General features: G+C 32.5%; 1 protein-coding gene across 4 annotated transcripts; it reads left to right on the plus strand.

Moving 5' to 3' along the window:
* Nucleotides 1–22128: 22128 nt before the first annotated feature.
* Nucleotides 22129–24179, plus strand: LOC123269853. 4 transcript variants are annotated; one of them, XM_044735739.1, is made up of 4 exons: nucleotides 22129–22523; nucleotides 23290–23564; nucleotides 23728–23938; nucleotides 23995–24179. In XM_044735739.1, the coding sequence occupies exons 1-4, from the start codon at nucleotides 22279–22281 to the stop codon at nucleotides 24002–24004; spliced, it is 741 nt and encodes a 246-aa protein (XP_044591674.1). In that variant the 5' UTR covers nucleotides 22129–22278; the 3' UTR covers nucleotides 24005–24179. The 4 variants fall into 4 exon arrangements, with proteins under 4 accessions (XP_044591674.1, XP_044591671.1, XP_044591672.1 ...); XM_044735736.1 differs by having other exon boundaries at nucleotides 24037–24179; XM_044735737.1 differs by having other exon boundaries at nucleotides 22130–22523; nucleotides 23728–23966; nucleotides 24037–24179.
* The last annotated feature ends 47910 nt before the right edge of the window (nucleotides 24180–72089 follow it).

Genomic DNA, 72089 nt, shown 5'->3' on the forward strand with positions numbered 1-72089 from the left:
ATATTTAAGTATCTTGAAACCTAATCCAGATTGATCTGTGATCGGTTCCGAGCTGGGTAGGTACATTTAGAAAGATTAGATCGCAGTGGTAGTTTCTAACTCAAGAAGTGGTGAATTGCTAATGGACGTTGGGACTGTAGTTTACTTTTGCACGCCTCATAACCCAAAACTTGTCAAGGTTAAGCAATTCTTTGGATTTGATGGTACATCTTTATTTTTTAATAACTTTTAAATTCTTCAACCAATCGACTCAAAACCTCATAAACTTTTTGTGCTTGAAAAACTATCTAGAGAGTTAAAATCTAACAACCCGTTCAAAAGTTCTGGAGATTGTGTCAGAATTTGAAGCTCAAAAATGCTAAAAAGTTTCACGAATGGCCTGAAGGGTCAAAAAATTTTTTTGTTTTAGGACATAGTAGCTATTAAATTAAGTGAACTCGCCAGGAGTCATTGTTGAAATGAGTTGTCTAAACAAGTAAAGCCTCGGCTGATAAATAAATTGTCTCGGGTAAATTAAAGCGAATAAATAACGGTGGTTGACATTCAAAGCGGGTTAATACAAATTTACGGTGGCTTGGGAAGAAGATGAAGAAGAAGAAAAAGGATAAACTGTATAGTGGCACGACCGAGCCAAATTACTTTGGATCCAGGATCTGGGGAATTTTATCGAGGGAACTGCTGACGCTACCTACGCGGAACATATATACGGTGAGAACTAAACTAAGGGTAGAAAGAGAGAGAGGAAGGTAGGTATATCACTCACGTTAGGTAGGACGTATTGACAGGCTTTCGAGCCGGAGTGGCGTTTGCTTCTAATGCGGTTGCTGCGATGCCAAACCTGCCACTGTGTATTGTTTTAACCGGGTAAATTTCTATCTGAGGCACCTTATTGGAGATCCTGAATTATGGCACCCAATAAATGGTAGTTTGTTTAACTTTGTTGCTACTCTCAGTAATTGACAGCTGAATTTCAGATCAACTCGTTATGCTCATTTCAATTATAGGCTTGTTTGAGTTTTTTTGACAAGACGATAGCAGAGGAGGAGGCTATGAAAAATTTTTACTGAAAATTTCTTTCCGAATATTCATTTTTGATGTCCTGATATAGCAATATAACTTCACTAAGGTGCTTTCTTTTTGTACTGAATCAAAAGTTTGTTAGATAAGTAAAAAAAAAAATTTATAGAAATTTGAGCTCTTAATATTAACGTTAAATACTTTCCCAGCACGTATAAAATTTTCCTATTTAAAATACACAGAAGAAAAAATTAATTTAGATCAAGAAAAAAATTTTTAAACGAAGAAAATCATTTTAAAGAGTTTAATTATCTGAATGAAAAAGAAAAATTTTTGAATAAGAAAAATTTACTTAAGCCGAGAAAAATTTCTTAATTTAAGAATTTTTTACTTAAATCAAGACAATAAAGCTCTTCAAAATTATTTTCTTGTTTCAAATAATTTTTTTTCTGTGCCTCTATACCTAAGTGACATTTCATGCTACCTCATTGTACCAACGCTTGATTTACTTAGGATTAAATGCTCTATAAAAGTGGTTATTGTAAGTAGCTGTAATCTGCACCTGTAAGATTCTGTCTTCATCTCCGGTTTTTTACAGTATATGTATTATTTCGTGTGATATGTGTACAATAAACAGAAAACGAGAAAGACTGAGAAGTGGAGAGAATTTTGGTTTCAGAGAGTTCTAACAAACCACGAAAACCATTATCGGCGCTGAGTATATTTATCGTGCTCTGGCCCGCTCATTCGAGTTTCCGGTGTTAACATTTATTTATGGCACCCGCAGCTTCAGGCAGTAACAGTACAGTTACTACTGGTGGTGCCTGTGCTACCGCTGGTGCTACCGCCACTTCTGTATACTGCTGTATAATACGCTGTACGCCTTCAGCTCTACTCCACTTACACGTTCTGCCGATGAATTTTCACTCGGCTGATACATTGATACAGATATAGCCACCCAAAGCACATTTATCTTATTCCGGTAAATTTTTGAAATCCTCGACAATTCTTCGCTACTTTGTCATTCTTTGGTATTTTATCGGAAATGTTTGTTTTTTGAAAAAAGAATGGTGATTTTCACTTGTTTGTCTGTAGACCCATGAAAAAATTTTCTGATATATGTCCAGACCATGAAAAGTTTCGTCCGATCATTACCAACAATTTTAAATTACGGAAAATTCAAAGCTCTGTATCTTGAGAAATATCGATTTGAGCGATTTGGTGTAAAAAATCTTTCTTTAGGAAATCCAATTTCTCACAAATTTGAATCTCAATTTTTTGCTGTAAAGTCATTCGTTTATAAAATAATGACAAAACAAAAATTATGCATAAAAATCAGGTTTCTTTTGAAATAATGGGCAATGTTGTAAAAAGAAATTAATTTGTTTAAAATTTTATTTCTTAGCTGAAGAAAATAAAAACTTTTCTCACAGTTAAAATTCTCTCAGTTTCTTTAAAAAAAAATTTTTTTTTGATTTAGAAAAAAATAATTTTAAATAGATAACTTGCAAATTTCCATCCAAAATTGTTTTTTCCCAAATTTAAAAAACTTTTTTTCAACAAGAAAGGTACTGTGAGAAAAATTTTGATTTTTTCAGCTAAGAAATAAAATTTTTAATAAATTAATTTTTTATTGCAACATTGCTCATTTTTTGAAAATAAATGTTTTGCACGACTCATGATACGAAGCATCAGAGAGTGTTTTACGATCGAAAAATTTTTTTCACCCTATTTCGGTAACTATTTTTATTATTATAGTCTTGTTAGTGCACGGAATCAAGATATTTTGCATCTATTATCAAGATAATTTAATGGAGATTAATTTAACACTTTTCAAAAATTGATTTAGTGCAATAGAAACGGAAAAAAACATCAAAATAGGTCAAAAAAATTTCTTGTCCGTCATGTACGAAACTCTGGAAACACTGTAACTTGCGAAAAAATCCATTAATTGAGTTAATTTTTTTTTTTTTTAATTCTTTGGAAGAATTGTAGGTCACTGAATGCGAATGGCTAGGTAATTTAGTGTCGTTTATGTACAATTAATAAAATAAAACAAAAGCCCGAAGACTGTATATCTATATATATTGTGTACATTTATTCCATTAGAGGCGCGTACACATTATCGTGCTATTTTAGCTGTTTTACATATTTTTTTTTTTTTCACATTCTTTATTTTATTAATATTTCATAATTAAATGAGCATCATGAGTCGTGCACTTTTGGATTTTCCAAACTTTTTTCTCAGTATAATCTTACGAAAAATTTAACTTTGAAATATTGATCCAAATTCTCATAAAGATTATTTTATTTTTAAGTCTTTTTGATAAATCTCAAAGTTAAAAATCAAAATAAAAAATGATTATTATTACGTTCAATTTTATGAAATTTATCACTTGACTATTACTAAAATTATCGTTCATATTGCAATTTTTAGGATTTTTCAACAAATAAATGATCGAATAATATAAATAAAATCCTTCAAGTGAATTTTCTACAATGTTCATAGCTACTTAATCCTTGTTAATTATTATTATTATCCTCGTAATCTATTACAAAAAATGTTCCAGTCTTCCGTTGAAATTTTGAGCCCGTATGAAGATAAAACACACGGAATATACTAGTCTTTGTTGTTTATAACGTTCACATGTGACATGTCTGCCGCACGTGCTTAGCAACCTAAAAAGATCCAGGTCTAATTAAAAATCGTGTATAACCACTTCCTGCAGCTTTCGTGCTCACGCACTGCTTTATTTATAATTTATAATTTACCGGTTTCGATCTATTCTGGCGACGAATCGATCAAGGTAGTGGAAAGTTTCTGTGTACAATATGTAACATGACTTCAACCCGTATACTAGATTTTTTACGGAGTGAATGCGGCTAGTGCTGGCATTATTAGGGAGTTTTAATGGTGGCTTTTATAATAAATGATTGGTACTTTTTACCCTCGAAAAAATAAAATTTTAAAGGACGTGTCACGACGATAGCGTCAACAACTCTTAAGGAATCTTAATGAAAATCAATGTAATTTTTTTATAAACGATTATAACGGTCAAGTTCAAATATGAGCTCAATCGATCAATTAGTTTAGAAATTACAGCATTTAAAAATTTTGAAAATTTCATACTTCCACCACTTCGCCTTTGAATAACTTTTTAACGCGTCGAGATATTCAATTTTTGTAAAATGCATCTGAAAGCTGAGAAATTAAGTTTCAATTTACATGCTTTTCTAAATAAAAAAATATCCATCTTAGGATCATTTTTAAGAAATTTTACTTTTGCAGTCGTATTGTCCACACTGATAAAAAAATTAACTTGACTCAAGAGCCAAAATCTTGAACCAAGAATACCGTTTTGAAGAAAATGATTTTCTTGAGTGAAGAGAATAAATTATTGAAACAAGAAAAATTTTCTTAGACCAAGAATAATTTCTTAACTCAAGAATTTATTCTCCCGAGTCAAGTTAATTTTTTTATCTGTGCACAGAAATGAAATAAAATGAAATCTCCTTCCATTTTGGATACCGAATAGCCTTTTTTTTTTTTTTTTTTTTTTTTCAATGGATGAATTTAACAAAATGTTGAAATAAAAAAAATTTTGTAGTCAAAGTTAACTTTCAATAAGTAAATAAATAAATGAATTAATATTTATAAAAATAACAATAGCTCTTATAAAAATATTCTTGAGTCATAATTCTTTCGGGTAGAAATCATGAGCATTTGCCGCTTAAAAGTCCCAGGAATTAATTACTTGGCAAGTACCGGCGCACCGGGCCATGAATAATAATAAAATAATAATTCTTCACCAGCATATTTTGATAACAATAAACCCTGTAATAAAATATCGCCGGAGAAATATTATCTACTCACAAAACCCGCAATAAGTAATTTCATCAATTTATTTCTCACCTAGATTAATTTTTTATCATCACAAAAGAGAGCAACAGAGATAAAAGAAAGTAAAAATAGAACGGAAAAAAAATATCTTGGTTAAATTAGATAGTTTTTTTTTTATAAATTTCAGTTTTGTTTTGAAATATTTGCTGATTTTAATTGGAAAAAAAAAAAAAAAAAAAAAAAAAAAACAGTTTCACTTGAGTCAATAAATTTTTATTTAATAAATTGAAAATATGTCAAACTTTAACCTCGAATAACTTTTTAAAAATGAAACTGATCGAAAAAATCATAAGAGACATTTTTTTGTAGAGCGTTAAATTTCCTACAAAAAAATACATCGAACACTAATCGGTCAGTTGCTTGTGAAACAAAATAAAAAATTCTTAAGTATAAAAAACACATTTTTCTCGTGTTATTTAAATGAAAAATCGGAAATTTTAACTTACGAACCTTAAATATCAATAATAAGTGCTCAAATTTTGCCAAGGTTTTTATTTTGGTATTCTCTTATGAAATTTCAAGATCATTTAAAAAAATAACTTTATAATTCTCTGATGCACCTTAATTTTGGACTGAACCAAAAAGACATTTTTTTTTTTCAAAGACAACTAAAAAAATTATTCGGAGTGACGAGAAAAAAATATTGTAAAAATTTAAGTGTTTTTTACGTTTTATTTTTATAACTTCGAGAGACCATCTGACGAAAAAAATTTTTAGATACATTTTTTAAGGAAATTGAATTCTCTAAAAGAAAAAAAAAACGGTTTATGTTAACATAGGTATATTATATATCGGTAAATTCAGTATGAAATAAAAGAAATTACTCGTTACCAAAGTGCGGGGATTGGTCACCAGTAAAAAACACACACAAAAAAAAGTATAAGTGCTAGAGTCAAGAACTAAGAAGTCAAGAGTAATAGCAATAGCAACAAGAATAGTAACAGTAAGTTTAAGGAAGTCCGGGAACAAGAAAGATGGGCTTATAACCTTTTTCAGTGGAAGACAAGGCAAGAAGGTTAATATAACTAAAAAATAAATAAAACTCGATTGTATGTAATGTCCTAGCACCATATATATATATATATATTAGAGGAAATGTCCAAGGCTTGGCAACACGATAACGTAAATTGATATCGGGAACAAAATGGCTGTTTGAACAGGTGACTCGACAGCTGTTGCTTGGAGAACCTTTATTCCACCGGCACCCCCGCCCCCATTTCACATCGCGTTGTACTTACTTTCTCCCTATATTCCCCCTTTGCCCCTTATTCACCCACACACATTTTTCCAGACTGCACCGCTCTTTTTTTTAACGACTATACGTGAAAATATATATGCTTACAATTTATAGGCACGTGCCCATATATACATATATATATATATATATATATATATATATATATATATATATATATATATATATATATATATATATATACTAAGTTGATACCCACCCGCTTCGCTGGGCATACAATAAAATTTTATGTTGTAACCTAGATGAAAAATATAAACAAAATGATTAATTTCAAAAGATAATTAATATAAATTTTGAATTAGAGAAAAGTGATTGTTTATGATAACCGGTGTTAGCTTGAGTATTAAATATATGAGAAAAGTATTTTATTATTAATAATCAATCAATCAATGGGTCAGTTAGTCAGTAAATCTGTCATTAGACAGATTTCCGCATCACCCATGACGTACTGTGTAGTGAGATGCGTTCCCATTATAATAATGTTATCCTAAACATTTAGTCTAGACCGGATAGGTCAAATGGTAGAGTAGCCGACATGTCACCGGAAGGTTCTGGGTTCGAATCCCTGTCCGAGCTATCTGAATTTTTCTCGCATATTCTGTAAACTCTTATTAAGAAGGTCCTTCCTATTTCTTTCTCTCTTCCTCCTCCAATTATTCTGTTACGTGAATGTTGGAACGATTCACGTAATAATTATCCGTAACTCCTATTCTTTTCCGCTTCATAGTATTATTTAATTTTAAAATGTCAATAATTTTTTTTTAATTTTAAAAAAATGTTAATAATAAAATACTTTTTCTCATATATTTAATACTCGCTAACACCGGTCATCACAAACAATCACTTTTCTCTAATTCAAAAATTTATATTCATTATCTTTTTGAAATTAACCATTTTGTTTATATTTTTCATCTAGTGTTACACCATGTGCTATTGTATTCCTATCGCAGCGGGCTGGTATCTGCGAGTTATTAATAAATTCATAACAAATTAAGTGGTATTAAAAAATATATTTATTATTACTCATTTTATTAGAAATTATCTTAAATCGACCGTTTTTTTATAATAATTTAACGATATCGTTGTAAAATTTAGAGAAGACGCATTTATCCAGACACAATCTACCATTTTTAATTTTAATCATTAAAATCAGTATAATCATTTAACAATATCAACTTGATAATATTTATGTTTAATTTATCTGTGTTATGATATAATCCGGAGTTCATCCTTCATGATTATTCCAATACATATAAGTTATTTCAGTTATTAATGATTTAGCTATTCTTTCTTAAAAAACGTATGATTATGAATTCTACTGTCCCAACAGTCAATCGATAAAATTTAAAAATCAATCATTTTGACAGTTATTATAGCAACGGTAACCATGATAACGGTAACCATGGTAACGGCAAACCATGGTAACGGTAACCATGGCAACGGTAACCACGGCAACGGTAACCATAGCAACGGTAAACCATGGCAACGATAACCATGACAATGGTAAACCATGGCAAAGGTTGATTAGCGTGGGTGGTTGTAGGGGGTTGAGTTCGATAATTTACGGGTGCCACTGATGGTTTCTTAGATTAGAGGGTCAAAATGATATTTCTGCTCCCAAAAAAAAAAAGAGAGAGATATAGGGAAGGGGAAAGATTATAGGGCACGGAGGGGAGGAGAAGAATGAGAGGGAGGGAGGGAGGGCATATGTGATGGTAGACGAAAAATTCATTTTGGCTAGAATTGCGTAAAATCCGTTCTTAGTGAGCTCTACATCACGAATGGAGTAACTATGCTAAATTTCAAGTCAATCGGGCGAATAGTTTCGAGATCTCTCAGATGAGTGAGTGGTATTTCGCTTATATACATATATATATATATATATATATATATATATGTTTCCAGTGCTATAAGTTATTGTCCAAATAACACGTAAAGGTTTTACCGTCATGAATGTATGTGTTTATCAAATAATAATATTATATTGGGTAAGTCCACACTACAACGCGCATTTACATATTATTATTATTATTATGTGTTTATTTATTTGTTTATTATATATCATATATTATATACGATACGAACATGAATCTTTGTGAACAGTATGACGAGTAATAGAACTTCGTGAGTTCGACAAATATTATTCTATTCTGACTCAATGAATATGGACACGTTAAAAACACCATAGTTGTTTATTTGGTTTTAAATGGTTGATCAGAAGATTATCGAGTCATAACGGGTGAATAATTTTGTTTTTCTTTAAGGGGCTACACGAACTTAAAAGTCAGAAGTAATTTTTGAATAATAAATTTATTTATGGACTGAAAAAATGTATTTTTCTAATTCAAGAAATTTAAAAAAAAATAGTAACATTAAAAAACTTAAATTAAGAAAATAACTTTTGATAGGAAAATAATTCATTTTTAAGAGTGATACCACTTAGCAATCACAGTGTAAGCGAACTCATAATGAATCTGTTGATATATTAGTAATGTATCATTTTATGGGCGTCTTGAGGTAGCGCTGCTGTCAGTTTGTCTAAGCCAAGAACATCATCTTGAATTAAATAAATTAGTTTTGGAGTAAGTTAAACATAGCTCTTGTATAAAAGTGATTTAATTTCTTAATTCGAAATATTTTATGTTTAAATTGAAAATTAAAAACATATTAAATTTTACTCTATTATTTGAAATTTTTAAATCAAAATGTTCAATACCGAAAAAATGAATTTCTTAAATCAAATTTTTGTGTAGCTCCGAAAACTCTACTTCTTATTATTTTAAATTTCGTCCTAATATTTTCAGACCTAAATTTTTTTCAGGTAGTTTTCAATTTTATCTCAAACTGCGTTCCATAATTTAATTCAACTATTTATGTCACTTGTATTAAATATACTTTAATCCTCTAAATTAAAATACATGAAAGTCTTGAAGTTAGTCAAAAGTCGAAACTCGCAAAAAACGGGCCACGATTCATTATTGGTTAAAATTTAGTCGCGCGCGTAGCTCGCTATTTAAATTTCTAGTGAGTATAAAATTACATTTATCCTCTAATTTGATATAATTTATGAGTAATCCAGCGTTTTATTTTAGTAATTAAAAATCGATTTTTTTTTTTTCAAAAAATTTCTATCAGAATTTACAAAAACAAGTTACTTGTTATTAAAATCTTGAGTCAATAAAAAAAGCAGCCTCAAAATTTCCTGAAAGCATTTTCGACTCAAAAGTAGGACAGTACAATTTATGTTTAAATTTCTTTGGTGTCTAAAAGTAAGAAGCCATAAGCTTTATTAAATTCTTACCACTTAAATTTAATTATTAAGGCTTCTACAGCCCTGGGGTGTACGAAATTCAAATTTACCTATGAATTTTCTAGGTTTCTTTTTTTTTGAATCACGAACATAACTATTCTCTCCAATTCTCAACGGCCATCTGATAAATTAACTTATCAAACAGCCGTAGAAAAGAGAGCACGTTTGACCACTAAAAAAATAATTATTGAACTCAGTATCTGGGTTGTTGCTATGAATTATTAAAATTTTATCGTCGAAAGTAAATAACATTATAAATGAGAGCGATACATATCTTGTTTAAACATTGCGTCAAGCTTACTTGATTAAATGAAATTTCCGTGTGCATTAATTGAATGCAATTACTGAACCTGTAAATAATTTCTCTCATCAAGTGTGCTACGATTGAATTTAATAAATTACAAGACTCAGTGGCCACACGGAAAAAAAGATTTCTTGACTGGAGAATAAAATTCTTGGCTCAAGTAAATTTTCGGGTGCCCGAAGGAAGACCGAAGTTGTCTTAACCGAAGTAAAAATTTCGTCATGAAATTCTATTCTTGGTGGAAGTAATTTTTCTTTATTCAAATTATCATAAATACTTGATACGATAAATTTTTATATTGGATCAAGATTTTTAGGTACTTTAGAGAAGCAGCGCCACCTACTCCAGCTGAGAAAAAAATTTTCTCACCTTGAGAAAATTTTTCTCTTGAATATTTGATACCCATTTTAGATTATTTTAGCACGCAATTATACATATTGAATGAAAGAAAATGGTTCAATATTATTTGATCTTCTCATTTGACATGTTAGTCAATAAAAATATTAATGAAAATTTATTATCGAGATATTTAATTTTTTGGAGGAAGAGAAAAATTTTCTCAAAACAAGAAAATTTTCTTGATTTAAATAAATTGTCTTGGATCAAGATACGTATTTCTTGAAGCAAGAGAATTAATTTTGTTGGGATAAGTAAAATTTCTTGTGTCAAAAAAAAATTTTTTTATCGCCCAAGAAAATAATTAGCAAGAAAAATATTTTCTTGGTTCAAGTGAACCATTCTTTCTGTGCAACGTCCAACAAAACTTTGTATTTCTATTGATTTCGAAGCTTTCCTGTTTTTTTAATGTGTTATACTATTTCCGCTGTCCTTCCAAGGATTTTAATTAATTTCCGTTCATTTAAAATTTAATATGAGGAATTTTTCAAGCATAAAATTTTCACAAAAAAAAAATATTTAATCTTTTTTTAAATAATTTTTTTTTGAAGGAAGAAAATTATACTCTTATCAAGAATATAAAATTATTCAAGGGTACGCACTTAAAATTTTTAAAAATAAATTTTTACTTCATTTATGTGGTGGACATACACAGTAAAAAATTTTGCATCATTGCGTCAAAAAAATTGTGTTAAAATATTTGACAAAAAAGTTTATGACGCAATGACGTAAAAATTTATATTGTGTATGTTTAAGTATGCACAAATCTGGTTTGAAAATTCAAAAGAATCGCTAGAATAATTTTCTTAAAAATAATTATCTAAAATTGCATTTTTTGGATTTTTAAACTACGAAAAAAAAAAAAATTTCTTGCACCAAAAAAATTTTGAAAAAGACCAAAGTTATTTTAAAGCAAAAATTAATTTTTTGGCTCAAGAAAATTTACCCTCGAGTCAAAATTTTTTTCTTTTTTTGTAATATTGTTTTTATTAATTTAAAGTTTCAATATTTGGATCATTTTTTATAAAAAGTTTGGCTCTGATGAAAAAGTAAAAATAAGTAAATTTGTTCAACGTCACCCCAAATGTATTTATACGTATATATATCTGTATGCAAGAGTGAAATGAGGTCGAGAGGACACTGGTAAAGGTTTTAATTAAAAACAAAAGTAGGGAAATGAAACATTTGAGTTAGATAGTCGGGTATATACATAGCTGGATAGTGTGGAGTGGATTTAAAACTCTGTGGGGTGTAACAGTAAAAAGAGGGAGCAGAGAAAGGTAGAAAGAAGTGAGTAAGAGATATTTTGAATGCACACAGTTTGCAGTGTACAGTAAAGCTAAAAAGGGGGAAATGAAAACGAGAGCGGATTCGCAAACAAAGTGTCAGTGCACAGGTTACACACAATTCTCGTTAAAATCTAGGTTGGCTACTGAATATTCTATTGCTCTATATGTATTTGCTATGTACTTATCATCTACTATCCCATCCACATGCACGTCAAAATTGCTCGCGTGCGTTTTATACACGGTTACCCGATTCTCGCGTGACTGTCTTCATTTTCTTCACTCGTATTAACCATTTATGATTTTGTAAAAGTCATTCCGTAATAACCGGCATTACGTTATTGCCCGTCGATTAATTTTTAATCGGTCTTTCTTTTGTGTCTGATTTGTTAAAGACCTTCTTCCTTGTCCTTGTCCTTAAATAAGATCAAAAAAATTTTTTTTACGAGCTTATTTCATAATCATCTGCAAAATTTTTCAACAAAAGGATTAGAGCTGAAGGAAATGAAAAATTTTTTCTTACCAACCCTTTAAACAAAAAGAAACTGACAACAAATCTCGCTGGAGAGCGCCACTGCCAAAAAACCGACGCTGCATAATAAGATGTCAGTTCGAGTGTCAATCACCTGTTTTTGAATTATTTCAATGTTTGCGATTAAACTAAAATGATTTAAACAGTTATTTTTGGTGGGATTCTTTATTAACAAATCTAAAGTTGGTAAAATAATAATTTGAAAGATCGGTTATGTTTTTCAGAAATAATTTTTAGTACTATCAATTTATCAATCAATTACTTCCTATATACTGAAAAAAAAAAAAAAAAAATGCATATTGATTTTACAATTACCCGATGGCTTATGATTGAAAATATATTTTTTGCTTCCGTGGACAGGACGTTTATAATTTCTGCACAATATCAATTTTATCTGTCGAAACATTTTATTGTATTGTAACAGCAAAATGATCATTCAGATTGTTAACCAACAAAAAGGCGAAATGGTTAACCGAAAAAAAAAAATGAGGTTTACAAAAAAATAAAAGCTGGACAAAAAGTTGATAGATTCAACGGATAACCATCTGCCCGCATGACCAACTGATGGTTCAATAGATTGTGTCCATAGTTCGTTAGACGCGATGAGGATCGATAAAAAATACACACCGACGGAATAGAATGTGTGTGCGCGAGTAAGATAACAATTGGACAAATGTACGCGGCTGATTGGATAAATGGGAGCGTGAACGAATTTAATTAAAAACTCAATTGTTGAGAGTCGCGTCAATTTGCGGGAAATTTAATATGTTAAGTAGATTTGTCGTTTGTCACCCGTCAACGAATGCTTTTTGCAATCATTACTTTACTTTAATGACATTTTTGTTGCTAAATAGGCTTGAAAGTGAATTATAATTTGTTTTGTGTATTGTAGTTGGAATATCGAAGGATATATTGAAAAGTAATTAATTAATAATAAAAAAAGGTGGCTACTGGAAAATCTCTTGAAATTCTGCGTGAAATAAGCCGTTGCGCGACTTGATCTGTCACAGGTTAATTTTTGATTAATCGATTAATAAAATATTAATGCGGTTCATTCTATGAAAGACTAGTGGTTAATAGGGGTTGTAAGAGTTCATTTTACTCGGGATATCAAGATCTAGGTCGTCGCACAAATAATTTTTCTAAATAAATAATTTCATTTTTTTGTTAATAATTGATTAGACAATTTTTAAGTGTAAGAATTTTTTCAAAAGAAAATTCATCAGATAATTCAATTTAAATTAAAATTATATATAATTATAATTATAATTATTATATAATTATATAATTATATATAAAATTTGATACATTTAAAAAAACTTTATCGGCGTCTGACGAATTTCAGAAGAAAAAAAATTAACACAGAACTGCTCAGTTTGAATCAAAGATTCCCGACTAATTAACCGCGAATTAAGACTCCTTTAATTTTCCTCAAAGCTGACGGCGCCTCCCCTTTCCTCAACTCCAAAAACAAATCAAAATATTCCAATTAATAGTTTGTAAAGTTTCCGGGAATGAAATCGCCGTCTGTCAAAAAATTTATTATTAAAAATTTTTTCCATCGAATATTAATCACCGAATAAAAAACCGCAACGTCAAAGTTTCTATTTTAAAATTGCTTTCGACAGCACTATTAGCTCTGTACCTAGGTTATTATGATTATCATAACTATTATTTTTATTTTCTTCATTCTTTATCTTTTTTAAGCGGTTAATACCGCGACCCAGAAAGCGAATTAAACTGTCGTTAAGTGCCCGAGGAATTTTTCCTCAGCCTTCCTCACCCTAGTCTCGAGAAAAAATTCAATATCACATTCAATCTTCGCCAGCCGCCTATGATTGGCCGCAAAAAAATAATAATAATAAAACATCGTTTATTCAATATTCAGTAGCTAGGAAAAATAGTTTGACTTTTTCTCAAAAAATTTTAACAGATAAACTTTTTTTTTACAAATTTCACTTAAAAATCCAGAATCGTTTTCCGAAGTTCGAGCAACTTTTAATAGCCGTAGCGCCACCTCAAACTTAAAACTTCAAGCCAGTTGAAAAAATTAGGAAAACAGTTGACCCTAAAGGCCATCCTTGCAACTTCCCGCTACCTCCATACCTAAGTGCTCAACAATTCACTTATTTTTTAAGCTCTTCGAGCTCAAAAATATAATTTTTGTGTAATTTTGAGCTCTCCGAGCTCAAATAAATCGATGTTCTGTGCTTTTGAGCTCTTCGAGCTCAAAATGCTAATGGAAGTTTTATAGAACACTATTTTTTGAATTTTCAAACTGCAATAACTTTTGAATGAATTAACCGACTTTCTCACAGTTTACGGCATTCAACGCAGTTTTTTTAATTCTTTAAAAAATCTTTAAGCGTAAACTGGTCAGACTAAAAATTTCATAGAAATTCTGAAGAAAACATTTTTTTCAATTTTTTTCGACGATATCTCACGAACAAATCAACCGATTTTGACTGGACTGGTGGCAATCGACGTGGTTTTTTGAGATTAAGAGCTGAGTAGTTTTTCGGTTCAGCCGTTTGAAAGATATTTCAAAAAAACTAATTTTTGGAAATTTTATTTTTGAGATTTCTCAAAATTGATCGACTCAAATTCTGTAAATTAGTATCAGAATTCTAGGGGCAAAACAACTCTTCAGAACGCCGCTTATTTCGATTGAATGATGATCCGTTCAAAAGTTATGAGAGATTTACACACACACACACACACACACACACACACACACACACACACACACACACACACACACACACACACACACACACACACACACACACACACACACATACAGACACGGTGACATCACCGCGGAAATAGTCAGGAAAGCTTCCTAGGACCTCAAAACGTCGAGATCTGATGAAAACTCGATTTTCGAAAAAGGGGGTAAAAACAATAACTTCCCGATTTTTGAAAATTTTCAATTTTCTTAGCAGGAAGTTAAAAAAACCTAAGCAATAAAAACTAATGAAGGAACACTGTCAGGAATGATGGTTTAATAGATCGATCAATCGGGTGCATTAAGGAGTGCTCTTACCTCTGTGTAGTGTGCTTTCGAGGAGTAGTAATCCCAAGGCGCCCAATCATCCCCAAAGTCAATCTTCATTAGAGGGCAAACTTAGTGGCGCCGTGGAGTGGGTTCAGGCTAAGCATCAAGATAGCAATCCGTCTCCTATCCGCTAAACAGGGGACGAGCAACATCCTAACTCCTAGCAAATCTCCCGAACTGGAGCTGCAGACCAACCCAGGGGCAGTTATCAGCCAGATTTAAGTGAATCACCAGTGAAATTTTGTTTCAACATCGTACGTCCTGAAATGAGAAAACGATAAGAGAATTACGATTAGCCAATAGCTTTGGATTTTATTTATTTACAGCCATGTCACGCTATCTCGCGTGTCATTCTTGGATTATATTTCCGCGCCGGCTTCCGGCCTTAGCACCCACATTGTGGCTTATCTTTTCTAACTGATTTGAGCAACGAAATAGAGTTTAATTGCTTGAATTGATGAACTAGTTGCCTTTCTCTGACTTACTGACTGCCATTAAAGCAGAAAAATAAAAACTGATCTGTCAAGGATTCGAACCCACAACCTCAGTTTTTGATCTAGCCATAATTGCAACTCGTCTAATGATGGCAGTCGAACCCAATTTTGAAACGCTTAGAGCACCAGCCATAAATCAAGCTTCAAAGAATGGCAGCATTTGGCAGGTCATGTATGGTCTAGTCATGTTGGTTCAATCGGTAATGAGGTTTAACACAGCTGACCCATCCACGAGAACGTCCATTGGGCGCTATTTGTGATAGAGTAGCAGCATTGTTAACGAGTGCGTTGAATATCCAGCGGGTAAACTACCGGTGAACCTTTATGTACTTGGTTTGATTGTCGGATGTTAATTACTGGGCAATTGTTTGGTTGGAAAGACAGGAACAACAGAAACTAAAACTGAAACCTGAAATATTTGCTTACCTGTTATGCGAAGAAGGCATCCCTTTCTGCCTTGGGGATGCTCAACCGCAACAACAATGATCGATGTTAATGATAATAATAATGAGGCGTGCGTTGATGCTGATGCGCTAGGTTAATAATATCGAGAAGGATTTAGTCTGGCGAGTATTGTTACCGTAATATAATGTCATGGCGGCCCAACCCACCGAAGACAATGTTGGACGCAGAAATGGGTGCGCCACGCTACTCCAACTAATGCGTGGGTGTGCCACGTGTAACAGAGCCTTAAGTAATTGTTTATTGCCATATCTGGTTAGTTTGCGGACGTGATACTTCCCCTCGACGTTTGTCTACTTCTTGCCTCCCAGAAACCGCTGGACTCTAAATGATGAGTTTACTTTAACCAGGCCTGTGGGTGTGTGCTTCAATAGTCCTTGATGCTTATATGCCTATTTAGATAAGTATGTGAGTCATCGTTGATAACTTTATTGCTAATTGCTTCAAGGTTTTAGTTGATCAGTCTTTCATTTTATTGCAGGAATTGGTCGAAGTCTATGAGATGATGAAGAGTATTTTTAGACTTTCTGTTGATATATTTTGAAGATTTTCCGATAGTCGACTGGGTGATACCAAAAGAAATCATTAATTTTTTTATCTTAGTTGATGATGTACGATGCCATGTTTAATGGAAGCAGAAAACTATAGAACAAAAACGATGTTAAATTCACGAAATGCACCAATAGAATTGATCGATTAATTATTAGCGGTCTGGAGTGTGCACGTGTTGTATAAACCGACGCATCGCAGTTTGCTGATACCGTGGATTCAATGCACCTGCGTCTCTTTGTTCTCGCTCTAATACGACTCTGCTCTGGCTGTGTTTGGATTTGGATTAAATTCCAGCAGCCGTTAGCAGTAGTGGTACTAGTACCGGTTCCACCAATATCAGCTCCAGTTTCCGTATCCGAAACAGAACTGGAAAATGTCACATTCGTAACGGCTGCTCCACTTAATTCAACCCCTGGAGCATCAGTTCTACCTTTCAAACCTATTTCCATTGCTCTTTATTGAACTAAGGTTGACCCAAAACCAGTTAAAAAGAATCAATGTAGGTTGCTATTTTTTGCTGGCATGATCCATCAACCGTATCATAGAGATTAGTATCATCAACGTAATGGAGGAATTTGAATGCACTCCTTGATCCCCAAAGCAGTTAGGCATCTCGCTAATTAACCAGAGCTCAATGAAATTTTTAGGAATCGGACGCGAGGACGTCACGGGTGGACTGAATAATCCGGTTATGGACATCCCTCATGGGCAGTTTACACGCGGATATGTGTTCAGTTTATCATGTTAATGAGCTTATTAGTAGGATGATAACGGCTTGGTCTCCTAATGTATACGCTAGGGGAGTGTTAGCACCTCGTCGTATCCCTTTTCAGTGATCGGCAATCCAGCAAAAGCTACCCTATCGTATCTTTGTCTCTTAGCGAGTGTAATTAACCGGAGTTTATTTCAATTATCAACTACTCTTTGCAAAACCAGGTGGAAATCGTTAAAAATATTCTTTCTCATGAGAAAAACAATTAATGAGTTGATTTGAAGAACGACACCAGTCGCAATACGTCAGTGTACGGCCTTTTGTGTTCCATTTGAATGGAAAGATTCCCGCAAATAATGATGGAACAAGTGTAGGGGGAATAACAGTACTGAAGAAAGGGAATAGAAGGGCAAAAAAGGATAAGTTAAAGTGTAAAATGATGAAAGAGATGAATGAGTGACGTTGCGGCTCCTGGAGCGGAAACTAACGAAGAAAAAACTGTAGAAAACGTTTTCTTCCTTCCTACAGCCATCGTTTTATCTCGGTACTATGCCAGGCTATACAGTATATGCCAGGTACCTATGTATCCTAGCCTATACATAGCCTAGTGTAGCGGCAGGACCAGACCGGAGGTTGCTTGCCAGTGGTACTGCTATTTCACCGTAACCTACCAGCCGAACGAACAAAGACAGATCGTTAGAAGAATTCTCTTACATATCCCGTACCGTCATCACCCTTATATTTTCTGTCCTATCCTTTACTCGCTTCCTCGCACGGATTCTTCCTCAAGCGCCAGAGTATTATAGGATTATAAACGCGATTTATATTCTAGACGACTATCTTTCTTATTACGGATTTTTTCATGGCGTCTTACACATTTTACAATATTATATTATATAATATTATATATTTATAATATATATTATATTATATTATGGCTTATTATATTAATAGTCACCTGCGAGACTATTTTCTCGCGAACTTAAATTACCCGACCTTTTATTGCAAGCAATAAGTTTTGTACAAGTTTTAATAGTTTGAATACTCATTATAATGCCATTTTGCAGCTGATTATTGCGTTGCCAGATGACCTTGAATTTATCTAACAAAGAAAACTTTTTTTCTACGGAGAAATTTTCAACTTACTTTAGTTGGTTATCTTTGTTTATCATCTAAACATATTTCAGTATCCAATGTTTAGGCAAATAGAAATCGATAGCCCGGAGAAAGTGGGAAGTAAATAACAAAAGCAAATACAAATATAAATATAAATAAAGAGCCGATCGAGTTGTGTAAAAAAACTAGGTGATTCTAACTGACAGTGTGCGTGTGAGTGTTTATGTGTGAGAGGGAGTGGCTGGTTCCCCTTGGGGACACAATTCTCTCAACTAGTGATGTCGATGTGGTTTCAGTGTGTTGTTGAGGGTGCGGCCAGGAAGCGCACTGCCATTAGACACCGTAACTTCAGAGTCTCGTCCTCCCAGGATAATTGCCCCGACTAATGCTTTTTTTCCGTAACCTTACACAGGAACACTTCTTGTCTCATGTCTCATGTCCGACGGTTCACGCTTCTTAGAGGTCTTAGATCTACGAACAACTTCCTGTTTTCATCAAGTATAGCTACAAGAAAATATAACCCAGAACCAACAAGGAGAAGGACAAGTGCCGTTGGAAATGATTGATGACCCTCTGATTATCCCGAGCATTATATTTCATAGATTCACGGATACTAAATTAAACAACCGGCATTTCCCTTGTTATTCTCGAAGCAAATACTGGCAGTAGCAGTAGCTGTAACAGTGGCAATACCAGCGCATGGTTACGCCAAGCCGAAGAGACAGGAGACATTTGAAATGGCTGGAGATTCCAGAGCTACTATAATCCCAAGAGAACATCGTGGAGCCCGCCCAAAACCGGTTGGGCGATTACCATAGAGATTGCCGTCAGACTACGGCTGGCTAGTTGCGTACCCGTGACATTACACATGACAAAATCAAACTAGACTGAAAGGATTAACTCGGTCCTCGGTGTGAACCTCTATGATAACTGTTTAAGACTTTATTCCAATTCAGCATTCAAATAACCTGTTTCATTGACTATAAACTGTGACCATAGGCTAAAAAATCCAAAAAAGTTTCATCTTTAGTCTGCTTTACCTTGTTGATCTGCTTGTCGCCAATAACCCTTTGTTGTCTTGTAGTAACTTTACCAGTAGGTAACACGGTGTAATTTATCCTTTCATCCATCGATGAAATCACAACGAGGTTGCATCAGCTCCTGCCCAAGCTTCTCCGGTCTATCGGTCTATGCATAACTCATGAGTCTCTCAAGATACTCATGCATAAAAATTGATCGATTATGTAATTACTATCAACTAAAGCTTTATCGGTGTCTCTCCGGTCCTCATAAGCATACATATATCTCCATAAAAACACTAATCCAATTAACATGCGTTTAATCCGTCAAACAAGGTAGTGGTGATGATGTTGTTGAGTCCTGATCCTTGCATCGACTATCATATTCCTGTTGTTGCGAGTGTCCATGGTTGTCGGATTAGCAAGGGAAGATGAAAATAAATAGGAAATAGATGTTGATTTGAACGACGGTGAATGGGAAAATGGTGAGGTATAGCGTAGCTTCAAAGTCAACCCGGGGGATTTAGTCAGCTGCGTGCCGCTCAATGTTGTACCGTCTCTATTGATCGAGGCATAGAGTTACAGGCCACCGGCGTCAACCCTCTCTCTCTCTTCTGGTTCCCTTTTGATGCCACCCTAACACTGGCTGGCTGCTACCTACTCCCTTTCTCCTTCACTCCTTACTCCCGACGGATCTACGGTCATGCCAACGTAGACCGTCTGCACATATTGAGCCTGTATCTCGACATATTTGTGAAGACGTCTCTTGAACCCCTGTCCACCCCGCCCCACCAGCCCAACAGCTCTTGGTTCTCACTTTGTATTGCTGTTGCTCTGTTCAACAGAAGCGGCACCATCCGAATTCCATTTCCGGGCAATTACGATTCATGCCTTTGCAGACAGTTGTCCATTTCTGGCTAGTCGAAATATCTAGTCATCGTTCTTCAATTCATTCATTCGATCTATTGAATTTTATTGGATTTCATTTCGTTGCCGCCAATCCCAATGAGGTTCAAACTTCCAGACAAACATCAGTAACTGTCATGTAATTTCGGTTTTCTTGATAATGATGAGAACATTGATGTGATTAGGCAACGTCACACCGGATAAATAGTTAATGAACAAACGCATCAGGGTGATTACCCATCACCCCAATACGAAATTCCTCTTCTGTGAGGAATGATGAAGCAAGTGTGTACCAACATTGGGTACATCAGCCAAGGGACCTTAAGAAGCACCACCGGAGGTAGAAGCAGCAGAGGTTACTTCCAGAAAAGCTCATTCTGGTTTTAGCAGAAGCCTCGAGGGTGTGGCGAGTATAATTGGACGAAGGCGCTCGTAATTGCTTTGTTAAGTAATTAGTCGGTCGGTTCGGCACGAGCCGCTACCAATTCTGCAGCTACAGCCCATCTTCCTTCGCCCGCTAATTCCGACAATTTGATTTTAAACCTTTTCGATGGTTATACGCCATATAATTATCGTTTTCTATCTCAATATCTTTTGCAAACGGATCTAGACCCAAAAAAAAAGGAGGAGTAGGGGCAACCTGATAGGAACAGAGAATGCAAAATGCAAATTAATTGAATTCGGGGGTGTTAAATTTAGGAATTGGATATGTTGTGCTGATCCAGATTACTGTTTTATCCAAATGCGCTATTGTTGTTCAATGGTACGTATGAAAAGGTAATCTGACAGAGAGCGAAAACTAAATGAGGTTTTTAGACCGGGAAACAAGGGGTAGAGTCAGAGACGGCAGTAGGTGTCCTGAGGGGTTTAATACTACCAATGCTCTAATGGGTTTGTGGCTAGGACACTTGTGAAAAATCACGGCTCGTGGCCCATTTTCTACGCGCTGAATCCAACGTTATATTTGGATGCTACCTTAACGTTGGATCGATCTAAGTCACGTGCTTGCTGTTGCGCTGCGGTTCCGATTCACCCTCTCGCGTTCTCGCGCCTAGCAACAGAGCTACAACAACGTGTACAAACCTTAGCACTAACTTACCCCGTAGTTATAAGATGCATCTACACAAGATTTATAGTTCCTCTTGTGCATTGGTAATTAATTTTCAGCATATTCAAAAATTATTATCGCACTAACACTAGTACGTTACACCACTTCACTTTACTCTCCCTTTTCCCCTCTCCAATTTACCCAGAATTTCATTAATCACAATCATTACTTTGAGATCTGGTGATTTATGGGCAGTCAGTGACGAACCACTCAACTTAACAGCCGTTGATTAACATCGCCCCACTCAGACAATGGAGTTTAAAAATAATCGACGAACCGTGACACCTAAAATAGACATTGGCCCTGATGCAATTAACTGGATATCGGTTCATAAAATCATCAAATTAGCGATCCCACGCATCTTTCCATTGTCTGGAGGCAAAAACTTAACGGTTGATTAGCCACCTACATTTGAATCCACTTCCTGCTGATCAATACTAACATCATCTTGAGAGTCTTAGTTACTCTTATTCGTCTTTTTTACTCTTATTATTATTCTGCATCACCTGCTATTGAATCGGATCAATGCTGGTTGGAACGCTCCGAATAGTTAAGCGTCAAATAACCAGTAAAAGGCCATATTTGATCGCAAGCGTTTTTGCCTTTATGCATCATCGAGACATCACTAATCTAATAACAGCACCAGATCCCTTGATTCGCTCATCAACAGTATAAAAGGCGAGTCTCAGCGATACGCGGTCAGTCTACCAAGACGGCAGTGTTTCAATATAAACTGTATTGTCCTCGATCAGACGTAACATAACGCATCTTATTAATAAGAATAAGGCGGTTTAATCTATATAGCGGTCCTTGAGCCCCTCCAGTAGCATTGTTGATAAACTATAAAAAGATGTCGCAATTGGAACAATCTGCCAGTGGGATTTACGACAAGGATATGTCGACTTCGAAGAATAGCTCAACTCTCAGATTAAACCAAGAGGGTGCTGTTGGTCAGGAGCGCGATTGGATGGATCATGATACCGACTCGGAGATCAGTGAACACGACTTCCTCACCAAAGGTGCCTTTCTTCTCACACCCAGTCATGAGCTGACCGTTGAAAAGGCTGCTACCATTTGCGACAAGATGAACTTTCGGTAAGACACTTTGCTAATAAAAATCTTAACCACCGTCAACCGACTCCTAATCCAGCATCTATAACTCACTGTAACTCTGAATTTTCGCCGATTGCCCTGATCTTGAGGGGTGAAATCTTGGTGACTGTTAGTTTCCTATCTCGCGCTTGTGTTGCTCTCGTGAGATGATGTCAGCACTATTACTAACTCTGCATACCAGTAACGTTTATTCATCGAATAGTGGAAAGAGAGAGCGAAGACCAGAGTCTGAGCACGATAAGTACGAAGACCATTCCGAAGAAAATGAACTTCCGGCGAGTCAGAAGCTCTTGGAATTCCCCTCGCGGTTTCTCCGGCTCATTCAACTTGAACTGGAATAGCGGTTGTCGTGAACCCCTAACGATTTCACGTACCAGTATCTTATTCCCGGTGTAGAATCCTGTTCTTGGTAGCCACTTTTCTACCCCGTTGACAATCCACTTTCCAGTCGCTCCAACTCAAGCCCCTCGGTACTATAGATCTTTCTCTATCCTCTATCTCTCATCCCAAGTTCAGAACACTAGTCCTGGTTGCTCTCAGCAACCCTCCGGGTTATTCACTAATAAATGCATGTTCTCAACGGCTCTTTAAGTCTGATAAGGACTACTCACTCATTCGTGCTGATAGGACATCAAGCTGCTCCACTTTAACCCTCTCTGGCTTCAACAATCTCAGTTTTTAAAACCAAGTAATGGGGTCATCTTGGGAACTTATGAAAGTTGTCATCATTATCGTTAACTGATTACAGAGGGGCCTTTTCGCTGACAAAGACAGCCACTGGAATCCTGTTCAAGTTCAGCAACATCGACGACTTTCAGGCGGTTTACAAAAAAGGATTTCATAAAGTGACTGGCGCGAGATTCTATAAAAAGGTGGCAATCCCCTGCAGGCCTGCTAAAATATTCACTGTCTATGTTCTTGATGTCCCTGAGGAGTTGCCGGAGGATGATATAAGACATGCGCTCTATAAATATCGGTCTATTGTTGAGGTCACCAGGTTACCACTCAACACGGCGACTGTTTGTAAGTTTTATGTGTTATTTCATATTTATATCTACAATCTTGGGTTCAATTTTTATCGAAATAAAACATGGTTGGTTCAATTATAAAACACAAGGACTTACAACTACTACCAATTCTTTTCGTCGACTTTGCTGATAATAAACTCTCGTTTGTTGCTTTTCAGTGAAAGCAATCAACGACAAGTTGAAGAGTGAGAACAGCAACGAACCACCGACGATCTATACAGGACCACCAGTAATCCGCGTGACCCTGGCAAGCGTTGAAGAAACATCGATGCTCTTGAGCCGCGGCCTCGACTTCTACGGAGCAACCTTCTTCCCAACAGAGACTCCTCATCCGATAAGCGCTAATTTGGCCAAGTATAAAAACAACAGGTGGGTCTGCAGTGAATAAATAATTAAGGTATTGATAATTGCAATGACTTTTAAAGCATGTTTTGATTGTTAACTCATCATAGCTGTTCAAATGACAGATGGCTGGAATTAGCTTCGTTGGGCGCCGGGCAGCGGGTCCGGGATCTGCTTCCAGTTTTCGATAATGCTGGTTTCACTAAATTGCCACCGCCGGCATCTCGCGTTATTAAGCCACAGAGAAATTGACACCGCTGAGCTGCACTAGGCTTCATAATTTTCTTATTCTTATCTCTTTCTTTGTTTTCTTTCTTGTTTTTATTTTTATTTTTTGTTGTGCCGCTCTTCGCAATTTATTTTTCCACTCACACCCTCCAACGGTCGGCTCATTTCGCTTCTGTCAAACCGCCGATCGCGAGGCATGCAAGGCTATGGTCTATGGTCTACGGTCTGTTGTCTGTTATCTATTGTCTGCTTCTCTACTGTTTGCTCGGAGACAATTAAGGCGACCTCATTTTTATCTGCCACCGACTTATCGATCTTAGACGCCGAATCGAGGAGCGAGGGTCCTTTAACTGCTCGACAAGTGCCAAATAATTAGGTACCACTTGCTCTTGGTCTTATTCGCAGCCAACTTTTTACTTCAACGACGCTCTATTTTATTTTATGTTAGTTTTTAATATATATATATTGTCGAAATATATGAATACAACTAATTTTTAAATAAAATAATTTTTAACCTTTATGTTTTTTTATTTATTTTCACATCCTTAATTCTTGATCATCCCTATTGATAATGAACTGCGTATTTTTGATAAAAAAAATTAAGTCTCAAATTCTGGATTTAACACTTGAGATACGAAAAGATGATCAACGATCTCTTTTGTAGGGAATTTAATCCCGTAAAGAAAGGATTCTAATCAATTTTTTCGATTAATTTTTATCACGCATCAAATAAAAAGATCTTAAAAACTTTGAGCTCAAAATTTGGGCTTTAAATTGCAGATACCAAAAAATGATGAGACCTTTCTTATAGAAAATTCAAAGGTTCTCATCAATTGTTTCATATCTTTATTATTTAATAAATTCTAAATCAAAAGCTGCCACTAATTTTTCGATTTAGGAACTATAAAAAAGTATTTTTAAAACTTTGAGCTTGAATTTTTAGAAGACTTTTAAAGATACAAAAAAATGATGCAAAATTTTTAATTAATTTGAAATTATTAATTATAATTAAATTCTCTATAAAAAAAAAATCTTTATCAATTTTATCATAGCTCTTACCCTTTATTCGAAATCTTGATTTAAAATTCTTTAAAAGAATTTTTAATTATTATTGTTAGGAAACGAGTTAAAAATAGCACTTCCAGACATTCCAAACATTCAATTAACGTAATTGTCACTTAATTCCTTGTAACTCTTTCGCGAAAAGCATAAGCAAATAATGAATTACTAAAATTAAAATATCTTGAAAGATCGTTCTTGCTTGAAACGAGTGTACTTTAGTAATTAGTATATAGCCGGGCTTGATGGTACTGCTCGCTTAGTATAGGTAATTCTGATCGCGGGCCAGAACCAGGGGCTGCATATTACAGTGTTCAGTGAGAGTTGCTTATCTTAGCACTCACTAACGATACATTTACGAATAGAAGTACCATTAACGTTAGACTGTAGCCTGGCTTCTACAACGCAGTAGTACAATAGTACAATGATGTTGCCAAGGAAGACCAAGTAGACCAAGAAAGGAGCGATTTTGCTGGAAAGCTACTGCTTTCCGCCACCCTCCGCATTCTCCTTTAACAGCTCGCGCAATCGTTACGTTTCTTCTTTTTACACCTCTTTTTGCCCGAGCGTTAAAAATCAAGCAAAACCTGAGCTCCATAGCCTTTTTTGTTGCTACTTTTTCAGAGTCAAGTAATTATTAACTTCTACTTCAACTAGCGTTTTGGAGAGTAACCACTGTAGACTCTAGACAAAGCTCTCTGTAATTGAGTTTTTTTAGCTTTGGACTTTCAAGACACTGCTTTTCTGCGTTTGACGCGATGCTGACCTGATTAAGCTCTACGATTGTTCAAAAAAGTGATCTAGGTCAAAGTATTCATCACCAATCAATAAAAGCTAATAAAAATGTATGTAGAGCACGTTAAGTAGGTCGGGTGGGTGCCAACTCAGCTACAAGAGCACTGACATACGTCACATCACTCTAGAAGAAGTTAGCGAATGAATTTGTTTGCATCGTACATCGGCGATCATCATATCACAGCATGATCCACCAACACACTTAGTAGCAAGGCAACAAGATGAAGATGACAACGTGAAAATGATAGAATGGTGATCACGCCTGGTAAGCGTATCTGAAGTATCATAGAGTTTGAAGCTTGCGTTACTAATCGCAACTGACTCATCTATTATCTCATCAGTGAAGGCTACGTTAAGGCTGATCCCACATGCAGACGGAACATACATCCCTGAGACAGGTATATCTGAAAAGTTTGTGTATAAATATGTTTAAGGGATACACAATCCATAATGCATGATGAATGATACACATGTAGCTGTTATTCATCGGGCTTGAAGACGAGTCTATCTCGCTTTACACTTTACTTGCTTTGGTTAACTTAGCTGGCAGCTCATCTCGGCTACACACTACACAACAATAATGATAATAGTGACAGCTACTGGTGTTATTATTGTAAATGTATGCGCTGCACTCGAGTGTAACTACAACAACTAACAACTATTGTAGTATCTTCTCTTCCCTTAGTTGCTGTGCCGAGCAGTTAGTTTCCTGTTTGTACATCACGTACCCCCTGGTCTGTTCCAAGCTAGTTGTTTTGGATAACCCAGATACATCAGACGGTACATCATGCTATGCCGATAGTGCCTCCTCATCCTCAAAGAGTGGTGCTAATAACCTGAAACTAGCTCCCGGGTCAAAGAATTCGGTATGTTGAGAAAGAAATGAGAATTCTCTATCCAGTGGATCGTGGACGTATAGTATCGTGATGAGTACAAAACATTTTTATTATTTTCACGGAATTTCGAATCCGGAGTAACACGACTCAAGTGTATTGTGAATTTATTAATACGTATGGTGATCGTAAAGAAATGTTTCCCTGCTACGGCAAAACGTATCGTGATTATCGCGATCCACGTCTGCAGCGCCACCACTCATAACCAAGTTCTTATGTTACTCGTGAATGTTTATTGTGACAAAATTGATAATACAATATTGCATGCCTTAAGCGCGAAGCACACAGATATGCTCTACTCTCGTCTAAAAATCGTGATTTCGATTCAAACGTGATTTTCATAATTTAAACAAAAAAAAATTATGTATAAAAGGCATATTGAGATAAATAATAATAACTACAGAACACGTTAAAAATATTTTCTTATCGATTAAATAAGATTTCTCAGGAAAAACTCGTTTTTCTGACGAATTATATGAATAAGAGCATGGTATTCACATGAGCACTGGGCTTGATAACACAAAAACTTTGTCAAAAATTATTTTCACGATTTAATTTGTTTTTGTTTTATTCCTTAGGGAATTTTCCAAAACCCTTGTGAAAATTGCGTGTCAAAATAATTCCGTTTCAATACAGTTAATTTTTTTCGACTGTCAGTTCGGTGACTTTTTCTGCGATTTTGGCAGCCATATTTAATATTTTTCATGAAATAGGATTGAAATAACTATAAACAAGCAGAAACTATACATACATGATGGTATAATTACTAACTGTTTTATTATCTGTTAAGATTTTTTTTAGCTCAACCTACAGAGGAGATAATACCACTCGCGAGAAAATTCAAACAAAAAAAAGTATAGAAGTCTTTATGAAAAAGTTAACAAATTGTAATGTAAGCATTCAATCTAAATAATTTGAGTATGACATGAGCGCTTAAGGCATGCTCATTTAGATTTTCCAAACTTTTAAAGTGAAACTTTTATTCTATCGCCCAATAAAGAGATACCTAAATATAATAGGTAAGATTAGAGCCCCAGTAGCCGCTCATGTATCAGTACATGCTCACTCCACGTATTTGTATATTTATATTTGTGGATATAGATATACAAATACATGGAGTGAACATGTACTGGTATATGAGCAGCTACTAGGGCTTTTACCTTACTACAATATTTATATTTTAGTTCAAGTATTTTAATTCATGAGATTGTTATTATTTTTGAAAAAATATTAATTAAAAAGAAATTATTACCAAGTTAAATAAAAAGTAAAATATTTAATTGACCATTTTTAGAATTGATTATTAATATGAATAATATATTTCATATTAAATGGTATTTCTATCGAATTTAAAAATAACAACGTTTCAATGGATACTTTTCGACTACCCTGTATATAAGTTAGGTTAGTCAGTAAAAAAAATCTATATTTTTAAGTATATTTGATGGCCAACTTCATCATGTCGCTTTTTTGGGACATCATGCGCGTGCAGCTCAAAAATTTCACTCTCATCTAAACGCGCCAAAAGAAGTATAACTTCAATAATAAGCTATCTTATTTCAATTAAATGTTCTTTAAAAATAACAAGACAGAAAATGCAACTTCCTCTATCTTCAGAAAAATTCAAATAGCTATTATTTCTAAACTTATTGACCTACTTAGCTAATCTTTCAACTTATTTGAGATAATCGTCTGAGAAACATGTGTACTAAATTTCATTAAGATCCGTTAATGACTACAAGCACAATCGCGGCAAGGGTGATTAATTTTCTGAAAATTTTTAGTTGAATGTCAACGATCCAAAAAAGTTTCATTTGCATCGTGGTTTCATAAAACCACACAATAATTTTTTTATTCATTTTAATTTATATTAACAGCATAATAATTTTAATAGTGACAATTTTAAAGGCAAAACATTTACTAGTATCAATTATAAATTTGGAATTTAGTTTTTGTGGAATCGCGATACGTACAATTTGGAAGAATGTGACATGTAGTAAGGAGTATCGCAACTATAGCGATACAGGCGTACGATGTCCGGATCCTTGTGGATCGTGATTATTGCGATACAGTGTATTGAGCATATGCGCATATAGAGTGATGAGCGCAATAATTTTTACTCAGTGTGATGATTTGACTCCATCTAGTTGTGCAGTTTGTTTGCTGATAGTTCCAAAAGAGTCTTAATACTCAGGCCTCAATGGTTGGCGCTTAGTCAACGTCTCGTGACGAGTCGGGACAAGAGTGATTTATCCTTAAGACACTTGAATACAAATACCCGGTTAACAATAAGGCCTGCTAAATAGTAATTGTATGTTGAATGGAATTTAATTAGCGGTGAGTAATTAATTAACGTCACAGCGTGTCGTAATCATTGGAGACGTTCTCGTCGTCACATTGTCACATTCTCTGCTTACCGTCACTCACTATCATTATCCGTTACAGGGATAAAGGACACGATTAAAAACTCATTATCTGATCAATATTATCTTCCTCAGATGATTGTGGCGTTGATTGACAGTTGGACGGTCTGAGACGGAGGACAGAGTCATTTATTGTTGTTACTTATTGCACACTGGTTATTAAATGAAGAGCAATATAGAAAGAAGCTGATGAACACCGAGAGAAAAGTGTGGGAGTCGAAGGAAGTGAATATCCTCATAGCAAGTGGCTCCAGGAGAAAATTGTCTCGCCATCGTTTAATCTATAATCCGCTTGCGTCACGGGTGACCATGGGAACCAATTGGTGAATGTCGATATAAACTCTATATATATAGATATCTCTTTCTCTCTTGGTCGACGCTGGACGGGAATTTCTGGGGAAAGTAAAGCTGATCTAATTCCAACAATTTTTATTCTATTTTATTTATTTACTCTACTCTTTTTATTCCTCATAGTACCTTTGTCTCGGATATAAATAACCAAGTGAGTAGAAAATGAATTATGATATAGAGAGTGGAAAGTTTGCTATGAACAATCGTGTGTAACGCTAGAAAACGAAATTGATAATCAAAAGTCGTAAATGATCGCACATTTTAACTCAGCGGCATTGACAAATTTTTTGGAATATTTTAAAGTTTCCTTTAAATATTTATTTTGATTCGTTAGAAACTTTTGTTATTATTTCTAATAAATAGAAAATAGTTTAAAATTCTGGTGGTAAACCAACTCATAATATTAATTCTCAACTCCATAAAAAGTTTCGTCTATTAATAACTCTCCTCAAAAGAATAGAGAAGCTCAGTATAAAAATAAACATCACATCAATATCTTCAAGTTTCACCGTAGCTACTTTATAGTTTTATGAGATTACTTTGTAATTGGGATATACACAACAATTCATCATAACTTTATTTGTTATCACGTCCCTTCCTAACCCTTTCTTCATCTTCTTCTTCTTCTCCTTTCCCTTTCTTCCACTCATACTAATGTTGGTATATAACAGCTTAAAGTTTGATTTAAATTAAAGTGTGGATTCATCACAAACTGCAAAAGACGATCGTAAATGCCAGCGTAGTTTGAGCACAATCGTACGCAAGGAGATGAGAGCAGAATACTCCACCCCTTTAACTACTCTGGATCCAGATCCACCCTCACCACAGCCTGCTGTTAAGCATTCCAAAGACGCAGTTGTAGCCGGTAAGGGAAGGGTCTACTTCGCCGACAGTAGAATCTGGGAACTGAAGTGGAGGGTCGCGAATATGAGAAAAATGAAGCGCCAGTATGAAAGTATTAAAAGCAGACAATGAATTTGAAAGAACAAAGGCTATGAAAGGGATGAAGCAGACGAAGATAGACGTGAGAGTTGCGAATTGTATGTTTAAATATTGCACACCTCATAGTGTAAAAGCGCTTGAGGAAATTCTTGACTCTCGCCTTACCAAAATCAAGCAGTTTTCTGAAGTAAAATGTCTCTATTTTATTCATATTGCACTCATAAAATAATACGAATACACGTATGTTAAGAGAAAAACACTCGTTTTAACGTATTTGATATTTTTAAACGACATTTAATTTATTTAGTGTAAAAAAAAAATTTTTCAAGCCTGCCCGGATATTGGTATGTGCGGATCTGACACATCTATATCAAGCCGTATCAGAGGATATTGCACGCCTCATAACGTGAAGCGGTTGAAGTAGTGCCCTCCTTTCGCCTTACCAAAATCAAGCATCTTTTGGAAGCAAAAATGTCTCTATTTTATTCATATTGCACGGAATCTGTCCGGATGTCTGTATGTGCAGATTTAGCATTATTACACCAGCAAAACTTAACATATCACGAAAATTTTTTTTATTAGCTTCAAAATTACAGTGCGCAGTTTCTTATTGCAAATGGCTATGTAATTCTGTGTTGTTTAATTGTAATTGATAGAAAAATGAAATCGACTAGTTTTTGGTACATCTATATATACGTAAGTAAAGACTAGCCTAAAGAAACGCATGGGCGCTCGGTCACCTGTACAGTAATGCGCTTGTGTCCTATTTTTTTTTGGTGCGATATATTTAAATCTATCACTAAAGCACAATTTTTTGAATTGTCCATTTAATACGAATAAGAAAGTAATACAACTTATTTATTTCTTAAAAATTAAATGAATATTATGAGGCGTGCATTTTGGGATTTTCCCAACTTTCTAAAATTATATGTAGATGAATGAGAGAATTTTTCATTGGTATGAGCAACGAAGAAAAGAGTGAAAAACAAACAAAAGGAGTGATAATAATGATAATTGAAGCTGTCGTGTTCGAAAAAAGAATAAGGTTATACGAGACTACGTGGTGCAGAGGACAACTAATGCTATAGAAACCATTTAATATGAATAAGAAAGTAATACGACTTATTTTTTTTCTTCGAAATTAAATGAGCGTTATGAGGCGTACACTTTTGGATTTTTCAAACTTTTTTGTCTCTTCAATAGTGTCTATGATAAATCATTTACAAAGGGAATATCAAGTCATGGTCAGCTTTCATGTCACATTCTATTATATCAAATATGAACTAATTCTTAGACGTATAAGTCTAAAGGAACTTCAATATTCGGGAGCCAGTAGTTGACCCTGGAAAGTTTTTGTTTTCAAAACTTTAGCTAATTTTAGCCTTGGTTCGGTTTTGTTTATCATACCGCTTACACCGGTAGCTTTTATTCATCAGAGTTTTATCTATATCTCTGCTTCTGAATATTCATCGGCCCTCGATGGTACTTTTTTGCGGGAAACACATTTTTTTCCAATGAGCTTGTGTCTGATGAGATTGACAGATTTTTTGATGAGTCGCTTTGATATAAAGGTTGAACATAATTATATTTTAAAAGGTTCGACAAATGATATTTGCTGTTTATATTTCATGAAGGATGAGGAACACAAACAGATTTCAAGGTTTTATAGAGGCGAAAATGTTGACGGATGCCTGTAACGGTAATTAGAACCGAAATGGTCAAAACCTTCATCTCTCAGCAGTAAAAAGTTTGTCAATTTATGTCCCAACAATTTCAAAACCAAAGACTCTGATAAAAGACAAAAAGTAAGGGCAGTACTTAATTTATATGACTGTTTTCAATTCCTCGAGCACTAAAAAGGACAACGAACTATGAACTGTGATCCCGCAAATAGAACAGAGGGCCATAATAAAACCAGGATGAATAAAACAGAGGGTGAGATGAATTTTAGAATGGCGCGAAGAGAGACGCCAGGAATTTTCCGCATTTTTCCAAGAAACTTTTATCGGGATTGCGTTCATTCCTTTCTTCATTTAAAATCGGTCTTGCTCTAGCTTTTTGGGATGGAAGACAAAAGAAGAACACCGTGCTGTTCCTGAGTCATCGGGGACTGCATTCTTGGAGCTCCCTTTTCATCCTTTTCATTCTTTTATCCGGGTTTTTAGCTTTTCAGATCTCGTCCAAGCTTATCCTTTGACGTCAGTCGACGCCTGTTGCGGCTGCACAATGAATTTCAGAAGAGAATCCACTCTTGGTGCAGACACCACTTCTTGGACCATGGTCCAGCTTATGAGCGTCGACTTCTTAAAAGAATTCCAATCCAAATCCACTACCCTCATGAGTGTCGGCTGACCCTTGGCTTCCAGTTTTCTTGAAGTCATTTTGAGTCGAGAGTTTTCAAATGGAATAAATAACTCGATGGATGGCGACCTGTTGCCAGGGAAGGGGCGATCAATGTTTAGGGCATAGATGATATGAATTAAAAGTGATCCTTTTTTTATGTTATGAATAAAGTAAATTTATACTTCAATTGAATTACGTCTATTGAATTAGCATTGACTTAATCTAACATTTGCCAACGTTGTTAATGATTGCTCGGAATCTAATTAAGCAACAAATTTAATTAATAAGCAAAAAAAAATGCTACAAATTTAGCACCACAAATAAATTTTATTGCTTGAATAATGACTAAAATACAATAAAAAAATTATTTTGATGAAAACTTATTGTCTCGATCCACAAATTGTTTGCCTAACAATTTTTTTAGTTTGTTTAAATTTCATATTCTTGAATTCAGAAACTATTTTTGTTATTAAAAATACAAATAATTTACTTAAACTCTTTCTGGATTATTTTTGAGACATTGATTATATCGAAAATATCACAAATAATAACTTGCCGAAAAGAAAACCACCTTGCCACCAGTACATAAAGTTGTTTATTTGTAATTGAAAGTGACGAGTGTACAGAGAAAAGTTGTGTTGGATAGAGGTTTTTTTTTTTGAAAAAGATAATTTTTATTGGTCACACACAAAGATACATAGTTAAAACAAGTTAAAAAATTACTTAAAAAAATGTCGGATAGAGATCTGGTAGCTTAACTGAAAGAGCTCCGGACATGTAATCAGAAAGATTGCCCTAAGAAGTTCCCCTAAGAAGTTTCCGTGACTATTTTTACGATGATGTCCATACATGTGTGTGTGTGTGTGTGTGTGTGTGTGTGTGTGTGTGTGTGTGTGTGTGTGTGTGTGTGTGTGTGTGTGTGTGTGTGTATCTATGTATGTAAACCTCTTATAACTTCTGAACGGCTTGACCGATTTGATCGCAGTTGGTGTCATTCGAAAGGTCTTCGTCAAACTTAGATTTCCTGTAAGTTGGAACCGATTCAGACCAGTAGATTTCGAGAAATTGCAAAAAAAATGAAAAAAAAAGTTGTTATTTTTTCATTTTTTTTAAATATCTACGAATTGGCTGAACCGATCGACCTCAAAAACTAATCAACTCTTAACCTTGAAAACCCGCATCGATAGCCACCAAAAGCTTCAGAATCGGTTGATGCGTTCGTAAGATATCGTTGTCGAAAAAAATCGAAAAAAGTGTTTTTTTGTAATAACTCCGAAATTTTTCATCAGATCAATTTTTTTGTTCAGAATTCGGCTGCCCAATTTCAAAACACAGTAACTAACATTTAGAAATTTCTTAAAATTTTTCTTATTAAAAAAAAATTTTGCCTGCCAAATTGATGAAAAATTTGATTTATGAATAGAAAATACTTGAATATAAATATTTTTAAGAAAAAATACTTGAAATTAAGGTCTAAAAGTTATAAAAAATGCAGCAATATTAAAAAAAATTAGGTATAAAAATTTTGCAGTTACTGTGTTTTAAAATTGGCCAGCCGAATTATTTATAGAGCTCGAAAACTACATCGATTGCCGCTAACCACGTGCAAATCGGTTAATTCATTCAAAAGTCATAGCAGTTTAAAAATTTAAAAAATCGTGTTTTATCGAACTTTGATAAGATTTTTGAGCTCGAAGAGCTCAAAAGCATAGGAAAGCTATCTCTTTGAGCTCGGAGAGCTCAAAATAACACAAAAACTGTATTTTTGAGCTCGAAGTGCTCAAAAAGGTCATAAGTGCAATTTTAAGCGCCGAGGTATGGAATTAACGGGAAGTTGCAGGGATGGCTTTCAGGGTCAACCTTTTCCTAATTTTTTTTTACTGATACAGTTATAATTAATGGTACTTTTTTATATTTTTTTTTTGTTTATTAAATAATTATTAAAACAATTGTAATTAAATTAAACATTAAGAAAAATTCGACAATTATTGTCATTTTTAAAATAATTTCAAAAGAAAATTTTTTCTCTTCCATAATTCAAGCAATGACTAAGTTTCATCCAATTCAATAATTGCCGTATTTATCCAACCACTGAGGTTTACTCATCGATGTATTAATTTCGTATGTTTACCCGCTCACCCGAGTTAAAAAAAAGTGTAAACACATCAATCATCTGTTTATGTTCAAATGACGATGCTTTTGCATAAATATTTGCCGGTTTTATAAAACAAAATCAAACAGCTGAAATTAAATAAAATATTGATCCTAGAAAGTGATATTTGTTATTAAACGCTTTTAGTATTCCAATCATGCACAAAAATCATAAATTTCTTTGATGTTTGCACTAAATTTCGTCCCTTTAAACTCCGGAAAATTCAATTTATCAAAAGGAATATAATTTTTTTTTTATTACAAAAAGCGCTAAAAATAGTTTTGTGATAAATTTATGCGAGATAATTTATCCGGATAAAAATAAGTACATATATTACCATTATCATTAATAAATGTCGGGTAAAAAATAGTGTATCCAATTGCATATATGGCGGGGTGATTTACAATCTAGCGTCTCCGTCCACTGCAGGTTGGAATTATGAAAGGCAGTGAACAACGAATGGCGAACAAAGTATAAGCTGAAGGAAAAGGAAAACCCAATGCCCAAGACAAGCATCGAACTCGCGTAGGGTGTTGAGCTTTTCTTGCCCCGCTCTTATTCTCATTCTGAAAGCTACTTCATCCCCTTGATCTTCATTCTTTTTGAGAAAGGTTGCGTGCATAAGTTACGAGCAACGTGCCTTAAGAAACTCGACAATTAACATGATCTATTGCGAGGGTGTAATAACGCTGGTACTTATATTCGCGGACGGGTTTTTAAGTATTTTGTTGAAGTTTAAATTACACGAGCATTAAATAACTCGATTTTGTTATTCATATTTTTAATTTATGGCGAGTATGTGTTGATGCGCTAAAAGAAAATTTTTTGGTTAAAGAATAATATTTTGTTATCTAAGCGTATAAAAAAAAAAAAAAATTAGGAAAACGGTTGACCCTGAAGGCCATCCCTGCAACTTCCCGCTAATTCCATACCTAGGCGCTTAAAATTACACTTATGACCTTTTTGAGCTCAAAAATACAGTTTTTGTGTTATTTTGATCCCTCCGAGCTCAAAGAGATAGCTTTCCTATGCTTTTGAGCTCTTCGAGCTCAAAAATCTTATCAAAGTTCGATAAAACACGATTTTTTTAATTTTCAAACTGCTATAACTTTTGAATGAATTAACCGATTTGCACGCGGTTAGCGGCAATCGATGTAGTTTTTTGAGCTCTATAAATAATTTTGAACAAAAAAATTGATCTGATGAAAAATTTCGGAGTTATTACAAACAAACACTTTTTTCGACAACGATATCTCACGAACGCATCAACCGATTCTGACGCTTTTGGTGGCGATCGATGCGGGTTTTCTAGATTAAGAGCTGATTAGTTTTTGAGGTCGATCAGTTCAGCCAATTCATAGATATTTAAAAAAAATGAAAAAATAACAACTTTTTTTTTCACTTTTTTTTGCAATTTCTCGAAATCTACTGGTCCGAATCGGTTCCAACTTACAGGAAATCTAAGTTTGCCGAAGACCTTTCGAATGACACCAACTGCGATCAAATCGGTCAAGCCGTTCAGAAGTTATAAGAAATTTACACACACACACACACACACACACACACACACACACACACACACACACACACAGACGGACGGACGGACGGACATCATCGTAAAAATAGTCAGGGATGCTTCTTAGGGCTTCAAAACGTCGAGATCTGTTGAAATCTCGATTTTTGCAAAACGCGGTGAAAACAATAACTTCCCGATTTTTCGAAAATCTTCGATTTTCTTAGCGGGAAGTTAAAAATTTGTTTCTAAGAAACTTTGGAATATTGAAAGTGTAAAAATTTGCTGAAAAAATGGATAATAACATAATGTATATAAATGATACAAAAAGCGCATTATTAGAATAATGACCGCTAAATTCATCAAACAAACATTTTTTCAAATCAATTAATTGCTATTTTTACTCAAAAAAGTAGTTTTAATAAAGTATGATATGGATTTTTCAAATTTTCATTGTGAGACAAATACGATAACTTTTAAAAAAATAAATTTTTTAAATCAATTTATTTTTTAATTTTCTCGTGTGATTCATAGAAAATTTTAAATTGAAAATTACAACTTACTATCATATTGTTTAATAATAATTTATTTTTTTCGACTGGTAGAAAAATTTTTTTGTCCTTTGAGCAGCCATAAGTAAAAAACTGTCAATAATACAGTCTTTAATTGGTTCTTTTTTGTGATTCGTGTCTCAGAACGAAAGAGGGCGTTTAATTTGTATGAAAAGAATCCGCGGGAAAATTTAACGATCTCAAAAATTGAATTGTAAATAAAATTAATTTTTTGTAAATTATTTTTTAAATTTATTTTTGTAGAATGCAGTAGATAATTTTTTCTTTTTTCTATCGACATTTGATATAAAATTATTAAAAAATATAAAATATTACGAAAATTCATTAGTAAAACCTCATATATTTAAAATTTACGGATTTTTTTAATCTACGCCTTATTAGCCCTAAAAAGGATAACCGTTTTTTCAAAATGATTTTATTCTTAAATCAACAATATTTCTTTTTAAATAATTATTACTAGCGCATAATTGCAGTTTCTTAATTAAAAACCAGCAAAGATAATTATTATAATTTTAACTATATGATCATTAAAAGTAGCGATTTTTTCTAACCTCGAAATCAAGATTATTATATTAAATAAACTCGCGATTGCAGCTACCTGAGATCCGAGAGCCAGCTATCAAACTCGATACGAAAGAGTGGAAAGTTGATATTCCTTGAATTATACCACGCAAGGGAGCAAGAGAGCCACGACCCTTAATTGTAAGGTGATACTCGTGCGGTAACTCTAGAGCATCGCGCTCTGATTTTTATAAATAAGCACAGGAAATTTTCCAGTATCTCACCAACCAACGATTGAAGTCCAAATCAACGATTACACCCGACAAAAGTATGAAGGTACCCATTAGAAAAGGCTTTGGTTATTTTTGATGGTTGAATAGCAATTGTTACTGTCATGATTGATTAATAATTGGTTAAGGCTAGCATATGAGGATTTACTTCATGAGGAATAGATTAATAAAGTTGAATAACGACTATAATACACAAACGAGTTAATCAATATTAATTAATAATTAATTTATTTGAATATCGTATATTGTGTATTGTATGGCGTGTATTGCGTAACTGTTGATTATTAATGAAAATATAGAGGTAAAGTACAATATATCTGTATATAGGCAATTACGCAGGTATAATTCACGTTGTGAATAACAAGTTGGCTATGTAACTATCCGAGTTGAGTTTGGCTTTGTTATTTCGTTGTTACGTATCACCGCTACGAGTCGAGTAATTATTCGGTTGAATTAATGACTGCGATATATTGCCCATTAACGCTCTCGTTCGATACTCTAAATCCTCTAACTTCTGTTCTACCCGCTCTTTTTAACTTCCCCCAATGCTTAACATGTTCATCAATATTTAACAGAGACGGATTTACTTCAAAGAAGTTTATGTCAAACGGCTTCCAGCTGGAACTTTGCTCGTTTTTCAACTTCATTATTTTCTAACGACCTTCGCTTAACGACAAATTGACTATTTACTCGTTAAAGAGTTCGGGAATGATCAGTGACCTTTCCTAAAAAACTGGGTAGTACATGAGAGCTAAATTTTGATTCCTATGTCGTTGATATTTCTTAGTGTAACTCATTAATTGGATTTTCTATTAAATTGATACTGAAAGAGATCAAAGACGCTCATAAAAGATATAAGTTAAAACTTAGTTTGTTAAAATTGGGTCAAATGGACCAGAATTCCAAGGACGATATTTTTCAATAGTCACTTAATTCTAACTCAATTGAATTCGATATTTCTGCTTAGAACTTAAGAATCTAATCTCCAATTAAAATAATACTGAAGGGGATTAAAGTTCCTTACAAAAGAATATATTGAAGCTCTCATTTGTTGAAATCGGAGAAAACAGACCAGAATTCCATGAACTTGAAATTTTTTAATATTGGTACAATTTTAACTCTGGTAATTTTGATATTTTTAACTGTAACTCAGTAACTAATATTCAGATTAAAATGATACCGAAGGGGGTCAAAGTCCTCAGTAAAAGGTGATATTAAAGCTCTTGTTCGTTGAAATCGGGGAAAACGGACCAGAATCCTACGAACTTGAAATTTTTCAATATTGGCCCAATTCTAACTCTGGTGATTTTTATATTTTTGACTGTTGCTCATGAATTTAATTTTCTATTTAATTGATACTTAAAGAGATCAAAGACGTTCATTAAAGATGTAAGTTAAAACTTAGTTTGTTGAAATTAGGTCAAATAGACCAGAGTTCCAAGGACTTGAAATTTTTCAATAGTCACTTAATTTTAACTCAATTGAGTTCGATATTTCTGCTTAGAACTTAACAACCTAATCTCCAATTAAAATAATACTGAAAGGGATTAAAGCTCCGTACAAAAGAAGATATTGAAGCTCTTGTTTGATGAAATCGGAGAGAACGGACCAAAATTCCACGAACTTGAAATTTTTCAATATTAGTTCAATTCTAACTCTTGGATTTTGATATTTTTAACTGTAACTCAGTAACTAATATTCAGATTAAAATGATACTAAAGGGGGTTAAAGTTCTCAATAAAAGATAATATCTAAGCGACATTTGATTAAAATCGGATAAAATGGACCTGAGTTTTATGACTTGAAAATTTTTGAATTCTGCGTCAATTTCAATTATGTTATCTTGAATATCTCCAAAGCTTTTCTAAATAAATCAAAATTATTTATTCATCTCTGAAGCTATTGGAAACTTCCTAGCCGCGGCAATTTATCCCTTTGGAGACCGAATAGAAAGGGGAAACAAAATCAGTAGAATATAAAGGCGAGTAAGAAAAAATGATAATTAAGTAGTCTATTCGCACTAACGGTGAGTTTGGTCCGTTCTTGTCCTCCGGGGGCCGGAGAGAGCTAGAGAGCTAGGCCAGATTCGAGCGACTTTCAAACAAGCCTAGAACTCAATTCATTCGGAATTCAAATTACAGCATGCGATGTGAATACCGTCCAAGCTGCTTTTCCTTCCTCACTCTTTCGGTCCCTTTCTCAGAACGAGCAGTCGGTCTCTTTCCTTTCATTCCCTCGCTTCATTGCTTGAAACCGCATCCCTGGAATGTTACTGCCGGCAGCATAAGAGAAAATGCCCTCTTCCTTGCTGGTTGCCGCGGTAATATGAGAAATTTCATCCTCTGAATGTGTAATATTGTTGAATTTTAAAATTTTATTTCTCAGACGAATTAAACAGTATGTATGTTTAAAATTACTTTGAATTATTCTTTAATATCAGTCATTTCAAAGCTCTCGTCGGAAAATATATCCTTTGAGCATTAATAATGTCGCCGGAACAGTAACTTAATTTTCAGATAAATGTCTTCAGAATCAATCAGCAGATTCTCAAACCACCTCGTATCTTATTTTACTTACATCAAATTGGTGAATGATATCAAGCTCTTGGTCGGCTGATAAGCGTCTATACACCGCTTACCGTTATACAGAGAACGCGGTGGTTGTACAACCGCAACATTGATGTAGCATTGATCTTGCTGGACCACAGATTTAATCGCTTTGTCTATAAATTTGGCCATGCTGCTGCGGTGTACAACCGATAACGCGTGTACCTCATTCTCATCACCTTGTTCCTTTTTTTCTCCACCAAGTCCTTGTTCATTTTCCATCCTCCATTCTATATTCCACTTTTCGGTTTCTATAGCACTAGTTGTCCTCTGCACCACGTAGTCTCATATAATTTTATTCCTTGTTCGACCAGAACAGCTTCAATAATCATTATCATTACTCCTTTTGTTTGTTTTTCACCTTTTACTTTTTTGCTCATAACAATGAAAAATTTTCTCATCCATCTACATATAATTTTAGAAAGTAAGAAAAATCCCAAAGTGAATGCGTCATAATGCTCATTTAATTTTTAAGGTTAAAATCAGGTTTATTGCATTTTTTGGTCCTTTGAATTTCCTCTCATTTATACTAACACCAAAAAATATTAAATCCGTATTCAAGACCTAACCAATCGGTCGATATAAATCTCGTTTGGTTGAAAAACCCCATAAGTCAGTGACTTATGGGGTTTTTCGAATAAACATCCAATTTCAAAATTCTAAAAATAAACTTTTTTTTTTCCAAAAAAACTTCTTCTGAGTAGAAAAAATTCAGTTCAATGCAAAATACTTGAATTTTTAATCATTATCGCAGTATAGGTTTAAAAAAAACTGAATTAAATTATTGTTTTATTGTTTAATGTGATTTCACTGACTTTAATTTTAAAATGATTGATTATTAGATAATTTGAAACTAAATTTACTGTTAAATACTTAAATTTTAATGAGTTTTACAATATTCGCTTGATGGATTAAAATTAAAAATATGTTGTTTTATTGTTGACTCTGATTTAAATTCTGAAATTAATGATAACCAAATAAAAATACATTATATTTACTGTTAAATACTTTGATTTCAATCATTTTTGCAACTTGAGTTTTATAAAGTTGGATTGTGATAAATTAAAATTTTGTTTTATTTTTTACTTTCAGCTCACTAATTCGAACTTAAAAATAGATGATTTATTATAATTTTCGTCAATTGTAGTTCCAATAGATATTTCGTACTTTATTTTATAAATATAATAAATTATTGACGGAGAAAAATTGATAAATTAATGATTTTATTACTATTTCGTTCGTTTTGGTGAGAAACCCCATAAATCAATCAACTACAAATTATTATTATGAATAGTAGTAATTAACAATTAAATTTTTTCATGCTCGAATATTTTTTAGGAATACTAACATTATTATTACTCATCATTGGTTCATGATGTTAATGCAAAATTAGCCGAAAAAAATGTTTCTTGCTTCTCCTGAAAAATTTATTATTTTTGACTTATGGAGTTTCTCAAATAAACGATTCAATTGTATTACTGACTTGTTCGTATTAAATGGACAATTAAACAAATTGTGCTTTAATTATAAATTCAAATATGTCGTGCCATTTTCATTTCTTGCTTAATTTTGATAAGACAAAAGTAGGGCACTGCCTCAACCACTTCGCGTTATGATGCGTGCAATATCCTCTGATATGTCTTGATACAGAAATTTTTCAAAGTTGTTACCTATTCGATGAATTTAGACAATACCAACCTATAAATTCTCACAAATTACTCCGTAATATACACAGTAATTACAATTAATAATTGTAATAAATAACAAAGCGGTGTTTAACAGAGCTAAATTCTGTCGAAATCGCAGACACAATTAAAGTAAATAAATAAATGTTTGAATTTACAAAGTCTAGTAAGGTAATTGGTTCGACATACCCCGTGGGGCAAATGATGCAACTTGTCTTCTTGACATGCTCAAGTGTAGCCGTACAAGTAGCAGAGACCCGAGTTGTGTCAGACAAGTAGCGTACCTACTCACTCACTCCCCAACTACCCACCCCTTCTATCTTTGTCTCCCATCTCCTATCTCCTATCTCCCAACTCCCAACCTGGGTGTCTCCCTTGCCTTCAATCGCCAAGTACTGGATACAACCTTCACCTCACCCTCACCTACCTCATTCCCATCCTCCTTCCCGGCCCTTTCGCCGTAACACACAGTCAACACAGCTCTAAGTACTAAAGGTTTTGCTGCCGGTACGCCATCAACCAGACTACTCTACTTCTCAAGTACTCCTATCCGCGATCATGTTTTAAATTAAACTTAAAACTCTAGAATTATTCATTCAACTTACATCCCACTCCTCAAGGCTTTTATGTATAATATTATATACTGTGGTTTTTCATAGGCTAGAGTATAGTCCATCTAGTCCGTATTTTTATTTTTTATTCAAAGTTATCAAGATTTTTTGCCTTGGTTTTGGTACTCTTGATCGCAGAAGTTCTTTTTTCGATGATTCGTTGTCATTTGAGGATAAAGAAGAAAATTTTTTATTAATTTTACTCTTTTCAATTGGTCATTTGTTCAAAGGTTGAGTTGCGGCCTATTTTGTTCATCTGAGATAAAAATAGCGCGAATTATTTGAATCTGCACTGATAGAAGGATTTAGTTCTATTTAATAAGATTTAGTAATAGTTACTAAATGGTTTAGGGGCATTTCATAGTGACTGGTGCGACATTTGACTCTAGATTTCCATCAATTATGAGCTATAATTATGTGACTGAAACTTATATTATAGTAAAATTTATCTTATAATATAAAAGAATGACTAACTAACAACATCCCTTTGTGAAAAACCTCGATTACTTTTTAAGTTTCTCGTAATTATCATTTGACTGAGTGTGACTGGTGGGACATCAAAAAATCCTACTCTCTTACCGCAGTATACTTAAAGTCGAATTTCAGTTCGACCACTAAACTTTCAAAAAATACTTCTCTCTCAGTACAAAATTTATCTTACAAACATTCAATATTATGAAAAATTAGACTGATTACCTACGTAGAAACAATTAAAAAAAATTTTTTTATTATGATTGATGGGACAGGCATTTGTGACTGGTGGAACAAGTACAAAATTTCTACATGAAGTTGTTTATTAAAAAGACTTCTATATTATTTCAACCTTAGAAACATTATTGTTTATATATTATTTAGGACAGTTAAAAAAACTAATTAAAAAACACAAATAAAGGATTTAACATGCTGACGACATGATCTTGATAAACTTAGATGTTAATTAATAACGAACATAAAAAAATTTATTCTTAAAACTATAATAATAAATATATTAGTTAATAACAAACATAAAATGAATTCATTCTTAAAACTATTAAAACAACATTTGACCCGGATACAAGTTAGCACGGCTGAAAAGTTACTAGAATAAAAAAATCGATTTTCTTATTGATTACAAAAAATTTTCTTTACAAATTAGTAAAATATAGACTTTTAATAATCAATTAAGACTAAATTGTAATCAATTAGAGAAATTTTAAAATTTTAGTCATTTTCCCATTCCGTATGGAATGTCCCTTTAGTAATAAACCTTTCAATACCAAATATTTAGTAATAGTTACTAAATCATTTATTGCAGCCCATTTATTTCCACCAAATAAATATTTAGTAGTGTTTAACAAATTATTTATTGGTATTCAATAAATCGTTTATTGGTATTAAAGAAATTCATTTTTTAACTAATTTTAGCATATAACCTAACTTTTTTACTCAAAATAAATCAAAAAAATTAGAAAAACGGTTCACCCTAAAGGCCATCCCTGCAACTTCCCGCTAATTCCATTCCTGAGCGCTTAAAATTGTACTTATGACATTTTTGAGCTCAAAATATAATTTATGTGATATTTTGAGCTCGCTGAGTTCAAAGAAATAATATTTCTATGCATTTGAGCTCTCCCAGGTCAAAAGTCTGAGAAGTTTCATAGAACACTATTTTTGGAATTTTCAAACCACAATAACTTTTGAATGGATCAACCAATTTTCACGCGGCTAGCGGCATTCGACGCAGTTTTATCATTCTCATAAGTTATTTTCAGGTTTTAATTGATCGAACCAAAAATTTCGGAGCAATCCCGAAAAAACACTTTTTTCGGTTTTCTTTCGTTCACGATATCTCTCGAACGAATGAACCGATTTCGACTAGCTTGGTGGCGATCGACGTGGTTTTTCAAACTTAAAGGCGGATAAGTTTTTGAAATTGATCGATAAAGCTGTTTAAAAGTTATTCCAAAAAAACCACTTTCAAAAAAAATTTTTTTCTTTTTTTTTTTTTGAGATTTTTCAAAATTTTTCAAAATATATCGGTCCGAATTGGTTCAAATTCACAGGGAATCTAAGTTTGAGGGAACTCTTTAGAACGCCGTTTAGTAGATTCCGATCGGTTTAGTCGTTCAAAAGTTACATACATACAGACACACACATACATACATACATACAGACATAGTGACAACATCGCGGGGGTCATCAGGGAAGCTTCCTATGACCTTAAAACGTCGAGATCTGATGAAAACTCGATTTTTGCAAAACGGGGTGAAAAAAATAACTTCCCGATTTTTGAAAATCTTCGATTTTCTTAGCGGGAAGTTAAAAATTAAAATAAATAATTTTAAGTAAAAATATAAGGCATTATAAAGGAAAGAATCTGATTAAATTATAATTTTTATGTGTGTTTTCAAAGGTTTGATAAATCTCCCAAAATCGAGCTGAATAAAATAATCTAAGTCAGTGAATAAGTTATGTATCACATTGGAATTAAAGCATAGCCATCTACCGACAATACTTACCAAAATATATTTAGCACCTACTACTAAATATTATTTGGTGGAAACAAATATTTATTTCCATGTAATAAGGCTTAGTTTATATTAATTTTATTTATTTAGAGTAAAAAAATAATTTATTAAACTGTAATAAATATTATTGATAGGTAAAAAATATTTTTTTCTCCCAAATAAATGACTAAAAATTTTGTTACTAAATCAGTTTAGTACTCTGTACTAAATTCTTCTATCAATGTATAATTAAAGCATAATTTGTTGAGTTGGTCATTTAATACGAATAAGTCAGTAATGTGACTTATTTTTTTCTTAACCCTTCAGCACTCTCGCTATGAGATTTTCTCTCACGCTCATCAATAACTCAAATTTTCTTTCAAATTTCGAATGGAATGACTATGTGATTTTTTTTCTATCTGTCAAAAAATTAATATTATTTCAGATTGCAATGTCATTATTTTAATTATTCTTATAATTTTATTTATAGTTATTATTCTATATAAATTTCAAAGTAAACTGACGTTAATCAAAAAAATTAAATATTTAATTTTATCAAACTAAAATTTTTTTTTCTAAAATATGAAATCGATAAAAATAAAAATAATATTCTATTAATAATATCTCCATCATTAATTCTAGTGAGCTGAATTATAATTTTTTTTTGTAATATAGGAGCCTGTAAACTTTACTCCCGTAGTTAAATTGTGAACATCCGAATTTTCCTTTTTCGAACAATCTTCAAAGGTTAAATCTAACATTGAAGGGTGCTTTGAAATCTTAGAGACTTGAAGGTCTTTAGGCAACAGTAAGATAGTAACGAGCCATCTTAGGTAGCCACACCGTCATTCCAATACACACTTACATGCAGATGTGTTTAGAGTACATAAACGAGACTACTTCAAAGACGAATACACGATGTCTCAAATTAAAGAGAAACTACTCTAACTACACTTCTTGTATAACGTTTTATATCTTTGAATATATACATATATACATGGCTTGAGGGTATACTAGCGACAGTACCAACTAAAAGTATGGTAAAACCTAGACGACTACTATCAAGAAATTCTGTATCTTAAATTTCAACTGAGATTCCAACGAACACAATTTTAATATATATGTATATATATTGGGTAGTCTCTTTATTCCAGTGGTTCGTTTATCTAGGTAAAGATGAGACTAACGACGGGTGTTGCTTGAAATTTAAAATGCGCTTCATTTCTGGAACGAGTAGCAAGCAGTAGATATAACTACTACTAGGAGGAAAAGTATGAGAAAATGTATTGAAGGTAAGCAAAACCGCGGCGAAAATTATCTGAATACCTGAATGTAAATGACGGATAATTAAAAGTAAAAAGACGCCATTATTAAATTTTGAGTAATTAAAAACTATGTTTTGTTTTTAATATCCAAGAGATATTTAATGAAGAATATTCCTTAATTAATTTCGCTCCTCTCGTGATTATTATTTCAGGTATTTACCGTTTTATTAATAAAGAGGAAGGAAGTTTCAGTAATTATGGGTAAAACGCTTTCTTTGGTGTAAGTATGAATATAAGGCTGAAAAAATTTAGGAGGCTTCGGTTTAATATGCTAATGAAAATTATAATTGGGATCTATTCCTGATTGGACATAAATTAATATGCATAATATAATCCGAGTTTAGATTCACTAATTATTCATTAAGCAAATACAAACAATAGTGTTGAAATAACTCGGTCACTAACGGAATCTAATTAAGTTAATTATCAAATAATAAACAACGATCGCTATTATTAACTTATTAGAGTGATTAGTGAAACCTAGGATGAGTTCGAACAACCAATAACGAGTATTGAGCACTATTGCTTGTAGATACCTGAAAATATTCCAATATTGGGTGAAGGGCTTACGGAAATTTGGACTGTTTATGATTAGACAGTTTCTTGAGGGGGTAAATTTGGAATTCTTAAAAAATTTATTTCATTGCAGAATTCATGATTTTAGGGTTGAAAATTTTCAGCTTTATTGTATCAATTTTTACATAATTTATCTTACTCAGAATTTTTGAAATTCATAGTATGGAACATTATTTTAAGAGGTCAGGTGCAGTTAGAGTTTTTTAAAAATTTATTTTTTGCATTATTCTTAAGTATGATATTTCAAAAATATTTACTGACGTTGCTTGTATTAGAAATTTACTAACTTTATTTTATATTTTTTACATATCATAAGATAATTTTTTAGGTACGAAATGATAAATCTCAAAGTCTGAATTCTTAATTATTATACTTTCCCATTTTAGACATTTACATAGCGAATATTACTGTTTGAAATAGTATTTTCTTCCATGTAAAGAGTAAATTGTAATGTTTAAATGGTAAATATTATAAAATGAATAGTAAAATCACGATTTTACTGTTTGAAATGATAATTTTTAGCAGTTGATCATTACTTATTATAAATCGACTGTTATTTATTACAGTTTACTGTTTTCCGTGGAATTTATTTTTTGCATTTTTCTTGAGTATGATATTTCAAACATATTTACTGACAATTTAAAATCAATTTAATTAATATTTTTCGTGATATCTGACGATTACTTAAGTAAAAATAAATACTCTTCAAAACTCAAGCAGAAAAATTGTTTAAAAAAATCTTTCCTGGGGAAGAATTTTTTTATTAACTTAGGTAATTTTAAAATAAAAATTATATACTTACAAAATTCAACTAAAATTCATAAATTATAAAAATTATCAAAAAAGGTAATACCTTTGCCTAGACTAAAATTTAAAAATTGTTACTCTTAAAACTATATTTTCAAACTCGGTGACCAGTTTCATTAAAAAACTACTTCTAGAATTTTAATTAAATTTTTACAGCTCATTTAAAGTATCAAAAGCTTGATCCAAGGATTTATTTTTTCTTAAAAATAAACTTCCGCTTCTTTGCTACAAAATTCGCGAGTAAACAGTTAAATGCTTTCAATTTCTCAATTTTCAAAATAAAAGAAAAGCTTCGATCTTCGTACTAGATTTTTTACTAAACTAATGATTATTTTTTGTTTAATTGATTTTGAATAAACTAATAAAAAGTTATAATGGTCACCTTAAAGCACTACTTAGCAAACGGGCTCCGTTAAAGACGGCGATAACTTTGTTTACGATTCATATTTTATTTGAAATTTTTGTCAATTCAATACACATGATATAATATACTCTGAAAAATACTCTTGTTATTCCTAATTTCTCAAAAGTTGTTATTTTTCTTTTTAATTGAGTAAAAAATGATCTTCTCATTCAAAATATTGAGAAAAACCAAAAATATGTCCATAATTGATACCACTCAGTCAGTAATTGGAACAAGTGAAGTTTTTTGGGTTATTTGGTTGATTAAGTATCTTTAGATCTAAAAGTCGGTAGTAATCTGCAAAACGAGTGATTATTGGTGAAATTATTGGAGAGGAGGATAAAAAATTAGGACAGCCGGTTGGACGACGGATTGAATGGACGGAAAAAAAAATGATTGCTACCGCAGAAGAAAATATTTCCTTGGAGCTGTTGACTTTGGCATGACACCAGGATAGTCGTGAAAGGATTTTTCGATCTCAGATATTGAGACGAGGAAAAATAGGGGCTGGAAGGGTGAGGGGCTAAGGGAGCTCTAGAGTAGACATTTATGGGGGTGAGTAAAGTATGCCAAGGGATACGATGTATATTTTCCTTTACTCTGGCGTCGAATTTCACGTAACGGGAGAAGCCAATGCTAAAAAATAAAATAAAATAAAAAGTAAAATAAGGTAAAAAGTAAGGAGAAAAATGTGGCTTTTAGTGAACCGAATATTGTCCGGAGATTCTTTATGAGTCACCGGGATTTTATTGGTGTCCAATGTTGTGATTATCAAGTCTGTGATTTGATGACAAACGTTTGGTGGCCTAGCGATCAATTATTGGATTTTACGATGGAGTTTAATTAATGAGCACACTTAATTAATGTTAGAGAATAAGAATTTTTAACTTCCCGCTAAGAAAATCGAAGATTTTCAAAAATCGGGAAGTTATTGTTTTCACCCCGTTTTGCAAAAATCGAGTTTTCATCAGATCTCAACGTTTGAAGGTCACAGAAAGCTTCCCTGACTATCCCCGCGATGTTGTCACTATGTCTGTATGTATTGTGTTTTATCAAACTTCTATCAGACCTTTGAACTCGAAGAGCTCAAAAGCATAAAAAGTTATCTTTTTAAGCTCAGAGAGCCCAAAATAACACATAAATAGTATTTTTGAGCTCGGAGAGCTCACAAATACTATTTATGTGTTATTTTAAGCACCTAGGTATGAAATGAGCGGGAAGTTGCACGGATGGCCTTCAGGGTCTACCGTTTTTCTAATTTTTTTTATCTGACACAAAATTGAAAATTTATAATCTTCGCATCTTTGGTCCATTTTATCCAATTTTGGAAAACAAATAATTTAATGTCTTCTTATGCGAAAGACTTTAACCTCTTTCAGTTTTATTTCCATTTAAATTTTATTCGTTCAGTTACAATTAAAAATATCAAATTCACAAGAGTTAGAATTGAATCAATATTCAAAAATTTCAAGGCTTTGGAACTCTGGTCCGTTTTACCCGATTTTGACAAACAAGGGCTTAAATTCTAACTTTTGTGAAGGACCAACTCCCTTCAGTATCAATTTAATCAGCAGCTTAATTGCTGAGTTACAGCCAAAAATAACGAAATCACCAAAGTTAGAATCGTACCAATATTGAAAAATTTCAAGTCTTTGAAACTCTGGTCCATTTTACCCGATTTGAACAAGCAAGGGTTTAAATTTTTTTTTTTGTAAAAGACTTTAACCTTATTCAGTGCCATTTTGATCTAACAATCGGTTGCTAAGTTACAGCCAAAAATATCAAAATCGCCAAAGTTAGAATTTGAAAAATTTCAAGGCTTTAAAACTCTGATCCGTTTTACCTGATTTTAATAAACAGGGACTTCAATACCTTGTTTTATTAAGATCTTTGATCTCCATCAGATCATCAACTTTTTAATTCCAATCATTTAAGGGGGTATTCTAGTTTAGAACCTCGAATTTAGGATCATTTTTGAAGAGCCGTAAAAAAGGCAATCAATATTTTTTCTATTCATTTTTTATATAATATTTATTAATATTTAAAAAATAAAGAAAATTTAACCCGTCCAAACTATCATAAACTACTTTTTCTGTAAAAACACCCCCTTAAATGATGACGAACTACTTTCCTCTGAAATAAATCAATGAAACTTATAAATAATCGCTAAATATCTATCTAATTCGTAAAAATAGCCTAAAGAAGGTTACTTATAAACAACATAACAGTATATCTATCAGAAAGTTAGCTCACTATTTTCCTTTGTCTCTAGTAATCTAATTTCCTCGCCAGAGTGTGAGTAAAGAGTGTACAGAGATCTAGTGAAGAAGGGGCAAAGGGTAGAGGAGAGCAGTCTCGGAACGGATCCCGGAGTGGAAAAACTAACGGTGAAACTTTTCGAGTGTCTAGCTAGCGTGTTTCGTAATAGTTGGGAGATAACAGGGGGAAAATCTTTCGAATTAAGAACAAAACGAAAAACTCGCACATAAGGACCGTCGTGTCGCTAAACTTTCGTTTTGTTATTCCCGGAATAACTTTTTTCTTAGTCACCGTCAGTTACACATAACCCAAACACGCTTTTACGTGCAAAAAACACCAAAAAAAAAAAAAAAAAAAAAGGAAGGACTACCATTGCAATTATAATTTTTATTGATCTTCTACGTACAAAATAACAATTACCCGAGGGAAATTTTTTTTCGGTTCGCGCTTTTCCATAATGAAGGAAAATACTGTAAAAACAAAACGTAAAAATGAACCTCTAATGCACTTTTCTCGCGTGTATTAATACGGTAATTTAATACCCTATTTACCGTTTTATTATTATATCGTGCAATGAAGGGATAGGAGTTAGAAAATAAGGCGGGTATCTGCCGACGCGGGCGAGGGCAAAGGAGGGTCAACATAAAAGCTTATTACGGATTTTATTACCGAGTAAAATGCGTTGGGGAATTAAATGACTCACTCTTCAATTAGATTAATTAAACAATATCTTAATGAAGTTAACGCACACCGATGTTCCCGGTAAATAATATTTTCTTTTAATAAACTTATACGATAATAATCGTAAATAATCCATTTATTTAATTGAATGGAGGTCGCTAGTTAAATTGTTTTCAGACTAATAGTAAATTATCCGAAGTGTCTATTGAGTTTATACATGGAAAAAAAATTGCAAAATTATTTTCAATATTTTTTTATGGGAAAAATTCTTGCACGTACCAACATACAGTGCTTACTTTTTATTTACATAGATAGATATTTACGAAAAAAAAAATAAAATTTTTGGAGTCGATGCATCGCGTAGATTTATAAACGTTCCACAATACTAAAAAGAACCATTTTTATCAGACGTAATATATTCGTAGTAGCTTATTGATCTCCGATATTGTACAAAATGGTTGTTCCAATATTTCAATGGTCCGGCGTAATATGAATTCCTAAGTTTAATAGAAAATTTTTTTGGCAACCTATTTATTTTCCATGGCTTACATATAATACTGAGCTGAAGTCTTCGGAACATATGTGAAGTAGAATAATCTTTAGGTAGTCGGACGTGTAGCGCATTTTTCCTTGTTGCTCCTTTCTCCTTGCTCCAGCGGCTCTCGTCTGGGACACCGAATTTAAGATCGATAGAGGCAAGGGATTTTCATCCTCTTGGCCGGAACTTTGCACAAAAGTCACATAAATGTCCAAGAGCACAGAGGGTTGATAGAGAGCCGAGGAGTTGAAAAGAGCCGCATCAGGATCCAAAGTTAAGTTAAGATCAGACTTTTTACGCGACTAAGTATGTATAGTCCGCTCCGCATAGATCGTAAACTACTCGTGTGCTTTATGCTTCTCCTTACACCGCTTTTATACCCCACTAAAATATAAAATCCGTTAAATTACTGTCGGATGACAGGAGTTTTGTTCAATGGATAAACGTCAAACCAATAATTCGTCGTTTGGAATTTTTGATACGCTTTTCAAGTTTCCAAGATTCTTTTTTTTTCGTAGTTTTATCATTGCCTGACTAAAAACTACTTTGGGATTACCCAGCGTATACATCTGGACCTGATTGGGTCCCGAAGAGGCACGCCCAATTGGAAAATCCCTATAAGGGCCTAATTCGCCCCCAATTGGGCAATTCCAACGTAAAAATAAAAATTTGTATGCAGTTTTTCCCGATAGGGCCCTGCGTGGGACCTAAATGGGAAATCCCAATGCAAAAATGAGTAGCTTCATTCAGTTTTTCCCAATAGGGCCCTGTGTGGGACCTAAGAGGGATAACCCAACGGAAAAAAAAATAAAATTTCTAAATTTTCCCCAGTGGGAACTGTGTGGGATCTAAGAGGGATAACCCAACGAAAAATAAAAATAAAATTGCTAAGTTTTCCTAAGTGGGATCGGTGTGGGACCGAAGAGGATTTTCCCAACGTAATGTAAATAAGGCATCGATGAGTTTTCCTAACTGGGCTCGTAGTAGGATCCAATTGGAATAACCCAACCTGAGAGTAGATACATGAATAAATAATCTTTAAATTTAGACAATCGTTTATTTATATAAAAAATCAATCACCCAAAGATCTGGTGAGCTTATATTCTTAGCATATATTCATTGTAAATTAATTAGAAATAAAAATAAAAATTAGCCGTTAAGTATAGAAAATAATTAGGAAAAAAATTCATCCAACATTGTTAAATAAAAACTACAAAATTTAGATTTATCAAATTTTACATAACTTTATATTTTAAAAAATTTAATTTTACGAGATTAAAAATACATTCTAAAAAATCGGGATGAATTCGGAGTAAATCTTAATCCAAATTAAAATTTAATCCTATTACTCGGAGTTTTGGAGTAAAGTAATTAAACGATTCGCGTATAGAGTGAATCCGAAGTTTTTTTAGCGGAGTCATTCCAGATTAATTTGGGATCAATTCGAGATTAAATTCAAATACTCCACAGAAAAAAAGGTTTACTTAAGCCAAGAAAATATTTTTCTTCCTAATTATTTTCTTGAGCGAAAAAATTTTTGGCACAAGAAATTTCACTTATTCCAATAAAATTAATTTTCTTGCTTATTAAAGAAATAAGTATCTTGATCCAAGAAAATTTATTTAAGTTAAGAAAATCTTGTTGTTTTGAAAAAATTTAGTCTCTTGCTCCAAAAAATTTAGTTCTTGATAGAAGTAAATTTTCTTACCTTGAGAAAATTTCTCTCTTGCACCAAAAAAAATTAAATATCACGATAGAAGTAAATTTTCATTAATATTTTTATTGATCAACATGTCAAATGGGAAGATCATATAATATTGAATCTTTTTTTTTTCATTTAATATGTATAATTGCACGCTAAAATAATATAAAATGGGTATCAAATATTCAAGAGAAAAATTTTCTCAAAGTGAGAAAACATTATTATTATTAGTATTGTTAGTATGTAAGAATTCAATTTTTGAAAAATATCCAACTTTTGAGGATTCACATTTGCAAAAGAATTTATATTGTAAAAAAAATTAAACTTTTTCATAATTAAATTTTTATCCATACAATAAAATTTTAAAAAATAACTTGCATTTCAAAAAAATTTTAATTTTCAAAAAAAATTTTGTGTTAGTATAAGGGGATTCCATATTTAATCGGACATTTTTAAAGAATTTTATTTTTTGATTTTTCAATTTTTTACATTTTTCAGTCGTTTTTTTATTTTTAAATTTTTTTTTTAATTTATACAAAAATTTTATTTTCACGTCCGTAAAGTTGATACATAAAAAAAAAAAAAATTTCTTAAAGCTTGAACATAACATGAATAATGTCTCAGTCAACCGGTAAAGTTCATGTATACGAGATAGGAAATTGTCTCATCAGCACTCCTGCTTGGACCAGCGGTAACGTCAAGGATTGAGGACCCAAAGGACACGAGTTCGAGCCCAACTCACGACAAGGATTTTTTCTATCAACGATTTCATTTCAATTCAAATTAAATTTACTAACGAAATCATAATATAATATGAGTATATGGTTCTAAATGGTTTTTAATCTTTTCGAAAATCATAATATTTTTTCTTTCAAAATTTAGATTGGGCTCTGATGGGGATTTCCCCATTGGGACCTGAGAGGGATTGCCCAATGAGGGCCGCATAGGACTTTGCGTGACATCCCCATGTGGGGTCCCTATTAGGAAACCCAACGAGGGCCCAATAGGTCTTACATTAAAATTTCTAGTCGGGTGGTGAGGTGAGTGACTTAACAAGAGGTTGTTAATTTTGCAATGGAAATTTAAGTTAGAGTGTAAAATTGAATCACTTTACTCAAAGTGGAAAGAATCTTTGTCAACTTTCTAATAGTGACGTAACTTTGCTATTTTACCCGGTTTAAAAAAACAAAGACTTGAATATCTTCTTTCGTAAAAGACTTTGATCCTCTTCAATATCATTTTGATCGAACATTTGGTTGCTAAGTTACAGTCCAAAATATCGGAATTACAAAAGTTAGAATTAAGTGACTATTTAAAAATTTCAAGTCTTTGGAACTCTGGTCCATTTTACCCGATTTTAATGAAGGATGGCTAAAATGGCATATTTTGTGAAGGACTTCAACCTTCTTTAGTATCAACGGACTCGATAGAGTCTGGCACCAAGTTCCGTTCTCAAGCCAGACTACCGAGTGTGTATATACCGTAAGCAGAACGGTTTTTTGAGGTTACAAATTTTTTTTCAAATTTTTTTTTATTTTATTTTTTATATGATATTTTATAATAGTAGTTCATGCTTTTTATTACGCGTATTACTTGATTATTATCAATTATCTTTATAATTTATATTTAAAATTATTAAAAATAATCAGCACAAACTATAGCGACCCAAATTTTTAGATTTTAACTTTCTTCTCATGTAAAAAGCGGACGGCCAGAGACTAAATAATATAAGGATGCATGCTAATCTTACAATACATGGGAAACTACAGTGAAAAAACGATATTTGACAGCTTGCAATTACACACGCCAAGCGGCGCAAGAATAACTTTTACATGAGCTATAGCTTAAAGGGGATAGTTTGCCACCGGAAATGTAATAAATTAAAATTGTCAATTTTTATTATAATTACAAAAAATACTGAAATCCGAACAAAAACAGTTTCACTGTAAAAAAATTGCGCTAAGTCCACGTTCATAAGACTATTAAGAAAAAAAAATTTTATTTCTTTACAAAAAGATATAAAATAAAAAATAAAAAAATCCAAGTTACCGATATGGTTGTATATGATTTTCGGAAATTAAAAAAAATTTTGTTGTAAATTTAAAAATTAAAAGAAACAATTTTGGAACGTATTTGGTGTGCGTCATTGTGTACTTCAATTTTTTTGAAAAGTCCTAGTAGATAGATTTTAGGAATTTCATAAAAAGTGAAATATTTCATAAATACATTCCAAAATTGTTTCTTTTAATTTTTAAATTTACAACAAAATTTTTTTTAATTTCCGAAAATCATATTCAACCATATCGGTTACTTGGATTTTTTAATTTTTTATTTTATATCTTTTTGTAAAGAAATAAAATTTTTTTTTCTTAATAGTCTTATGAACGTGGACTTGGCGCGATTTTTTTACAGTGAAACTGTTTTTTTTTGGATCATTTTTAATTGACATTTGGTTGCTAAGTTACAGCCCAAAATGTCGAAATTACAAAAGTTAGAATTGGTTGACTACTCAAAAATTACATGTTCTTGGAACTCTGGCCTATTTTACCCAATTATAACCAATAAAGACTGAAATATCATCTTTTGAGAAGGACTTCAACCCCCTTCAGTATCATTTTGATTGAACATTTGGTTGCTATGTTACAGCCAAAAATAATGAAATCACCAAAATTAGAATTGAGTGACTAGTTAAAAATTTCAAGTCTTTGGCTCTGGTCCATTTTACCCAATTTTAATCATCGATGGATAAAATGGCATATTTTGTGAAGGACTTAAACCTCCTTCCCCTTTAGTATCATTTTTAATGGACATTTGAATGCTAAGTTGCAGCCCAAAATATCGAAATTCCAAAAGTTAGAATTGGTTGACTACTCAAAAATTGCATGTTATTGGAACTGTGGCCTATTTTACCCAATTATAACCAACAAGGGCTGAAATATCATCTTTTGAGAAGGATCCAACCCCTTTCAGTATCATTTTGATTGAACATCTGGTTGCTAAGTTACAGCCAAAAATAATGAAATCATCAAAGTTAGATTTGAGTGACTACTTAAAAATTTCGTCTTTGGAACTCTGGTCCATTTTACCCGATTTTAATCATCGATGGCTAAAATGGCATATTTTGTGAAGGACTTAAACCTCTTTTGGTATCATTTTTAATGGACATTTGGTTGCTAAGTTATAGCCCAAAATATCGAAATTACAAAAAGTATTGCTATTGTAGCGATCCAGTGGATCGTGAACGTAGTATTGTGATTAGCTCAAAACAGTATTGTCATTTTCACAATATTATAACCTGATATACTCAATACTTCAGATTCTTAAATTCGCTTGCCGTGGTATGTGAATATGTCAAAACGTATTGTGATCATAAAGAAACGTTTTTTTACTACGGCGAAACGGATCGTGATTATCACGATCCACGACGCCTTTAACGCCACCACGCATAACCAAGTCTGAAACTTACGAGTGGATTTGTTTACAATTTTGGTGATGAAATAGTGATAATTACATAAATTAGTGAATTAATAATAATAGCGATATAGATGATTGGGTTGTTGATAAATTACCCGAGTGAAATCTTGAAAAACTTGTGTCGATTTTTTAAGGCTAGTAAAGAAATAAATCTTCCTATGTTAAAACTGTGTTAATGCTATGTCCGTGGTTATTGTACATAATTCTACTGCGTTGATAAGGAAAAACAATGTACATTATATATTGTATTAAATAAATAAAATTTTTGTTTTCATAAAAGTCTTTTTTAGCATAAATGATTTGATCCCATACTGTTTTATACAAAAATATGTTATTTTATGAAATATGTACGGTAATAAAGGAGGAAAAATTCCATAAAAAATTTTTTTTTTATGATAAAAATATTTGCTTCTTTTAAATGAATACTTCGATAATACAAATTTCTAGACTAATGATAATAATATTTGTAAAAATAAAAAAAAAAGTCATATGAGATAAATTCCAACAGTAATGCTGTAAGTCATTATTTAAACATTTTTAAACCTAACCCAATTCTTGACTGTCATAATCTACACAAAAATTTTTAACTAATCAAGCTACAAAAGGAATTTGTATTTATGTTAATAACAATAATATACCAAAAAAATAATAATCTGCAATAAAATATAATTAATATTTAATTCAAGACAACTAATCATCTATAAACCATAGCAATATAGACACTCGATATCCGAATCCATGTGGATCGTGATAATCACGATCCACTAGATTGGGCATTTGCGCATCTAAAGTATAGTCATGCGGGGATCGGGATCATCACTGTACTGTATTGTGGTAATAGCAATACTTTTTTCTCCGTGTACTCAAAAATTGCATGTTCTCGGAACTCTGGTCCATTTAACCAGATTTGAATTAACAAAGGCTAAAATTTCATCTTTTGTGAAGGACTTGAGCTCCCTTCAGTATCATTTTAATTGGCCATTCGATTGCTAAACTGCAGCAAAATTGAATAAAAAAATTTTAAGCACTAGAATTGAAGCAACCATCCAAAGCTTGAATTTCTCTTTTGCAAAACTCAAGAAACCACCTCAAACAAAACTTAATAAACAACAGTTATTCAAACAACTATCCCCGTTTGAAACGCATGACTAGACTCTTTGAAGATCCATAAATACCGGTAAATCAGAGTCTCACTCTATAAAAATATTTAAATCCAAACATAAATAGGAGATCAAATAAAATGGTTCAAGAGATTCGCTTGATACCCTCGAGTAAATCGTCAAGACTTTATAAAAGTCAAGGAGTCTCTCCGTTTGCATATCCGTTGCCAAGAAACTCTCCTTTGGTAACATCTTTACCAAAACCGTATCCATATTTATATTTATATTTATACTTTCATAAATGCTAACTTACCAAAAGTTTCCAGGTCTCCATACGTTGTGCCAGCCTTTCCACACTTAAATTTCAAGTCCCGTTTCCACACTCTAGTCCACAAGTCTCACGACTTTAGACACTGCTGTCATTGTTCCCGTCGAGGATGATAATCATACGTGGTTCGTGATAATTATAAGCACATGTAGTCCAATTTAACGTAAGGCGAGGTCTAATTAGTCGCTGAATAGTTAACGGTGTTAGAACGCAACAGGTTATCTCGTTAACGCGTTTACAATGGACACTGAAAAATATTCATTCCGTATGATGTGTGTTAACGTGTATGATGGATGAAATGACTGAAGAACTTCTCAAATGACGAAAACAAAGGACCACCCATAGATTTTTTCATCATCAAATTAACGCGCAACAGGTGTCCAACGTCTGTGATCCCAACACTTTGACTTTACGGTACTTATTCTCTTGGCCTTACTGTATAATATATAAATATATATATATATATATATATATATATATATATATATGCTATATATATATATATATATATATGTGATGACAACAAAACGGCTAATTTGAATTTGTAGGTTAGAAGAGGGCGAAAACCCGAGAAGTTTAACTTTACGAAAATTTACTCAACGTCACTCGGGAGCTAATTGCTCTTTATATTCCCTTAGGCTGTGTATATTAATTCATACCACCTAAAATTAGTTGATTGTTGGAAAATTACTTTCGTGTATCAAAATTAAACACTTAAAAGAAAGGATATCTAAAAAAAAATCGTAAAAATAGTCATATGTAAATTTAGATTCTCTTTTAGTATAATTTTATGACAAAATGGCGCCCAATGTGACGTTAAGTTAATACGCGCGAAATTTTAAAAATTATGTTAGTATAGTTTATCTTTTTTAATAGTTTTTAAAAAATTATTTTTGATTAATAATTATTTTTCTGATCCAAAATTATTGATTTGAACAAAATTTGTGAACGAAAAGTAGAAAAATTTAAGCCGAAAAAAATGTTGGCTCATGCAATACAATCGTCTTTTATTGCTTGATAATTGAATAAGTTTTGTTTTTTATTAGATTGAGCACTCGCGAAAAATGGCGCAACAAGTCTCAATCAATCCAGCGTAAACTACTTCAATAAAAATCTCTCATTTCCGGGAAATCAGAAAGTTTTAAGTTTGACTTTTATTTGGTTTCGTCAAGCAACAGGTCTTGTATTTTTATTACCTAATTCAATAATTTTAAAATAATAACTAACAACATATTCATACTCTAATTGAAAACTCAAAGAAATAAATTGGAACTTTAATAACAAACATAAAATCGATATTCTGGATCTGCGCTAAGGGAGAAATTAACTGGCAACAGGTAGTCGTTTATGTCTCGTCAAATTTACACGAGTGTGTGCTCTAGTTAGTATTTACAGTTCTGTTTTGTTTGTGTTAGTAGTTAATTTTTTGGTTGTTCGTTCCATCGCCATAAAATCTGACATTTTTCGTTGACATATTTCAACAGATATGACTTTTTTAGCTTTAGCTTATCATCGATCGATAAATCGGAGAGCAAACTAAGCGACCAGAGTGAGAACGCAGAAGCAGAAACGGGCGAGGAACAGAAATAAAATGGAAATGATAATAAAAATAAGAGCAAGAGTAATAAAATGAAATGCAATAAAAGGAAAAAAATCTAAAACACTTGAAGACGTATCTACCCCATTCTGCCAACGCACTGAACTGGAGTTCGATACTCAGGAACGGTTATATCCTGTCCCCACTCTCGGATCTTCCGGAGACAAGATGGCCGGCCGCGAGTCATAAAATGGCGCCTGCGCACCAGCCAACCTCTTTCCGTTTTCCGTAATGTCTCACCCACATATTTCGCTACTCACTTGTACCTACACTGGCATACCGAGCTTTTATGCTCTCCACCCCTCCCTCCACCTCCCTACACTCCACCAGCCCGTTCCTGCTTTCAATTTACTTGCATTATTGTTCCGTTATTATTTTCATTTTTCTCGTATCGTGGTTTTTTTTTATCCAGACGGTTTTATTTTAATCACAGAGGGGAGGAACTAAAATTTATAATCCGTTGCTTGATGAATAATTTTGGGGTTGCGAATTTTAAGCTTTATTGTATCAATTTTTATATAATTTCACTTACTAAGAATTTTTAAAATTTATAATGTAGAATATTATTTTAAAAGGTCAGGTGCAGTCAGAGTTTTTTTTTTACACGGAAAAAAGTAAACTGTAATATTCACTCGGATTCCGGTTAATTTTTATAGTTTCAAACAGTAAAGCGGACATCGAGGTGGCAAAAATATAAATACTACAGAACTTAATGTAGAAAGTATAAAAGCCATAATTTATAATTTAATATCCAAAATAAGTGATTAGTAGCTGTCACTATAGTAAATAACGACTCTTTCATCTTAAGAAATTACAGTTTCAAACAGTAAAAATTGCCATTTCAATATATAGTCCATATTATTTTACTTTGTAAATATTGACGTTGCTTGTATTAGAAATTTACTAACTTTATTTTATATTTTTTACATATCATAAGATAATTTTTTAGGTACGAAATGATAAATCTCAAAGTCTGAATTCTTAATTATTATACTTTCCCATTTTAGACATTTACATAGCGAATATTACTGTTTGAAATAGTATTTTCTTCCATGTAAAGAGTAAATTGTAATGTTTAAATGGTAAATATTATAAAATGAATAGTAAAATCACGATTTTACTGTTTGAAATGATAATTTTTAGCAGTTGATCATTACTTATTATAAATCGACTGTTATTTATTACAGTTTACTTTTTTCCGTGGAATTTATTTTTTGCATTTTTCTTGAGTATGATATTTCAAACATATTTACTGACAATTTAAAATCAATTTAATTAATATTCTTCTTGATATCTGACGATTACTAAAGTAAAAATAAATATTCTTCAAAACTCGAGCAGAATAATTATTTAAAAAATTATTTCCTGGAAATGAATTTATTTTTTTACTAACTTAGGTGATTTTAAAATAAAAATTATATACTTGCAAAATTTAACTAAAATTCATAAGTTATAAAAATTATCAAAAAAGGTAATACCTTTGCCTAGACTAAAATTTAAAAATTGTTTCAAAACTATATTTTAAAACTTGGTGGCCAGTTTCATTAAAAAACTACTCCTAGAATTTTAATTACATTTTTACAGCTCATTTAAAGTATCAAAAGCTTAATCTAAAGATTTATTTTTTAACAATAAACTTCCGCTTCTTTGCTACAAAATTCGCGAGCAAACAGTTAAATGCTTTCAATTTCTTAATTTTCAAAATAAAAAAAAAGCTTCGATCTTCGTACTAGATTTTTTATTAAACTAATGATTATTTTTTGTTTAATTGATTTTGAATAAACTAATAAAAAGTTATGATGGTCACCTTGAAGCACTACTTAGCAAATGGGCTCCGTCAAAGACGGCGATAACTTTGTTTACAATTAATATTTTATTTGAAATTTTTGTCAAGTCAAATTGAACGCTTTATATAATAAATCTATATAATTAATTTCATCAAATTAATTTAATTAATACTTCATTTTCATACCTTTGACTACTCCTAACCTTTTAAATTGTATGAAACATAAAATTGCATGATTTGTAAGTTCTGCAATGACGTCAAGAGCATCGTCAACCAATAAGTATGAGTCCAAAATAATTTCCAAAAAGATTTTACAGAAGATAATGGTCAAATTCGTGAAACTTGATCCTGCTCAACAATTACCAGAAGTAATCAAATGAAAGACCGTAATTTTCCTGAGGAAACGCAAGTATCCCATAATGATAAAAATGAAGCAGTAATCTCCATCGAAGCATTAAATTTCTATAAAATGTAAAATCCTGGTAAGCCAAATCCAAAACGCCACTTGTTGGCCTTCCAACGCCGATGATGTAATGCTGAGGGATGATAGAGGGAGCAACAGATGCCTCTGGGCATTGCCTCGAATCCGGGGCGAGACTCGTATTCGGAGGTTACCCTGTACCGTTTCCTCTGTGGGTCGCCGGTCGAGCGAATCCACTGGGGCAACAGTCCTTCGTCCTTCTTTAACTCATCCCTTGGTATTCAACTCTAAGAACCTTTTCCACCCCATAACTCTCTCCCGTCTTATTCAGACCACCTTCTCAATCGGCTGAATAAACTTCCGATTATTATTCCATCGTCGTCTCTACCGGGAACCACTTCTCCGTCGCTCAATTTCACCCAATTATTCTCGCTAATATTACCCTTTCTCATTACCATTATAAATGCTTAGGGGTATTCTGTCCTGGCTGAGAAGAAATCAATACGCCGTAGTAAGTGCATACTTCGATGTCTGCTTTTATATCGGGGTTATAACTTTTTGAATTTATAAGTTAGGTTTATGGGTGTCAGTTACGGGGGTGTTAAATCTTTACAACCTTTGGTAGAAACTTATTTTAAGCGATACGGAGATGGTAATAAAATTTTCGACAATTATCAAGAATAAAGCCTAGTAACGAGGTTTATTGAGAGAAAATCACACAAAATGGGGTTGTTTATTTATCGACCAATTTATCACACTTTTTATCATGCCTTGAGATACCTTATAAGCAGCAAAGCTATGAAAATCCAACAAAAATCATCGAAATTATCCTGAATGCAATTTTTGGAAAAAGTTAATGGGCTCTAAATGACCCGAAATTGTTCAAATGCTTATCGATTAGAAAGTAATGGATCAACTTACCCCATTTTCTATCACGATACAAGATACCTGCCAAGAAACAAGATTGTGGAGTTTCATTACAATTCGACGAAAATCGTTAGATTTATCGTGAGTGCACTTTATGGAAATGTGAATGAGTTCTAAAGGCCTCAAAATTGTTAGAATGCTTGTAAATTCTATTGGACCGATTTACTCAATTTTTTATCACGCCTTAGAAGATTTTAAGATCAACAAAGTTACGAACTTCCTTGAAGATCTAAAAAAAATTATCAAATTTATCAAGTTGATTTTTTAAAAGTTTGGACAATCCAAAAGTGCACGCCTCATAACGCTCATTCATTTTTTTCGAAAAAAATAAATTGTGTAATTGATTATATATATATATATATATATATATATATATATATATATATATATATATATATATATATATATATATAATTAAGTAATTTCGAATAAGAAAACTCGATTTTTGCAAAACGGGGTGAAAACAATAACTTCCCGATTTTCGAAAATCTTCGATTTTCTTAGCGGGAAGTTAAAAATCTAGCATGATCAAGTGGTGCCATAGTTTTCACGTGACAAATAAGAAAAATTTGTTTATCTTTGTACGGTTGTATCGTAATGAATTTTAATAAAAATTCAATTTAAAAAAAAAAAAATACGTAAACTAGGCTATTGATATGAAATACGGACCCAGTTTATCACATTCTTAATTTAATAAGAAAGGTCCGGTCTTGAAACATCAATTGGTTCGGGAGTAATCGTTGGTACATCCAAAATGGGGTGACATCAGGACGTCCACGTAAAATTTTTTTTAAAACGTTTTTTTTTTTTCAAAATAGCTATATGAAATAATTTTAGAAAGTAAAAGATGGTTTAATTTAAGTGTTTTCTCGGTGTACATCTACTTATATTATTGTATAAGTGTAACATGGTTGTGATATAGGCATTTAAAGATCGCAGTGAATAATATAGTGAATAAGTTTGAACGAAAATAGTTACAACACTTGTCAATTTGAAACTAATGGACCAATTTACCCCATTTTCAATCATACTCTGGGATACTTTAGAAGCAACAATGTTACTTAGTTTCATGAAAATTCAACAAAAATCATTAAAGTTATTGTGAGTACCGTTTTTGGAAATAATTAATGGGCTCTAAATGGCAAAAAATCTTAAAAATGATTCTAAATTTTGAACTTTCACATCGATTAAATTCGTTTTATGTCAAATCTTACATTCTAAAAATAATTCTACTAAGTTTCATCAAGTTCCACTAGAAACCATAAAAGTTATCATTACAAACTATTCTACATATCAGCAATCAGTTTTGTAAGCCCAAAAAAGTGAATTCTTGATTCGCGCAAAAACCATTAGCACATATAGTTACAGAATAAATCATATGACAGAATAAAACCTTTTTACCCTTTAAGAAGGGCTGAAAAACACTTTGACCTCTGACGAAAGATCTGAGAAACGGTAAAGGAAAAACGTTCCACAGCATGAAAGGGATTGAGTGAGGGTGGGGTTTAAAAAGGGACATAAAGAGCATAGGGGAAGCTTATTCGAGTACGTGAAGTAGGTCAGTAACACTAGCAACCCTCATTTTGAGCCCCACTCTCGATTCTCCAGCCCAGCGCAACGCACTTTGTTCTATTTTTCTGGCCTTTCGTTACACATTCCCATCCGGAATCCGGAGCTCAAACAATCAATCATCATCGATAGGCGGCCTAGGTGTCGCTGTTCCAGAATCCTCCTCTTAATTTCCTTTAGTAGGTTTTTAGGCCAGAATACCATTTTAATTTCGCACATCGTGTACCATAGTCGGAACTTTTTAACAAGTGAACCAACCGAGCCGGGAATTGTAGTCCAGGGCTTAATGCGCAAGACTGCAATCAATACCACCAGTTCCAGTTCCAGTTCATGTCGTTGAGGTTAGCCTTCCAGTATCCCCCGAGTATCCCTAACTCCTGCTCCAGCTCCGGTTTCCAGTCCTATGTCTATATTGACACCAACCAGAGGCCAGGGACCGGGGACTAGAAGCTAGGGATGTCACTGGTGTATTGGGTGACTATTCCTAGCTACGCTCTATCCATGTATTCTGCATGATATTTATGTATCCACAGCCGAGCGAGTCTCGCACCGTCAATTTGACGATAAATCTGCGATTCCATAAAACCGTGGGCTTCCCACGATGCTATATTACCCTGGTTTGCTTTTTCGATTACGCTCCTGCTACGTCAAAACTCTCTTTTTGCCTTGTAGCTTCCAACTCTGCATGGAAAATAACTATCGAGCTGGTAGCTATTCAGTAGATCGTGAACGTAGTATTGTGATGAGTACAAAACAATTTCATTATTTTCACAAAAATTCGAATCCTGGTTACTGCGATTTAAGTGGAATGTAAATTTGTCAATACGCATAGTGATCGTAAGGGAATATTCCCCTGCCACGGCGAAATGTATCGTAATTATTGCGATCCACGTCTGCAGTGCCACACAGTAAAAATTTTCGTAAAATTTAACATGTACTTTGTGTAGATGATTTTTTTACACAAAATTTATGTTAATTCTACACATACTGTTTGTATTGATGAAATCAACATAATTCTGTGTTAAAAGTAACACAAAAATATGTTAAAACTTTCATTGGCTGATTCTCAGATTTCTACACACTTAAATGTTATCCATAACACAAATAAAGTGTTGATTGTAACTTTTTCTTTGTGTTACTCAGATCAGCTGTCAAATATGTGAGTTTTACTAATAATTTAAATATATATATTTATTTTGTGATTAAAAAAAATACATGAGCAATTGAAAATAATAAATTAAAGGAAAAATGCATCTGAAAATTTTTACAATTTTTTAATGAAAAAATTATTACAAAAAAATTAAAAAAAAAAATTTCACTTGTAAAAATTTGAAGAATTATTCGTGTAATTTTTTTTTAAGTATTTTTAACTTGTAAATAATTTGTCAAAAATCAACATGTCTGCTAGATTCATAATCATAAAATTTATAATTTTTTCTTATTTTATTTATTTTCTCATAATTTAAAATTTATTCTGTCTTCTAGATTCACACTAGAAAGGACATTAACCTTGTAATGAATTTTAAGGTTACAATTCTGTTATCGGATGTTTTAATATAAATTACCCTTTATTTACTTAGTTTTTAATTGCTATACACTACAATTGTATATTTATTAGCTGCATTTAAGTATTTTACGTAATGACACAAATCAAAATCCACCAAATTAAAATGACGTTGAGGCTATCACATTTACATGTCTATCTTGTGTGGCATACGTGACTATATATATGAAGAATTCTTTAACATAAATTTTGTGTTGGTTGGCCAGTAACATTAAAAAGTGTAGTTTTACTTTTGAATTAACACTTGAGTGTGTTAAAAATGGATGGATTGATCAATACAAACCGTTTGTGTAGAATTAACATAAATTTTATGTAAAAACATCTACTCAAAATTTTATGTTAAATTTTACGAAAATTTTTTACTGTGCACCACTCATAATCGAGTTCTTATGTTACTTGTTAATTTTATTGTAGCAAAATCTATAAAACAATATTTATTTATTATTTTTAATTAAGTTAACAGTATAATAATATTAATAGTGACAATTTCAAAGGCACAATATTTACCTACATTAATTACAAATTTAGCATTAATTTTTTGTGGAACTATGAGAAGTATCGCGACCATAGCAATACACGGAAAAAAGAAAATTCGAAAAATTACAGTATATAATGCAACGTGGCCTATAATTTAACGTGGCCCTCCGTGATGAAAACTGGAAAAATTTCAGTTTCAGATTGTAATAATTACAGATTTTATAAGTAATTGCATAGTAGAATGTAATATTTACATTGAAAGCTCTAAAAATTAACATTCAAAGTTTGAATTTAGAAAAATGTTATTTCGAACTGGAATTTTTCTAGTTTTGATTACGACGGGACCGATTTAACATTTTATACTGTAATTATTCCTGTTTTCTTTTTTCCGTATACAGACGTACAATATCCGGATCCATGTGGATTGTGATGATCGCGATACAGCGTATTGAGCATATACGGGTATAGAGTATAGCCACATGAGTATCTGATAATTACGATACTGTTTATTGTTAAGCGCAATATTTTTTCTCCGTGTACATTGATAGAAAACATTTAAAAACTTTTAAAAAAATAGGTATTGTTATGGTAAGAAGTTAATTTGTTAAAAATTCTTCATGACTTTATTTCTAAGCAGAAGAAATCGAAACTTTTCTCTCAGTAACTTTCTTGTCGAAAAAAAATTTTTAATTTGATAAATAAAGTTTGAGATAGCCAATTTGCGAATTTTTATCAAAAATTGTTTTTTCCCAAATCTAAAAAACTTTTTTTACAATAAGAAAGTTACTGTGAAAAAAATTTTCATTTCTTCAGTTAAGAAATAAAAATTTTAAATAAATAAATTCAGCATTACAATGTTGTTTTTATTTTTTGAAAAGAAATTTTCTCGCTTATTATTTTGATCTCCACAGTGGTACAAATTTCCGTTTTTACCACTCTGGAGTCCAAAGTACGATCAGACAGAAATAAAAATTCGATCCGATTTTGAACGCCTTGATCGTATTTTTTAATGATAATATTAATAATAATAATACCAGGACTGGGCCATAGTTAATTTTCAAGTCTATCCCTAATATTTGATTCAAAATTTATAAAAAAAATAATTTTTAAGCGCCATTTTTTTAGTTCGGTTTTGATGTAGAGCTAACGCAAGTTTAGACCATTTGACTCTTAATTTAGACCTAACTATTGCTAATTATAGAAATAAAGTGAAAATCGCATTCCATTCTAATCGAGATTCGAACCCGAACCGTGCGCTTGCCAGACCGATAACTAACCCCTACGCCGTACGACCGATGAGGTGATGCACATCTTATCATTCTCATAAACTAAATCTATAAGTGTGACGGTTTATTATTTATATAATTTATGTTATTTAATATTGTGTTTTGATGAAAATAAACTATTTTTTACAAATGTTTATTAGTTAGAAAAAAGCAAGAGTTAAGTTCTAATATTACTTTAGACTTTGTACATCGTTCTGTATATTTTTAATATCTTATTTTAAATCTTAATGTTTAAAATTACAATATTAAAAATTCAACTTTAAATTATTATATTTTAATTGTTTTAAGACCAAATCAATTTTAACGATATGTAATTGTTTTGGTTAAATAATAAATTAAATATACACTCATAAATCCATTTGCCTGACTCAGTGAAAAATTTAGGACCTTTGTGGGCTCATACTATGAATTCGAAGATCTTAATGGTCAAATATTAAAACTATTGTATGGTACCTGACATATTGATAGTCAGCTAGCAAGATCTCAAAATCAATTTATAACATTGACAAAATTTATTGAACTATCAGCAAATGAAAATGTACGTAATTTTTGTCAGGACAAAAAAGTACACACAAAAATTTTGGATCAAACTTCTGATAATTGTTACAGTGTTGGCAATTACAAGTCTTGAAAATGTTGATATTCCATTAATAATTATGCTTGAAATGCAATGAAGTGAATTATTAATTGATAATATTACTATAAGACTATACTTACCCGGGTCAGAATAATGAACCTACATAAGCCTACATGAACCTACATGAGCCTACAGGACAATTTTTAATTGTTTTGATCGATATTTTTATCTTTAATTGTTTTGATTGATCAATATAACCTCGCAAAATATACTTATAGCAATATTATAGTACAATACAAATAAATTTAAATAGTAACTAAAAATTTATTGATAAAAAAACTTAAAAATTCAATTTATAAATTGAATAATATCGATCAAAACAATTGAAAATTATTCTGTCGGCTCATGTAGGTTCAGGTAGGCTCATATAGGTTCATTATTCTGACTCGGGTAAGTATTTGCCTATTGAGGCTTATGAAAAAGAATAAGCTGTATGTCTCTAAAATGTGTAAAGATAACTTGCAAACACAATCTTCAGTGGTGCAGTATCTAAAAAATAACCATCTCCGATTTGGACTGATTTATTGTTTTATGCAATGGTCACGCTGTATTTATTTACAAAACATTTGTAATTGTAAAATTAATCATCACTTTACTGTTATTCGTGGAGTAGTTGCAAATAACGTAGTTGTTGCTGATGGTGATAATTTTTTAAATGATAGCAGATCATTGTTATGTAAGTGCGATAAAACTGAAAACATTAAGCTGTCGCGGTAGAATCATTAGAAGCACCTTGCTTCTATATAATAAATAATAGTTTAAAACAAACTAAAAAACATGCTTTTTATAGAAAACCAAACTAAGAAAGAGGAATTTTGATAAAAATAAATTAACAATAGTGTAAATAAAAAAAATGTATTTTATTGTAAAAAAAGCGTGGGGTGCATGGTGTCAATAGTTATAAATATTTCGTTGACAGATATAAGTAGAAGGATTGTTATTTCGACAATATCTTAAAAAGCACCCCACGCTTTTTTAAAAATAAAATACATTTTTTTCTTATTTACACTATTATTAATTTATATTTATTAAAATTTCTTACACTATTCTTAATTCAAATTTATTAAAATTTATTTTCTATTTTTTAGTTTGGTTTTCTATAAAAAGCGTGATTTTTAATTTCTTTAAACTATCATTTATTTTCTACTTTTTTGTTTGGTTTATTTATTTTAAACTGCTATTAATTCCGTGATTACTATTAGTAACTGTAATATGACTATTGTGCCGAGCCGAGTGCTCGAATCAAAATGGTACGCATGCGCAAGACTACGCGCTTGCCCTATCTCTCTTGCTCTCACGCAAAGGATGCATGAAAAAATCATTCAATCTTGACGATCTTAATTAAGATAATGGAATAATCTCATCAAATTAGTGTATTGTCATCGGTCCTCGATAAGTCTACGAAGTTTAAATGAAATCTGACCGTTTGAAGTCGGTCAAAATCAAGTCCAAATCCATGAAGTTTTATCACGATTTTCGCCAAAAATCTAATTACATTTTATGTATTAAATATTACATCAGAATTATATATTTAAGATATATTTTTTTTTAATTAAAAATATGTATAAGTTTATTATAATTACATCTTTATTTGAAGAATTTATATTGTGAAAAAATTCTTTACAAGTAATAAATAATTATTTTTAATAGTATTTCCTAGTAGGTTTTTATATTTTTTAGAACTGATGTATTTTATAATGTAAATATATTTTTGATGTATGTGTTTGAAATTTCTTAATTTCAACACATATTATATTATTATCTTTATATATTGATAGGATTTAAAAAAAAAAAAAAAAATAAATTGAACTATTTCTCGAAAAAATTAATTTAATACAAATTATATTGCGCTTGAAGAATTATAAAAACATAATAAATGTATAAATGGATAAATATAATAAATCCATGCAAGTTATAGGTTAATATGGACAGAAATTATTTTTGTGATTAGTTTAATTTGTTCAATAATTATTTATAATTAATAAAATTTTATTTATTACTTTTATCGGACTTGAAGGTTTAAAGTCGGATCTTACGATGAACTGTCGGACCGAGGAGTTCAAAATCCGATTTCTCGGTAAACAGTACGTCCAAGATGTTCAAAATCGGAACTAGTCGGACCATGGAGCTCAAAGTAAGATCAATTTCGGATCAGAACGTTCAATATACGAACTAGTCGGACCATTGAGCTCAAAGTACGATCCATTTCGGATCAGGAGGTTCAATATCCGATCGAAATTTCGACTCATTCGGCGGTTCGAAGAATTTCAACTTTTTCGGAACTTTTCGTAATCCATGATAGTTTAGTCATATGAAAATGTGATAGTCATGATTTAGTTTAGATATGAGCGCGATATTTTTTTCTCCATGTCCCTTTTTTGCTATTTTTCATCCACACTTATTCTGATTCATACGACGCCAATTTTAATAACATGCGGATAAGTGTGACGTCTAATGCTGATGGACAAAATGTGACAAATCGGATCTTTGGTGATTTAAAGAATTCCACGGGGTCACAGAAATGTAAACTGATAAATCTTTTGTAATCGGATAATAGTGAGCCAATTATTGGGCTTAGTTGGTAGTGAATATTTTTCATTAGCGAGGCATAATACCGAGGACGTGTATTTAAAAAAGAAGACAGGTGAGTACGTCAGTGTAGTGAAGTAATCCGACGACTTAGCGAAGGATTAACGAGAGGGTAATTGGGACGGAGCGAGGATGGAAGGTGGATAGAGAATAGAGGATAGAGGAGGGTCGATAGCCTTCATTGGAACCGTTTGAGAAATATATCTTGCTCGCTCTTTATCAGGATCTGTGTATGTATAAGCGGTAAATCCCTTATTCGACAGGTAATGCAGGTTCATTTAATCGTCTCTTGCTGGGCATTTCATTCCGACGATCGACTTTGACATGGAAATCGCCATTTTGTCTCTGTCAATTAAATTCACTCACGGCAACTAACCGGGCAAGGGTAGTGCTGGGGGGTAAGAGAGGGTAACTCTTACTGATGTCTGTGTGCTGTGCTACGGTATACGGTGAAGTAACTTCTGGATCCCTGGTGTGCTTTCATCAACTCCCAAAAGACCAAATCCGGACACAGAAAGAGAGGAGAAGGAGATTTAGTGACATGGAACTTGTTAGCGAGCGAATAATAATTCTCGGGGGGTAGTGTTTGAATTCCGGGTGCCGGAGGGTGGCTGAACGATGTCCACCACAATTTAACCAAGATTTATTCTTGCCGAGCATTACAAGGTTTGATCTTGTTGTT

This window comes from Cotesia glomerata, linkage group LG7 (assembly GCF_020080835.1).
Source record: "Cotesia glomerata isolate CgM1 linkage group LG7, MPM_Cglom_v2.3, whole genome shotgun sequence".
Lineage (NCBI taxonomy): Eukaryota > Metazoa > Arthropoda > Insecta > Hymenoptera > Braconidae > Cotesia > Cotesia glomerata.

Coding starts and splice junctions, on each gene's coding strand:
- LOC123269853 (XM_044735735.1), top strand. CDS start 22,279: ATGTCGCAATTGGAACAATCTGCCAGTGGGATTTACGACAAGGATATG. Junction 22,524..23,289: donor TGCGACAAGATGAACTTTCG/GTAAGACACTTT, acceptor AACTGATTACAG/AGGGGCCTTTTCGCTGACAA. Junction 23,939..24,021: donor GCCAAGTATAAAAACAACAG/GTGGGTCTGCAG, acceptor AACTCATCATAG/CTGTTCAAATGACAGATGGC.